At 37.3% G+C, this 72,089-nt stretch overlaps 1 protein-coding gene across 5 annotated transcripts; it reads left to right on the top strand.

Annotated features, from left to right (window-relative positions):
* Positions 1-20,345: 20,345 nt before the first annotated feature.
* LOC104112773 (histone acetyltransferase GCN5) lies at positions 20,346-68,015 on the top strand. Of its 5 annotated transcripts, none has more exons than XM_033660423.2 (13): positions 20,346-21,045; positions 22,665-22,729; positions 22,816-22,896; positions 24,444-24,515; positions 32,108-32,276; positions 33,146-33,189; positions 33,445-33,544; positions 35,221-35,289; positions 50,818-50,872; positions 56,276-56,625; positions 65,616-65,709; positions 67,453-67,594; positions 67,700-68,015. In XM_033660423.2, the coding sequence occupies exons 1-13, from the start codon at positions 20,491-20,493 to the stop codon at positions 67,761-67,763; spliced, it is 1,860 nt and encodes a 619-aa protein (XP_033516314.1). In that variant the 5' UTR covers positions 20,346-20,490; the 3' UTR covers positions 67,764-68,015. The 5 variants fall into 5 exon arrangements, with proteins under 5 accessions (XP_033516314.1, XP_009621083.1, XP_009621084.1 ...); XM_033660424.2 differs by lacking the exon at positions 56,276-56,625 and adding an exon at positions 51,052-51,158 and having other exon boundaries at positions 20,381-21,045; XM_009622788.4 differs by lacking the exons at positions 65,616-65,709; positions 67,453-67,594; positions 67,700-68,015 and adding an exon at positions 51,052-51,158 and having other exon boundaries at positions 20,361-21,045; positions 56,276-56,463.
* The last annotated feature ends 4,074 nt before the right edge of the window (positions 68,016-72,089 follow it).

The following is a 72,089-nucleotide window of genomic DNA, read 5'->3' as shown; positions in this document are numbered from 1 at the left end:
TGCATGCTATAGCCTAATGTTCCAGTACCAAACATGTCAACAGGTACCTTAGAGCAACTCAGTTTTCTTCCTATCCTACTTCTAAAAAAATAAAAATAAAATACATGGTTCAAGCTACACCATTGGAAAAGAACCGGAGTCCAAAGAAAAACTAAGGGATACTACCTAACTATCCTAAAAAAATAAAACAAAAACTTTTTGGTATTTTTAATAGGACATTAATCCCTCAAGAAAGTTGTCCAAGAGATCCATCGTCGGAAAAAGTCAGAGCTTTTCTGATTTTTTTTTTTTGTTTATTTTAAGTCTACTACTCTAAACTAGACTACTTCTAACTGGGTTATATAAAAAACAATGAGAAAATATTTTCATACAATTACACTTAGAAAGTAATTCCCCCACCCCACACTTATGACATGCATAGTCCTCGATGCATGATCACATAGAAGAATATTAAAACAAGAATGAGAAATACTCCCTAAGACCCTCTACGGCCTATCTAGCATATGATCCTCAATATAGAGGGTCGGGACGACCCCACACTTAAGATCAACATGCTCCTCGGCTTCAACTTCGGGTACTCAGACTTCCCATAATCTGCAGAAAAAAACAAATAAAACAAAATGCTAAAAAAATAAAAATAAGAATAAAGAAAATACAAGGTAGGTTGCCTCCCAACTAGTACCTTATTAATAGTCGTGGTACGACTCTGCTACTCTGCTCAGGTTGGGCGCTTCGTTTCCTCCTCTTTCCATGGAGTTTTGCCTTCTTGCGCGCTCTAGGAGGATCTCTTCTTTCCTCTCTGACCCTTTTCTCTTTTACCTTTACACATTCAGCTCGCAATACCACTTCTTCTAACTCAATTTTCTTTTCCATGTCAGTAGGCTCCACATAAGGACCTCGCTCTATCAACTTTTATTCTACCACAGAGATCATGCACAAATCCCCATAATGCTTATGAAGGTTAAGCGCCTTGTATGTTAAATGTGATTTCTTCATCATGCACTCTCATCTTTAGTTTACCCTCCCTCACATCAATAAGTGCTCCACCAGTAGCCAGGAATGGCCGCCCCAAAATAATTGGAACCTCCTCATCGGCCATGTAGTCAAGAATAATGAAATCGACGGGAAAGATGAACTTCCCCACTCGCACCAGCACATCTTCAATAATTCCTTCAGGCACCGCTAATGATTGATCCGCTAGCTGTATGAGTTATAGTAGTAGGCTTGGGGGCTCCAAGATTGAGCTGCTTGAACACTGATAGTGGCATCGAGTTAATGCTCGCTCCCAGATTGCACAAGGCTCTACCAACCTCGTATTTTCCATTCGCCAAGGGGATTGTAAAACAAACGGGATCCTTCAACTTAGGAGAGAGCTTACTCTGTACTGTAGCACTGCACTCCTCAGTAAGTGCAACTGTTTCAAACTTTGTCAACCTTCTTTTATTGGCCACGATATCTCTCAAGTACTTGGCATATTTAGGAACTTCTTGCAGCACTTTTATCAAAGGTAGATTCACCCGCACTTGGATCAAGATATCTAAGAACTTTTTGTACTTTGACTCATCATTCGACTTTTTCAACCTTTGAGGAAAAGGCGGTGGTGGCCTTACCTCTATCTCCTGCCTATGTTTATCATCTTTCTTTTCAGCTTCTACCTCTAGTTGAGGTACCAATCTTTCAAAAACTTCTTTAGACACATACTTTTTAGGTGGCACCTCCTCCAATGCTTTCCCACTTCTTAGATAATTGATTGAACTTGTTCAATGGGATTCTTCTTAATATCACTTGGGAGTGCCCCATTAGGTCTAGCATTCTGGTGGAGGCAACTTGTCCAACTTGCCTTTCCAAATTATTGAATTCTGTCTGACGTTGTTGATTATCAAGACGGAGTTGTTGATTATCAAGCAAGAACTTCTTTAACAACTCATTAGTAGTATCCTATGCATGTTGTGGTGGAGTCTGAGCTACACTGAAATTTCCTTGAGGTTTGTTACTGTTCTAATTACCGCCCCAAGAGAAGTTGGGATGGCTTCTCTAGTTTGGATTGTAAGTATTCTCATACTGAGTATTTTGGTTCATCGGACCCCTGTTGTGCTGCCCCACATAATAAATGGATTCAGGATTCAATGGGCAATGGTTACTCATGTGGCATTCTCCACATATCTCACAACATGTAGACATTTGTTGCACCTGTTGCATCTGTTGTGCTTGTTGCATCGTCATCTTATTTACCTGATTGGCTAACTTTGCAATATCTGCTCTCATGGGTGAGAAATCATCAAGCACAATAACACATGTTGCCTTCTATTTAAGTGCTCTCTGTGGTTCCATGTCTCATTGCCAATTGTTATCGTTAGCTGTGAAATTGTTCAGCGGGATTTGAATTTCAGTGTACGGCCTAGCCATGTAGTTCCTCCACAGGCCGAATCAAGATTCATCTTGGATGATTCGTCTAACCCATAAACAAAAGTATGACTCAGTACTTCATCAGTCTAACAGTGATCTGGGCAATCTCTGAGTAGCTTTTTATATCTCTCCCAAGCTTGATGTAGAGTCTCGCCATCATTTTGTTAAACCCCAGAATTTGGCTTCTCAGTGACTTTTTTTTCTTTGTGGGAAAGAATTTGATAAGGAATTTCCGTGCTAGATCATCCCATGTTCAGATTAAGTTTGTTGGCTCTTTGTTCAACCACTTTTTTGCTTCCCCCAACAGAGAAAAGGGAAACAAGGTTAGTCTGACATAGTCCTTGGGGACGTTCGGATAGTAGTATGTATCCGTAATCTCCAAAAATAATTGTATGTGCCTCTATGGATCTTCACTCAGTAAACCCACAAATTGCCCTATGGATTGGATCAGTTGCACCTTGTACAGTTTTAGCTCAAAGTGCCCAGTTATGTCAGGCTTCACGATAGCCTGAGTCATGTTCGCGAGACTAGGCCTTGCAACCTCAATCACCGGTCTCTCTTCATTTTCTGTCATCTCGATTGGCTGTGGTTGGACTACAATGCCCAACTCTGAAATTCTTGCTCTTACTTCTGCCTCCCTCTTTAACCTTTGGAAAAGTCTTTCAGGCTCAGGATCAGGAGGAGGAAGATTGTTCAAACTGTTGCTTCTTCTGAGCATTCAAGGTGAACACCTGTAGAGTCAGAAACAGACAAACAAATTAACACTCGAACAAAAATAAATAAAAGCCTATTTTAGACAAATAGCTAATTTCTAAATCCCCGGCAACGGTGCCAAACACTTGTTGGGTCCAAACACACATGCAAGTATACGCGGTCGACAAGTAATAAAGTGATAAGAAAGTATCGTTCCCACGAGGATTTATGATCAACTATTTTTCAATCTAAGGTATTTATATATTTAATGCTCAAGTGAGTCTGAAGAAGATGATTGCCATTTTTATAACTAAATTACTATATACTAAGAATTCAATTAGATGGGGATATTCCAGGGTTATGGAATTAATGTCTCTCCTATTGCGTTTTTCGGGTTGATGTAATCACTTGACTTATCTAATTTTTTTATTAGCAGGGTTTATTATGTCGCGAAGTTCTTTCGATGCTTCGCTCTCCTATTCAATCCTATGTAAGACTATATGTCTATAGAATCAAACTTGACAAGAATGCATGTATATTTCCTGCAAAAATAACGAAGTAAGGCAACTAGAATATGTTTATCCTAATCACGAATCTATTCTCTGATGCCCGAATTCAAGAACTTACACTATTCAATCCTATATGAAATTTATAGTTTCTACTTTCGAGTTCAACTATAAATTCATAGATAGTACTCTATTGTTAGCTACACAATAGAATAATTGAGTGCAAGATTGAATAAATAAATTAATATGATAAAGTCAAGAAAAACAATCAACTGTCAATTTACAATAGTCAAGAACGACTCATAACCCTAGAATAATGAGGTTCTTAGCCACTCATGTTCATCACAATTATCAAAATATCATTTTTAAACATAAAAGCTATGAATACTAGATGAAGGATGGATGAATCGATGAATTCCGTGCTCCCGACATTCACACTTACTAGGGGTCAATAAATAAAGTGCAAGAATTAAAAATAGGCATGAAATACAACAGTAACAATGGAATAAGAAGCAATAAATAACGTGATTTTGTTAACAAAATATCAATTCACAATCCCCAAATATCACATGCCATTTCAACAAATAAGATCCCTCAAGTGAATATAAATTCTCAAGTCATGAAGAAAATATCAGGTATAATCGGACTCCTAGCGATATTATGCACGAGTTATGCCGAGGTCGTACGGCCCGATCCATAATAATCGTGTACATACTACCGAGTTCGTATGTCCCGATCCATGGATGCATATCAATGTATATATTGTCGAGGCATTTGACCCGATCCACATGAATAGAGAAACTCTTCGATCTATGGGTCATATAATTAAAACACCAGATTAGGCACATCAAGAAGCATAACTTTCTATCAACAATCGAATATTCCGCCAAAACTCAAAGTAACGAAACCCGGCCTAACATACTCCCTAATCAAATTTTAATTATAAATTCAAGTAATTAAACTAACAAGTTGGGTTCAAATAGTATAAATATTGCATGATAAAGTCCTAAGTCTACCCGGACATAAACATGATTTTAGCTACATACATACTCTTGTCACTTCGTGCGTACGTAGCACCCACAATTATTAACACATAGCAATTTAAATACCTACAGGGATAATTCCCTCTTACAAGGTTAGGCAAGAGACTTACCTCGCTACCAAGTTCACTACTAGGCTCCTCAACTGTCACACCCCTAAACCGAGGAGCGCGACCGGTGCTCAACCGAGTGAGACCGAGCAAGCATGTTAGATTTTCTTCTACCCAAACTCAGAGAAACAAGGAAATTGCATCCGTGAAAGTGTTATGGCGAAACTAACAGATTGAAGAGGCTACTTGGGAGGCCGAGGAAGAAATGAAGAAAAAGTATCCTTATTTGTTTGAATAACTATGTATTTATAAAGTTGTGATCTAGGAAAATTATAAGACTTACTTTCTATGAATTTTGTATCAATTGTACAATTGGCATTAAGGGTGTTGCTTTCTGGTAATACATTGCTTGTGAGGCCACAATTGGTGTTATTTTGTATTATGTTAGTCGTTGGATTATGTATATGCTGTTAGGATGTGTTTCTGGGGCTCTCTGACAGGTGGATAGGCCCAGTTATAGGGAAAACTATTGCATAAGATGTTAATAACTGATTTTTACCCTCATTCAAGGATGATTGATCCTAAGTGGAGAGAATGTAAGGCCCCATAAAAATTTTCAAAAGAAAAAAATAATATTTCGTGGTGCCGAATTGGTTTTACATGTTGTGTACTCGCCACGGCTCGGACTTTTTGGGTTGAACAATGTACCGGAAAGTAAAGGAAAATTTTTGGCAGAAAAATACATTTCTGCGGTCCATTATGTGACTGCAGAATCACTCTGCGGGCCGCATAATGGCCGCAGAAGTGAGGCAGGAGAGGGCTAGTTTGGATGAAATTTTGCGGTCGAGTATGCGACCGCACAACTGTTCTGTGGTTCATTATGCGACCGCAGAACAGGTCTTCGGGCCGCATAGTGACTGCATACACGGACATGTTTTCGGCTGTTATGGTCACCGATTATGCGACCGATATGCGGTCCGCATATCGATTATGCGATTGCAGACCTTGTTTCGGAGCTCCATTTTTGGGTTTTTAAAACCCGACCCTACTTCGTTAAATATACTATTTGGGCCATTTTTGAGTTATAATCTGACATTTTAGAGTGAGAGAGAGTTCCCTAGAATGAGAAGGTGTTCTTCAATAATTGTTCTTCAATTCTTGCTCAAGTTTTGGAAGATTAAGAAGGGAAACTCACTAGGTCTTCATCCTAGAGGTAAGATTCTACACCCTAACCCTCAATTTCGAATTTTGTCTAGAAATGGGTAATTAGCAAGATAAATTTTGGGCATGAGAGTTGTTTATTTTACATGCATGTATTATCAAAGGGTGTAGGAAGATTGTTGAGCTAAAAATGGTAAAGATTGGGTTGTGGGATGATGGAATCCTCCATAAAAGGACCTTGAAACCTTAATGCATACCTAGTGTTTGATAAAATGCTCAAATGAGCTAGAACCATTATCATCATTCTAATTTTGGTTCAACTTGTTATATTTCTAAAATAGATTGAAGTTGCTAAGAAATCCAGAACATTTAGAGTGTAAGGAAGCTCAAGTGAGGTATGTTGGCTAAACTCGTCTTTAAGAATTGGAATTCCCATTATGCTTGTAAGTTCCAAGATGTTGATTACAAATCGAGTATTCCGATAAGTTTTGTGATAAAGATATATGTTCAATTCGTGTTTCAAATGCTCTTATCATATTACATTATAAATTGAGGATGTGTTTCAAACTATGGATTGTGTATCCACATGTTATAAATTCAAGTCGTGATTTATGTGAAAGTTATTATGCCAAGTTGTGTAGAGATTGGATTGTGATACACCTCCACCCGCATATAATGGGGTGAGGCGGCAGGACCGCTTTGTGTAGGGATTATGGTATTGTGGGACTGCACCTCCACCCGCATACATTGGGGTAAGGCGGCATAGCCGCTTCGTGTTGGTCATGGTATTGTTGATGCATTTCCACCCACATACATTAGGGTGAGGCAGCATAGCCACTTTGTGTTGGTATTGGTATCGATGCATTTCCACCCGCATACATTGGGGTGAGGCGGCATAGCCGCTTTGTGTAGGTATTGGTATCGTTGATGCATTTTCACCCTCATACATTGGGGTGAGGCGGCATAGCCGCTTTGTATAGGTTCTTGGTACTGTGGTTATACATCCACCGGCAAAAATCGGGGTGAGGTAGCATGGCCGCTTGAGTAGAGTTGTGGTATTGTACTTACACCTCTACCTGCATACATCAGGTGAGGCGGCGGTGCCTCTTTGTGTGAAGATGGTTATAGAGGATCTCATCTTAAATCCTATAAATGTTATTGATAGCTCTTAAGAGGCTTGCTCTGGTTTAAACGGTTAGCTCTATCATTCTATTGTCGCCTTGATTCATCATATTCATTTTGTATTTCTAAATTCTTAAATTGGTATTTGGTTTTAATATTAGTACTATTCGACGGTACTAACGTCCCTTTTGTCGGGGGCGCTGCATCTTTAAATGAATGCAGGTGGTTCCATAACAGGAAGTATTGATCAGTGATAGCAGTACACCTTCTTCACAGCTGACTTGGTGAGCCCCACTTCATCACGGGGTCATATATCTTTTGTTCTTTGTGTATTCTGTTTGAGGTATAGCCGGGGCCTTGTTGCCGGCATTATCATTGTACTTTTCTTTATCTATAGAGGATTCGTAGACATAGTGTGGGTTGTGTATTAGTATTGGGAAAGACAAACTATGTTATGTTGTGGTTGTATTACTTGTCCCATTTGAGACTTTAAAAATAATGCAAACTATTGGTAATGAGTTGGTATTGTAGACCATGATCAAATTTTTGTCTAATTAATGAAAATATGTATTATCTTCATTCGTGGATGAGTATGGGTAGAAGAAAATCCAACATGCTTGCTCGGTCGGGTTCACTCGGTTGAGCACCGTTCGCGCTCCTCGGTTTAGGGGTGTGACAGTTGAGGAGCCTAGTAGTGAACTTGGAAGCGAGGTAAGTCTCTTGCCTAACCTTGTAAGAGGGAATTATCCCAGTAGTGTTTAAATTGCTATCATGGTCTATAATACCAACTCATTACCAATAATTTGCATCACTTTTAAAGTCTCAAATGGGACAAGTAATACAAGCACAATATAACATAGTTTGTCTTTCCCAGCACTAATACACAACCCACACTATGTCTACGGAGCCTCTATAGATAAAGAAGAGTACAATGACAATGCAGGCAACAAGGCCCCGGCTATACCTCAAACAGAATATACAAAGAACAAAAGATACATGACCCCGGGATGAAGTGGGGGTCACCAAGTCAGCTGGGAAGAAGGTGTACTGCTATCACTGATCAATACCTCCTGCCGTGGGACCACCTGCATCCATTTAAAGATGTAGCGCCCCCGGCAAAAGGGACGTTAGTACCGTCGAATAGTACTAGTATGAAAACCAAACACCAATTTAAGAATTTAGAAATATAATATGAATATGATGAATCAAGGCGACAATAGAATGATATAGCTAACCGTTTAAACTAGAGCAATCCTATTAAGAGCTATCAATAACATTTATAGGATTTAAGATGAGATCCTCTGTAACCATCTTCACACAAAGCAGCCCCGCCGCCTCACCCGATATATACGGGTGGAGGTGTAAGTACAATACCATAACTCTACTCAAGCGGCCCTGCCGCCTCACCCCGATGTATGCGGGTGGATGTATAACCACAGTACCGAGAACCTACACAAAGCGGTTATGCCGCCTCACCCCAATGTATGAGGGTGGAAATGCATCAACGATACCAATACCAACACAAAGCGGCTATGCCGCCTCACCTCAATGTATGTGGGTGGAAATGCATCAACGATACCAAGACCAACACAAAGCGGCTATGCCGCCTCACCCCAATGTATGCGGGTAGAAATGCATCAACTATACTAATACCAACACAAAGCGGCTATGCCGCCTCACCCCAATGTATGCGAGTGGAGGTGCAGTCTCACAATACCATAATCCCTACACAAAGCGGTCATGCCGCCACACCCCAATATATGCGGGTGGAGGTGTATCATAATCCCAATCTCTACACAACTTGGCATAATAACTTTCACATAAGTCATGACTTGAATTTATAACATGTGGATACACAATCCATAGTTTGAAACACATCCTTAATTTATAATGCAATATGATAAGAGCATTTGAAACATGAATTGAACATATATCTTTATCACAAAACTTATCGGAATACTCGATTTGTAATCAACATCTTGGAACTTACAAGGATAATGGGAATTCCAATTCTTAAAAAAGAGTTTAGCCAACATACCTCACTTGAGCTTCCTTACACTCTAAATGTTTCGGAATTCTTAGCAACTTCAATCTATTTTATAAATATAACAAGTTGAACCAAAAATAGGACGATGATAATGGTTCTAGCTCATTTGAGCATTTTATCGAACACTAGGTGTGCATTAAGGTTTCAAGGTCCTTTTATAGCTCAACAATCTTCCTACACCCTTTGATAACACATGCATGTAAAATAAACAACTCTCATGCCCAAAACTTATCTTGCTAATTATCCATTTCTAGACAAAATTCGAAATTGAGGGTTAGGGTGTAGAATCTTACCTCTAGGATGAAGACCTAGTGAGTTTCCATTCTTAATCTTCCAAAACTTGAGCAAGAATTGAAGAACAATTATTGAAGAATACCTTCTCACTCTAGGGCACTCTCTCTCACTCTAAAATGTCAAATTATAGCTCAAAAATGGCCCAAAGAGTGTATTTAACGAAGTAGGGTCGGGTTTTAAAAACCCAAAAATGGAGCTCCGGAACAAGGTCTTTGATCGCATATGCGATCGCATAATCGATATGTGGACCGCATATCGGTCGCATAATCGGTGACCAAAACAGCCAAAAACCTGTCCGTGTCTGCGGTCACTATGCTGCACGTAGACCTGTTATGCGGTCGCATAATGAACCGCAGAATAGTTATGCGGTCGCATAGTTGACCGCAAAATTTCATCCAAACTGGCCCTCTCCTGCCTCACTTCTACGGCCATTATGCGGCCCGCAGAGTGATTATGCGGTCGCATAATAGACCGCATAAATGCATTTTTCTACCAAAAAATTTCCTTTACTTTCCGGTGTATTGTTCAACCCAAAAAATCCGAGTCGCGGCGAGCAAGTTCGCCTCGAAGAATTTCTATAATACACAACACGTAAAACCAATTCGGCACCACGAAACATTATTTTTTTCTTTTGCAAAATTTTACGGGGCCTTACATCAACCATACTAATAGCCTCAAAATAATGCCGAGCAACCCGAAACTAATTAATATATGATCAAAAGTTCATAATTCATCTATTAGAGTAATTACCCAAATCGGAAAGCTCTTAAAAGTCACCCCCCCCCCCACATGTCCGAATTTCAGAAATTTTCGTAGATAAATATTACCCATGACCTTACGAATTCAAATATATAATTTATACTCAATTCCATAATCAATTTCATGGTCTAATCCCATTTTAACCAAACCCTAGATTTTCCAACATAATCCCATAATTTCCATAATTTCTATGTTAATATATACACATAAACCATCTATCAAACTCACATCATGTAGAAATTACTTACCTCAAGATGCTAGGTGAAATTTCCTCTCCAAAAAGCTCCAAAATTGGACAAGAGAAGTGAAAAATGAAAAAGAATGGCCTAAGTCCCGATTTTTATTAAGTGTTCTGCCCAGTGATCCTTCTTTGCGATAAGCCTCCCGTAATCGCGAAGGTAAAATTGCCCCTAACCAAAAAAGCCTTCATCGTGAATGCGATACGGCACTCGCGATCGCGATGCCTAACATGGTTGATCCTTCGCGAATGTGAGCTGCCCTTCACGAACGCGAAGGCCAAAGTCTGCGCCTCTCTATGCGAATGTGACCTAGCGATCGTGGACGTGAAGGCCAGTGGCCCCAAAGCTTCGCGATCGCGACCCTACTATTGTGAACGCGAAGAATAATGATCCCTCAGCCCAAATCCTTCATCGCTTTCGCGAAGAAGGAAACCAGTAGCAGAAAATCTACTATTTTGGACTTAACTTCGGGTGGTACGAAACACACCCGAGCCACCTGGGACCCCGTCCAAATGACCTGCTCGAATCCTCGGAGCACAATAAACAACATTGAAACTAAGAATCGCACCCTAAAACCAAATTAATCAACTTATGAACTTCAAACTTCTTCAACCAGCTCCGAATGCGACGAATCATACTTAGACAACTCGGAACGATGCCAAATTTTACGCACAAGTCACAAATCACTATACAAACCTATTCCCATGTTCTGAATCCCAAACGGGCATCGATAATACCAAAGTCTACTTCAAACCAAATTTAAGAAACTTTAAAACCTTCAAGGTGCCAACTTTTAACATTAAGCGTTGAAACACTCCCGGATCACTTGAAACTCACTCCGAACACACGCCCAAGTCAAAAATCATCATACAAACCTATTGGAAACATCAAATCCCGATTCTGAGGTCGTTTACTCAAAATGTTGACTCAAGTCAAACTTGGTCATCGTAGGCCACTATTAAGGAACTAAGCATTCTGAATTCAACCCGAACCCTTTTAAAACTAAAGAAATCATCCTCGCAAGTCATAAAACAGTAAAAGCACATACGAGAAGTCTTAAATAGGGGAACAAAGATCTAGAAAGCAAAACAATCGATCAGGTCATTACACTTGAGTTAACCACACCACCTTATCTCACTAGTAGTCTCACTTTCCATTATAGTATGGAGACATGAACTCCACATACATCTCTTAGTTCATATTCGGTGTCACCCAACTCGACTACATTATGGTTGGTTCTTTATGCCTTCTATTAACACTTGTACTCTAGGTGAGTCCACGAGCCTGGTACAAACTGTTTTGCGATAACTATGACCACCTCAATTATATATTCTTCCCAATACTCCTTGCCTCATTCTTCCTAGTTAGTGAATAGTTTTGCACTCTTCCATATGTTACGTAGACCTTTCCCTTAGTTTTGAATTCATTGTGCTAGCCTCTCGACATTTGTTGGGATACTGTGAGAAAGTGTATTCTTACATGTATCATTTATAGTTCCTTGCTTGTTAAATTCTTATGAGGCTCTCTATCGAGTCCAAGTGCACTCTTTGGTTATTATAGCATCACATCTACTTCTCACACTCGTTATATCTTTCTTAGTATCTTGGCATGATGGACTCATTCTGAACGTTCACAAGCCTTTCCCATTTACTCTATAGTACTTTTTTTAATTCCATTATCTTTGACACTTGAACAACTATAAAACCCTCTAACGAAAAGCCTTACACTTATCCCTTTCTCTCTCTCTCGTAGTTTCTAGGATCGTTGAACATGTCATGTATATTGTCGTGTATGGAGAATTTGCCTTCCCTAACATTTCACATTCTTTGGTGGACTAGGGTTTATCATTAGCATATATCTTTGGAGATTCATATTAACCCTTAGCACTTTTCTAGACTACGCATGACTTCATCACGATATTCAAACATCATAGCTACATGGTCCCACTCTTTTTTGGTTGAACTTAAGTAGTCGTACTGTGGCCCTTCCTTCCCCCCTTGGGGTGAATGTTCCAGTTCAACACAGGTCTTGAACTCATCAACTTGGGGGACATATCTTTCATATCTCTAGTCCTCTTATATATGATCGACTACACAGGAGGGTTAAGTTGCCATGGTGATAACCTCATAAGTGCTCAACCGCTTTTTTTTAACCTCATAAGTAACACAACTTCGTACATTACTAGGACCCTTATAACATTCATGGTGTAAGGATCTTCTCATTTCGAGTTCAATTGACTTTCCTTATACTCAAAGAGATATCTTATGACATATACTTAGGATGTTCTTGTTTTTTCTTAGACTTATCATTTCAAAACAAGGCACATATGGATATATAAAAACTCATCATTATCCATTTCATAACTTCTTGTCTCCCCTGAGAGACCTATACTATCATCATTACCCTCGAGGTCATGCCTTTCATATATCACATGCCTAAGTAACTCATTTTATTTTACATCTTAAAATCATACATATAGTTCTTACATTATCCATTTGTGCTAGTTGACTCTAGGTCTTACTTGTCATGTCATATCCCTTTGGAGGTGGGTAATCACTTCTAACACTTTTCTCATTATATAGCATGCTCCGGATACTATATACGTATCTGATATGTCCATACCATACATTGCGTCTTGCTTTTGTTACTTACCAACATGTACTGCGCGGCCATGGTATGACTTGCCAAGGCAAGTGTTTTAGTTAACCCATACTGAATCTAAGGGTCATCTCTCTCGATAATTCTTTCCTTTTCACCCAAAAGATGCACTCATTGCCATGCTCAAAACATTCCCATTCCCTTCATGTACTTGAGTTACTCGACATTCATGTGACCCCATTAATATGCACCACTTTATCCCATCAGTGTTGGTCCGCTCTCAACTGGCCTCTTAGAAGCATAAGACACAAGCCCTTCTTACCCAGCTCTTAGCACCTCTATTTTCCTTGTTAGAGTCTCATGCCGAATCAATGATGTTATCGTCATGATTAACCATTCCAGTGCTTTTGACAAAAACCTTAGTACTACATAACATCATGAAATGCCTATACTCATTCCACTATTAAAACACGTTTATTGTTTCCTGGACAATTCCAGCTGTTTCTGAAAACGAAGTTTTCTTGTCCCCTTTGTAAGTACTCTTTGAAACCATTTTCAAGAAATCTCACTCATTTTAGGCCGATTATATGACCTTATTTGTCTTGATCTTATTATTGAATTTTCCTTTCTCCATTAAGAGGGCAATTGGTACCTCACAAATTAAACCTGCTATATGTGCCATTTCCTTAATATTCAGGTCTTTTGCTATTTGTCATGCCATGTGTCAATACAACGACAACAACAACAAGGACCCAGTAAAATCTCACTAGTGGGGTTTGGGAAGGGTAATGTGTACGCAGATCTTACCTCTACCCCAAGAGGGTAGAAAGCCTATTTCCGATAGACCCTCGGCTCAAGAAGACGAAAAGAGGCAATATATCAGTACCATCAATAAAAATCATAGAAAAAAATAACATCATCACAAGAACCAGAAAATAACTGAAAAATAAAACAATAACTAGTAGATAAAGCCCGACACTAAGAGGAATGAAAGAGTAGTGTGAACTCAATACTGACCACTAGCAGTCTAAGACTAAATCCTAACATACTAGCCTCACTTTGGTGCACCATAGAAAAATGCACAACTACCTCCTAACCTACAACCTTAATGCTCGACCTCCACAACTTCCTGTCTAGGGCCATGTCCTCGGTATCTGAAGCCACGCCATGTCCTGCCTGATCACCTCTCCCTAATACTTCTTAGGCCACCCTCTACCTCTCCTCGTACCCACCAAAGCCAATTGCTCACACCTCCTCACCAGAGCATCTGGGCTTCTCCTCTGAACGTGCCCGAACCATCTAAGCCTTGCTTCCCGCAACTTGTCATCCATGGAGGCCACACCCACATTCTCTCGAATATCTTCATTCCTAATCTTATCCATCTTAGTGTGCCCGCACATCCACCTTAACATCCTCATCTCTGCTACTTTCATCTTCTGGTTATGTGAGTTCTTAATTGGCCAATGCTTAGCCCCATACAACATGACCGGTCTAACCACCGCTCTATAAAACTTACCTTTGAGTATCGGTGACACTTTCTTATCACACATGACTTAAACTACACGTACTTGTGTAGAAGATAATTAGGGACAAATCCCCTTTCGCACTATGATGAGATTATTCCCCTTAATTATGATAAATTCATTGCTAGCATCAGTACACATTCCCATATCGACCCACACAACATTGTGGTGAGACTGCTTAGCCGATAGAGCCGAGATCAGACGCCATGCTGCACACATTGTGGCTCCCCTTACTTTTCCATGCCCTTCCACACATATCGTGGTGAGAAGTCTTAGCCGGTCGATTCGAGATCGGACTCCATAATTCACGCTTGGTGGTATGTCCTTCCGGCTATTATATTAGATTCACATTACCATGTCGATCCACACAGATTGTGGTGAGACATTTTAGCCGATCGAGCCGAGATCGGACTCCACGCCACGGGCAATGGTGGTTTATGTCGGTAACTAATGATCTCCCAACTAAATAAAAAAGGCATGTTTGAAAGTTCTACTCACATTATGCTTTCTATTATATCATGGAACTTTACATTTGTATCTGTTTACTACTCTTTCATGTTATCCCTACTTATGATCTTGCCCCATTTTATATGAGGGAATTTTGCTTTTCATACTAGTACTATTCCATGTGTACTAACGTCCTTTTTGCCTTGAGAGATGCATCTTTAATGGATGCAGGTGATACCACAGTAGACGGTGCAGATCTTCATTAGGTGTGACCTCTCATCTTTGCAGTCACTTGGTGAGCCCCATTCTACATTCGGGGTATCCATGTTGCTTCTTTTGGATTTATGTTCTATTTTGGATATAGTCGAGACCTTGTCACTGGCATCTTTGTATTGTATTTCATGATACGTTATTTCTTTCATGTTCTATCATAAAGCTTATGCATGACTTGTGACAAATATTACTCCATAAACTTGGAAATGTTTTCTAACTAATTTAAGGCAGATATTTTAAAAGAATGGTTCATTTTGATCCTCTAAATCATGCATGGGAACTCATGGGAAAGATATGGAACGAAGGCTTGCTCGACCACCAGAAGGGTGTTTGAGCGCTGGTCTCGTTCCCCAAGGTCGGGGCATGACAAGTTTGGTATTAGAGCCTCCGGTTTTAAATGTCCTAGGATGTCTCGGAGCCTTGTCTAGTAGAGTCATTCTTATCGATGTGAAGTCGACCTCATCCATAAGTAGGAGGCTACTTGGGCATTTAGGAATGCTACCCTTCTTCAACACTCTAGATCGTACGATAGAGCTTGACTATAAGATTGTATTCTAACTCGTGCGTTGATGTTCATGGTAAGTCTAAATGTTTCTTCCATCAATTCCAAGGAATATTTTCACACACCGTATAGGGGTGGGGTGGATGAAGTGGAAGGCCTATACTACATATACCTTCTCGATTACATAACAATACTCTAAAAATAATTCATTAAAAGCTTTTCATAAAACCTTTTCATTTTCATTTGTCACTTGGGACACACATCATCATTCTCATCTCTTATCCTTTCATAAAATCTTTCACTTCATTGGCAATTTTGTCCATACATGATAATCATTATTTTTTGGGCACAATGGCGACACATCAAATTACATGATAATCATCATTTTTTTGGCACAATGGCGACACATCAAATGCTTTTTTCATTTCATAACATATGCATTGAGCCATCGAAAATCATAGAGACGTATTTACATTAGAAGGTCATAATTTCATATTCGTGTGCATTTGAAACATAAAGACGTTGAAACATTTTCAAAGAGAAGAGCATGGCAATAGCAAATAAGGAATGTGTAGATCTTCATGAGCATTTGGTAATTCAATCTTTTAGAGCATTTCAATTATGTAGTTTTGTGGCATAAAAGTCGTGACTTAGGAAGGAACACATGGATAGCATATAATTACTTGTCACCCATAATCATTTTCTAGCAATTTGGAAGCTAAGACATGGAAGCATGTATAAATCATATTTTGGAAGATCGCGTGGAGAATTTCATAGAAAGCGATTCTATGGGAAGGAGCTTAGCCAAACATACCTCAAATTCGCCTCTTAATGACACTATAATGATCCATCATACTAAACAACTTTAATCTACAATAACATAATCTAATGGGACCAATATTAGTAGAAAATTCTATAATTTTAACCATCTAGGCACTATATCAAATACCTAGTAGGCATAAATCTCTACAACTCTTAACCATTGCATTTGCTCATCTAACTACCACATTTTTACCAACCATTCATCCCACTATCATCCTTAAGTAGTTTATAACTTCCAACATCACATGCGTATCCAACCATCCACACCCAACTAACAAATTCCATCAAATAACCATCACTCAATCTCTACAATGGCTATAAACTTAAATTGAGAACTTATGATTTTCAGTCGCTATCCCATAAGTTCCAACACTTAGTTCGTACTCATTTACTCATAATAAATCCATGCATGTAAGTCCAAGGAGATGGAATTACCTTTTGAGAGTAGATCTTGTAAAGTCCTCACTTGAGCTCTTGGGAAGATTCCTTGAAAATCTAATGATTTCATGGTAGATTGAGTTAGTTTTAGTGTGAAATTGATAGAATGAAGCACCAAACTAGTGGGGATTACTCACCTTGAAGATATGAGGAGTTGGGGGTCTCGGGAGAGTGGAGAGGATCTCTAAGAATCTTCCAAGAGGAATGGAAGGAGTGAGCTACCGAAATGCCATGTAAAAAGGTTTCAGGCCTAGCTCGTCCATCCTCGCGCGTCGCGCAGACATGGATGAGCTATCGTTCAAGTTCGCGTTTTGGGGCCTTACTTCACTATTTGCTGAAAAGGCCGGGGTCTTGGCTCGTTCAAACCCGCGTGACGCATGAGTTTAGACAAGCCCCACGTTGCATCGATCCTCTATTTCTTGATTTTCAACTTACCCTTCTTCTATACCTTGCTATGATAGACTTGAATTCACCTTCGAACCTTCATACAAGTATTAAACCATGATTACATGATGTCACCCCTATTCGTGGCTATCTGTGGTACGCAATAAAAAGTGAAGATCTCGAGGCAAGATTTAAGGCTTAGCAAAACTTTCCTTGTTCATCCTGCCTTACTTTAGTAAATTGATCATAACTTCTTGTAGCAATATTCAAATGATAAATTGTTTGATGCGTTTGAAACTAGACTCGAACGCTACACTTTAGGCACAAAAATCATGGAAAATATGTTTATTTTATGAGAGTTGTAACCTTTCAGAGTCAGGTGTTGTACGAAATAAGACATCTTTTCCACTTAATATTTTTAACTCGTTCCAAACAACTTCTTCCCACTTATAAACCTCCTTAATATATTCCAAAACACTCTCTACATGTATTTTCATGTCAAAATGATGTGATTCTATCCCATAGGTCTCCTTCAGTACTCAAAAACGTTATTCCCAGTTACCATTGTTGCACTATAAAGTCTTAAATCGTTAGGAAATTCTACTGGGCCTTATAGTTATACCATGATTAGTTTTGAATCCTAGTATATTCTATTTGAGTATGTTAGATAATATACCCAATATTTTTGGTATTCTACAAAGTATACCATGATTATTGTTGAATCATGGTATCTTTTCTTTTAGTACATTAAATGATATACCCTATATTCTTCGTATACTATATATTCGTATACCATAATTTAAATGGTATACTTTATTTGAGCATATTAAATGATATACCTAATATTCTTGGTATATTATACCTTGATATACCATGATTAGTGTTGAAACATTGTTTACTTTGTTTGAATATATTAAATAATACACCCAATATTCTTGTATACTATATACTAGTATGCCATGATTAATGTTGAATCATGGTACACTTTATTTGAGTATGTTAAATGGTATACCAAATATTCTTGGTATATTACACATTGGTATACAATGATTACTGTTGAATCACGGTATTCTCATATTTTTGGTGTACTATATATTGATATACGACGATTAGTATAGTATACCAAAATTTAGGATTTGCCAATATAACTATAAAGAACAAAAAAGGTGAAGTGACAAAAACTTTATTATAAAAAAAACTAATTTTTCTTAGGAAGTTGAAAAAAGGTCATCTACAGTATAAAATAAAAATTCAAAAGAAAAAAAAGAATGATACGGTAACTCTCGATAATTATAATGATTAATAATTGTGAAGAAAGTTTCCCAATACTAGTTTTAGGACTTGGTTATTTATCTAGAAAGAATAAAAATAAAAATAAAAATAAAAGTGAAAGAAAGCGATATAAAAATCGGTAGAGAAGTTTTACAACAAAAAATAACAAAAAACATTAAGATAAAAATAAAAAATAAAAAAAGTAGTAGATGTTTTGGACGAAGTGATTTTACTAGAAAAATAAAATAAATAAAAAATAATTACAACAAAAATAATAAAAAATTAAGACAAAAAAATAAAATAAATAAGAGTGAGGGATTGTTACTATAAACCAAAAAAATAATTACAACAAAGACAAAAATAAAAAAATAACAAAGAGTGTAGAATTTTATTACAAAGAAAAAATAAAGTAAAAAACAACAATAAAATGGAAAAATTTAAAAGAAAGTGAAAAAAATGTTGAAGAAATTTCACTAAAAAGAGCAAAATTTAAAAAACAAATACAATACAAAATATAAGAAACTAAGACAAAAAAGATTAAGTGGAAAAGAGTGAGAGATTGTTATTAGAAAGAACAAAAAAGAAAATAAACTAAAAAAGAGAGATATTATATTAGAAAGAAAAAGTAAATTGAAAAAATAACAATAAAATTGAAAAACACAAAAAGTAAAAAAATAACAATAAAATTGAAAATGACAAACAAAAAAAAAATAAAGAAAAAGAAAGAAAAAAGGAAAGGGTCTTGTCCTCGTTTGTTTGCACTTAATGGAGTTTAGAATCTTAGTCATTCCGATCTCAGACATTAACTGCATTTGTTTTTAAAGTCTGAATCTTAATCATTGAGATTTTAATCATTAAGCATGTTTGTTTTTTACTTCACAACCACTTAATGGGTCTGATAGGTATGTATGATTAAGATCTATAATAAAGACTTAATTTCATTAAGATACTATTATCCGCATTCATTACTAATTGCCGCCACCGCCTACCATTATAAACTACCACCACCAACACCACAGCCACCATTATCCTCAATCATAGTCATCGCCACTACCACCACCCACCACCCCCTACCACCATCATCCTCAACCATAACCACATACTCACCCACCTCAACTACCATCACCCCCACCACCATCATCCTCAACCATAACCAGATACTCACCCACCTCAACTACCACCACCAACCACCCCATCACCATCAATAAACACAACCGGCACCGCCCACCATTATAAACTACCACTACCCACCATCACCTTCCTCAATCACAACTACAACCACCACCCACCATTATTTACCAACATCACCCACCACCACCATCCTCAACCATAATCGCTATTGCTACCAATCACCACTAGTTACCACCAAGAACCACCATCATCAACTAAAATCACCATCAACCACTGTCTCTATTCGGCACTCACAAGACTTCCGTTAGCCATCACCACCACCAACTACTATATTATTGATAGAATATGAGATTAATTAGTATTGTATTTGAATTTATTGATAGAATATTAGATTAATTAGTATTGTAGTTGAATTTATGTTTATTAAATTTTAAATAAAGATAATTTTTATATATTCAGATGTTTAAAAAATAAACAGTCTTAATCATTTAGTATTCAGATCTTAAAACACATTTTAATATTTAGATGTGTATTTAGATTCAGATGTCTTAATCTTAATACACATCTTGATATTGAGATATGTATTAAGATTGAGACTTCTTGATTAAAAAAGACAAATGAGGCATCTTAGGCGGAGCTTAAGCAATCTAGATAATAAAATCTTGTAATGAAACATATTTTATTATTATTCTTTTTTTAACAAAAGAAGCATTTTGATCATAAAGTAAAAGAGTGGCTTTTTCTTTTCAATAAAATCCCTGATTTTCAAAATGTTTGGAACCAATGGATGCTCACTCATCCCACCTGACGGCGCCGGGCCGGTCGCGGAGTTCACAATCTCCATCACCCTCGCATTCGGCGTCTGCCTCAGCAACCTCGTCGATCCACAAACGCAAGATGGCATCTGACGACCACGCGCCGCCTTTCCCGTCCTCCTTCTCCGACACGCGCGACGGCGCTCTCACCTCCAACGATGACCTAGAGAGTATCAGCGCCCGCGGAGGCGGTGCTGATTCCGATTCCGAAGACGACTCCGAAGAGGTGGGTGATGATGACGAGGAAGATTACGATGGCTCTTCCATGCGCAATTTCACTGCGTCGCGGTTGGAGAATAGTGCACCCTCTGGGTCAGGGAGGAATACTAAGCTTAAGAGTGATAATTCGGTGAAAATTGAGTCGTCGGAGGTAGTGAAAGAGGGTTGTGTAATGCCACCTACAGCTGCTGCTGGTTCTGTTTCAGGGGCGGTGGTTAAGGATGAGAGTATGAAGAACATTTTTACTGACAATTTACAGACCAGTGGTGCCTACACTGCAAGGGAAGAGAGCTTAAAGAGAGAGGTAGCTATTTTTCAGTTATGAGGGAAAATATATCCAGTAACAGTGTGTTTATTATGATGAAAATATATCCTGAAAATATTATTACAACAACTAATCCTCAGTCCCTGACAAGTTGGGAGTCGCTATATGAATCCTTGCTGACCTCATTGCTTCATTTAACCGTGATACTTAAGTAAAATATTTTCTAGAAAATAATCTTCGACAGGGAAATTTTTCCATGGAAAATTGAAGTATAAGAGTATGTTTCCTGCTTCTATGTCCTGTTTTTTGATTGTGAAGTGATGCCTGCCTTTTTCTGTAGGACACATTGAGCAGATGGTATACAATTGATGCATTCAGTTTGAGATAATGCGAATGGTTGAAGTCCGTTTGTAATGAATAACAAATAAAAAAATTTAAACTTGGGCATTGAACTTTTTGGTAAATTGATTTGCGTGCGTCCCCCTTTATTGTTCTTTGAGTTCAGTGGAGAGGGGTAGGTTCAGTACTCAGATGCTGCTGCCCTAACCTCGGGCTGAACTGGAACAACCGGCTGCACTGGTATAACCTCTGGGACCTGGTCAAAATGGACCAGCTGCTTTGGGGTACGGGCCGGGGGAGTCTGAGCTCTTCCCCGGCCTGAGATGTGGCTGGTGCAAGTGGAATCAACCCCGCCTGAGCTAGAGTACCAAACATGCTCAAGATACTGCAATCAATCATGAATTTTTGTTCCTCTCTCGCTCTAACTTTATGTTTAAGGTGGCTACTACTGCCAGTGGTTGTTTCTAAAATTTTGCACTTGTACTTTTGCTCAACTTTACTATTTGCTATCTTATGATTTCTGAATTTTTCGTTCCATTACATGTATCTCTTCCTTCTTGGCTATGTGGTCCTGCTAGGAAATTGATGTTGCAAGTCGAGATAGATACTAGCTCTTCTTAAATTTTCTGGTTGGACTACCTTAAGATGTGGAAGTATCCAGTATTCTTGGCTTGTTATAGAACTGGAGAAAATTGTTGAGAAGGAAAAAGAGAAAAGAAATGGAAACTGGAAATTGATGGAAGACGGAAAAAAGAACAATTTTCGCACAAGGTATACATAAGTAAATTCAAACACTCTTTTAGCAACGAGAAAACAAAAGATCAAGTGAGTCATACCAAACTGGACAATGCAATATGTCCAATTCCCGAGACAAGAAAAACTGAATAAAACGAGATAGCTAATTAGTCACTACAAACTACAGGAGGTGATATTTGACTATCAGTGAGAGAGTGATGTTGAGAAAGAGAGGTGTGATTTAAAAGACATGTTAATTTCTAGAATGGAATAAAGTGATTAGATCTGTCACTAAAGCAAATTGTGCTATCCTGGTGGTAAGAGTTGGACGGGGAGAGATATTCTTACCCTGTTGTCTTTTCTTTTAGGAACTTCATGTTGTTTGAGGAAGTTGAGGTTATTAGGATTGAGGTTCCAAATCTTTGCAACTGAATATCTGAGTCCTATCATGTAAAAGGGTGTTATGGATGTAGTTTTTGTTTCTACAACTTCTAATTTTGGGTATGGGTTCTCAGCAAATTCTCAACTTTATTTGTTGACTTTTTTCCTTTTATTTAATATCGACTAAACTTTAAAATTTGCAGGAGGAGTCTGGAAGACTCAAGTTTGCATGTGTTTCAAACGATGGTATTGATGAGCACATGATTTGGTATTAATATTAATCTTATGCTGTTAGATATAATCTTATGCAGGCGAACTATCTAGGCTACCAATAATTGCTAAATGTTCTTCCAGGTTAATAGGATTGAAGAATATATTTGCGAGGCAACTCCCAAACATGCCTAAGGAATATATTGTTCGTCTTGTGATGGACAGGTGCGAATTTTGAAATGTTCTTTTAGTATTTAGATTTTTGATTTTTCTTGACGTGGCCAAGATTGTTTTATATACAAAGATATATGTGAATACTCATTGTAAAGTTTATTTTCATCATAATGAATTTATTTATATCAGCCTACTGCTATTGTTGGGGGGGGGGGGGAGAGAGCGGGAGGAGTGAGGGAGTTAAAGGAAAGGGAAAAAAAGAGGGAGGAGTTGAAGAGAGAGTTAGAGATGTGAGCAATATCCAAAGACTAGTTGGAGAAAAAAATTGATGGCATTGTTGTTGGAGGGGACTCAAATACTAAATTCTTTTAGCTAGCTGTAGTGAATAAGAGCAGGAGCTTCATAGAGTCTATGGAAGTGAATCTGGCAGTTCCTTAAGGTCGTGGAGGAGGTGAAAGGAGCGGTCGGTATTTACGAACATTTTTGTATAGTGAGGAGGTGAGTTGGAGACCTGAGCTATGAGAGGTAGTGTTCAGTCAAAGAGGAGAAGAAAGGGGGAGTAGTTGATGCGGGCTATTAGGGAAGAGGAGGGATGTAGTAGAGAGTTGGACAAAGAGGGAGTGGTTCATGTTCTTCATTGTTCCAAGTTGAAAGTGTATAAGTTAGTTATAGTTCACTTTCTTTGCTGTACCTATAGTTCACTTTTATTTTGAAGAAGAAGTTTCTTGGCAGTTGCAACAATATATTAAATGAGGATTTATTCTCTGACAAAGTATTTCAGTATTAGTTAAGTTTCTATAGAGAAGATTAACCATTCTGCAATGGCGATAATTTAATATCCGATTTTGCTACCATCTATAACCTTTAACATGTAGTTATGAATAAGTTCAAATTAGATTGTACTGACCGACCACCTAAGCTCAAGGAGATATCATGCTTCCACTTTTACTGTTTGAGAAGTAATCCAACAATGGTTTGATGCACTATTCATGGTTTTTGATATTATTTACCTTTTTTCAAGTCAATCACATTGGGGTAGAGTTTGGAACCTAATTGCCATTAAATGGGTAGTGCTGGATACTGGGCAATGATCTTTTTTTAATTTAAAGTTGGCCAATTGGAAGGAAGAGAAGGGGATTTGGAGTCTATCCTTTGACAATTATATGAACAATGTGGAGAAAAAGGAATTCGGGAGTTTCGACAAAATAAGCTTCTCAAATTAAGAATTCAAGGATGTTCTGCCAGAATTGGCAGTAAGTTAGGTATATGGAGAACTCCTCTATTTATATCAGAGTGCCACTTTTTTCCCTTCTCTTTTTGTAAAATTTTAGAGTACCAATGGGATCGTGGTCAATGTAGATGATTGATGCTCTTTGTAGAGAATAATATTTTTATATAGGCTCTGTTCTGTTTGTATACCATTTCTACAACAGGGTTATGACCTTCATTCATAAGGTTTTTGATTTATCACAAAAAGAAAAAAGAAAAAGAAAATGCTCATGATGACCTTATATAGCTTTTCTTGGTACCTAATAGCTTGTGAGTTTGAAGTGTTTGAAAAGTACTTTTAGTCTCTTTTTCATTTCTACTTGTTGCAGGAGCCATAAGTCTGTAATGGTCATCCGACGTAATCTGGTGGTTGGTGGTATAACATATCGTCCATATGCCAGGTAATTGTCTTGTTCTTTTTATTATTCTACTCCTGGAGCAAGAGGTTGGAGTCATTGTGTGATTCTTTGTATCAAATAGATTTTGCTTTTGCAGCGTCTAATAATAGTTTTCCACTCAACTGCGTAAAGTGACCAATAGTAATTAAATGCTGAACTTCTTTTCATTCGAGCATCTTGATTTTCATACACAAGTTTCCATCTAGTTGATTTCCAAACTTTATTTCTTTGAGCAGTTATTTGATCCAAACTAGTTCATGAGTTGCCGCAATTCTGCTTCTATACTAGACCAAGCAACCATATCAGTTTCTTACTTTCCCAAGATACAAAGTTACCTCCAAGGAGGGTGCAATGTCCAAAAGTAGATATTCTATCAAAAGGTGATCCTATCCAATCTGCATTTGTGTATCCAACAATCTACTCATGACCTTGATCCTCGAATCCTTTTCATAGAGCTCATTATATGTATCGAAGAATAGGAACAACATCCAATTTTCTGTCTGTCAGAAGGTGATCCTGCCCAATTTGCATCTATATATCCAACAATCTGCTCATGGCCTTGATCTTCAAATTCTTTTTTTGGAGCTGATTTTTATGTATCAAAGAATATGGACAACAACCTCCAAATGACTGTCACAAGGGGATCCATAAACTAACTTATAACACTCACCGAAAGGTAGTGTTAGGTCAAGGCACTGTGAGGTAATTCAACTTACCAACTAGCTGCTTATACTTACGAAGATCATTAAAGGGCTCCTCCTAACCTGGCAATAACTTAGTCGGATCCATAAGAGTATCAATGGTTCATGTCTCTTCAAGAATGTCTATACCGTACTTACGCTATGAGATGACATTTCTCTATTTGGACAAGTGATCTCAATGCAGAGGAGAGGAAATACTTCAATCTGGTGAAGTTGGAGGAGCGAGTGAAAGAGAAGACAAAAGAGTACTCGAAAGTGGTGATGCTGACGAAGAAGGGATACTAATAGGATTTCCAGAGTTGATATTGGTAAGACTGATGTGGGAGCAGAAGAAGTGCAAATAGAATCTCTGAAGATGGTTTGGATAAAGCTTGAGAGATGTCAGAATAGTCGGAGAAAGAAGATGTGATATAAGGTTGACCTTCAAAGGTCACATCCTTTGACCTTCAAAGGTCACATCAATTGACCTAAGGTAACCACACAGGTTTGGTGAGTACTAAAGGTATCCCTTTTAACCGTAAGAGTAACCAAGGAACATATATTTGAGAGCATGGGGGCTAATTTATCTTTCCTAGGAATAAGATTAATGAACAAAACACGTGCTCTTAATGAAAAGAGGGGGAAGAGAAGATATAGTTGAACATGAGTATAAAACAAAGTGTGCAACCTGATCCTTGATAATAGAGAAAGGCATACGATTAATCAAATAATATGATATGAGGATCACATCTCTCCACAATATTAATGGAACATGTGATTGAATGAGTTGGGTGTGACCAATTTCAATGATATGCCTATTGTTCCTCTCTGCTACCCTATTTGTTGAGAGGTATAACTTATATAAGGACAAGATGTTTGCTGAATAATCCCACTAGAGTTTACACACAGTTGAAATTGGGAAAATAAATATTCTGGTGCATTGTCAATACGATACTGCGAATGGAATCCACAAACTAAGTTTGTATTTTAGCACAAGAGGTTTGGAAAATGGAAAATAATTTTGAATGATTTTTCATTAAGAAAATCCAAGTACACCTTGAATAATCATCAATGAAACTAACAAAGTAATAGAACTCCAAAGTAGAGGTAACTTGACTAGAACCCATACATCTGAGTGGACCAAAGGGAAATGAGACTTTGCACGGTTATCAGGATGACAAGGAAAGAAAGAACAAGTATTTTTGCCAAGTTGACATCGCTCACATTTTAAGGTAGACAAGTGAGACAAATCAGGAATTATTTTCTGAACTTTAGACAAATTGGGATTTCCTAGATGTTTAACTGTGCGACCATCTCATCTAAAATTTTAAATTGTTAGAGAGAACACCTTTTTATTTATCTAATTATGTTTTCAACATGCCTCTTCACATACGGCTTAATTTATTTTCATGGGCCAGCGACGTGAAAACTCTTTTTGATCATAGAGTAACAGTGAGACTCGAATTGAAGACCTATGCCTTCTCGAACTCAAGGCCTATGCCTGCTCTGATACTATGATAAGTTATGGACCTTGGGCCATTTCTCACCTCTTGAGCTAACTTTTGAGGTTGAGTTAGGCCTAAGGTCCATTTCTTGACATGGTATCAGAGCAAGACCTATCTCACTTCTTGGTTTACCTGATGTTAGGTCCTTATGTTATATAATACACGTTTCAAATGTCCAGTCCTGAATGTGTGGGATGGTGGTGGTGGTGGTGGTAATGTTAGAATAGTCCCACATGGTTGTAGATGGGGTAATTGGTTTCCTTATATGGTGTTGGGCAAATCTTCTCATGAGCTAGCTGTTAAGGTTGAGATAGGCCCAACGTCTATTTCTTGATAGATCTTTCCTATATTGCAATCCTGTAGAAGAATTGAGCATTAAGAAAGGTTGCTGAACTATTAAATGATTGAGACAAGTGATTAGTGAGTGTGAGATTAAAATGATAACCAGGAAAGTAAAGAACTGATTCTTATATTATTGAGGGAAATAGGATAATTTGGCCTATTCTAGTTGCTATGGTTTGTGAACCATTGGCTAATATGGGAATATGAAGAGATTGAGAATAAGATATAGAAGAGAAAAGCGATTTGCTACCTATAATATGATCTGAGGCTCGTGAGTCCATGACCCAAGGTTTAGGGTTAGAAGAATGAGAAATGTTAGCAACATGATTGCTAGTTTGAACATCAATTATGATTAATGAATATGCTTGTTTACTTGCTTTTTTGTGTGTAAGAAACTACTTATAACCTAACAAGGAAATTATCTAACATCTTGCATCACCCGATTCTATTTTTGAAATATATTATTGATGTCCGAGAACTTGCCGGAACCTAAAATTTGAAATTTGAATGTAACCACAGGCTTTAGATAAACCCTAGAGTGAAAGAGAAAGGCAAATTTGTCTGAAGAAAAGATAGATCTGCCAATAAAGAAATTATTACTTACGAAAAAGTACTTCTGGTGATCGGACACTGAAGAAAAGGTGATGGGTTGCCTCAGAAGGCCTATGTGACCCCACAATGTAGAAATTGGCAGAAAAGATGTCGGAAAAGAGAGATACTATGTTTGCTCGGATACTTCGGAAATGTCACCGTATGTGTGTCGGATCCTCGAAAAGTTATTATTTTTGGAGGACCAGACTTGGGTGCAGTAATATTTTTTGAAGAATTCAGACAAACATAGGATAGATGGCCAGAAAAGTAGATTGGACTGGCCGAACCGTAGATTAGTGCCTTGGTTATAGCAGTAAACTGACTAAAAGACTTGAAATGAGTAGGCAACTCCAGCAGAAGAAAGGATCTTGTCGGGAAGTTCCGAGGAGACATTACACAGGCCGGCATGTAGATAGATCTCGCTGAAAAAGTCAGAGAATATCCCTACGCGTCTCAACTCTAATGAGGTTGTTGCTTTCCAAGTTCTTCTTGCCGGCGGATTTCGAGTATGTATGTGGTGTTGGTTTATGTGCGGCACCTTCGAAATGTAGAGCAGCCTTTGATGGTCGTCGTGGCGATGGTTTCTCTTTTCACGGAGGTCACTGGTAAGTGTGCAGTGCCAGTGACTGAATCTCTTCTTAGTTCTTCCTATTAAAAGTACAATGATTGATATCTCGAAAGTCGAAATTGCTCTAAAAATTATAATTTGGAAGAAGGAAATGAAGAATGTATTTCATAATCATTATCCCAAGCTATTGAATGTTTAAATATCAAATACATTTTGTTCTAATGTAGGAAAGAACTAGATAATTTCAAATAAATAATATCTTCATAATTGATTCTAACTAATATACACAATATTCTCAACCATAAGTACTTTGTAGACGTCCGATCACTACTTTTCTCTTTTGATAAGTGATGACTTAGCAATACTTACTAGACATTTGCATAAAGTTGGTTTAAGTCCATTATATCTTATTTGATTCAATGCTTCATATGTATTTTTAATTAGTTAATCGCGTAGACATCTTAATCCTTGTGTACCAATATGTTATCTTAATTTGATTGGGCATGGGAGTTGAGGGTGAAGTTGAACAAGATAACACGGTCTAAAATACTAAATTTAAAGGTGATTTTTGATAAGCTTAAAGCATTATAGCAATAGAAATATGTTCCATATTACTACTTAAATAGTCTAATATTCAAAAGAAAAAAATATTCAAGGGAAAAGGGATCCCATTAAAAGAAATTGGTTAAACAAAAGTGAGTAAATTTTTTTAGACGAAGGTGACAAGTAGATTTTAATCACACAATATGCTGGGTGATTTGGAGCACTCCAGGAGCCGTCGAGATTTTGGTTATTGTAGGCGTATAAAGGTTGAGAAGGTTGTGGGGGCTATGTGCAATATGAGCTGGGGAAGAGCGACCGAACCAGATGAGATCCTAGTGGAGTTTTAAAAGAGTGTGGACAGGGCAAGTTTGGAGTGGTTAACTGAGATGTTTAATGTCATTTTTAGGACATCGAATATACCCGAAGGATAGAGGTGGAGTAAACTGACGATGTACAAGAACAAGGGTGATATTCAAAACTGCAATAACTACAGGGGCATCAAGTTGCTAGAAAGTTTAGGAGAGGATGGTGGAGATGAGGGTGAGGAGGAGTGTGTCTATTTTCGAGAAACAATTTAGTTTCATGCCAGGGCGATTGACCACAGAAGCCATCCATCTTGTAAGGAGATTAGTTGAGCAGTATAGGGAGAGGAAGAGCGACTTGCATATGGTGTTCATTGACCTAGAAAAAGCATACGACGAAGTCCCAAGAGAGGTCCTATGGAGATGTTTGGAGGCTAGAGATGTACCTGCTGCATACACCTAGGGTGATTAAAAACTTGTATGATGGAGTTAAGACCTGGGTAAGGATAGTTGGAGGAGACTTCGGACACTTCCTAGCCGTGATGAAGTTGCACCCGGGATCAACTCTTAGCCCGTTTTTATTTGCCTTGGTGTTGGATAAATTGCCATGGAGTGTGTTATTTGCAGATAACATAGTGATGATCGATGAGATAAGAGGCGGAGTTAATGCTAGGCTGGAGGTTTGGAGACAAACGCTAGAGACTAAAGGATTTAGGTTGACCAGAACAAAATACTTGGAGTGCAAGTTCAGTAACATAACCCATGAGGCGGATGTGTAAGTGAGACTTGATACACAAGTCATCCCCAATAGAGGAAATTTCAAGTATCTTGGGTCTATAATCCAAGGTACTGGGGAGATTGATGATGATGTCAGACATCTTATTGGAGTCCGGTAGATGAAATAGAGGCTCGCATCTGGTGTCTTGTGCAATAATAATGTGCCACCAAGAGTTAAAGGTAAGTTACACAAAGTGATGGTTAGACTGACTATGTTGCATGAGACAGAGTATTGGCCAGTCAAGAACTCTCATGTCCAGAAGATGAAAGCAGCGAAAATGAGGATGCTGAGATGGATGTGTGGGCATACTAGGAAAGATAAGATTAGGAATGATGATATTAAGGATAAGGTGGTAGTGACCTCCGTGTTGGACAAAATGCAGGAAGCAAGACTGAGATGGTTCGGGCACGTGAAGAGGAGATGCACGGATGCCCTAGTGAGATGATGTGAGAGGTTGACCCTGTTGGGTCTAAGGAGAGGTAGAGGTAGGCCAAATAAGTATTGGGGAGAGGTGATTAGGCAGGATGTAGCACATCTTCAGCTTATCGAGGATATGACCCTTGATAGGAGGGTGTGGAGGTCGAGAATTAGGACCCGCTTGGACATAAATATTTTTTCCTTTTTTCTAATTTTTTTTTCAAAACAATGTTTGGTTATGAAAATTTTACAATTTTTCAAATCCAACTTAGGATGGATTTTCAAATTTGAAAAAGTGCTTTCAACAAGTTGAAAATCTACAACTTGGGAACTTTTAGATTTTAAAAATTTACCCCAATTTTTTGGTATTTATAAAAGAACCCCATCTACCCACTAGAATTAAATACCTAGCTAACCATCAAACACCCACTTTCCCTTGTTATTGCCTACAGTTGAGAGAAACTATAACTAAGTTAAAACGGTAAGAAGATAATGGGATGAAGAAACCTTCGCCAACAAAATTCTACATTGTGATTATCAAGTTTTCTTCATCTCTAGTAAAATCAATTTCATCGACTTTCACTATCTTTTCTACTAAAAAGGTATGAGTGCAGTTAAGCATTAAGCGGGTTTAATTGTTTGTTTCAGGTAGGACAGTCAAGTTGGGGTGATTTTGATAGTTTTTACAAATTGTGGGGTATAAATCATGTTTCATGGTTTTGAGAAAAAATACATCCAAATACACATCAAAAGTTATAACCAAACATAACTTCATCTTCAAATCAAACTTTAGTGAAATTCCAAATTCCAAATAAAAAAAAAAACTTGAAATTTATGTCGAAACGCCTACTTAGAGTAGAATATTAGTAGGTAGTCAAGCGTATTTCCTTTCCTTATCGGTAAAAGAACCCCATCTATCCACTAGAATTAAATACCTAGCTAACCATCAAACACCCACTTTCCCTAGCTAACCATCAAACACCCCCTTTCCCTTGTTATTGCCTACAGTTGAGAGAAACTATAACTAAGTTAAAACGGTAAGAAGATAATGAGATGAAGAAACCTTCGCCAACAAAATTCTACATTGTGATTATCAAGTTTTCTTTATCTTTAGTAAAATCAGTTTCATCGACTTTCACTATCTTTTCTACTAAAAAGGTATGAGTGCAGTTAAGCATTAAGCGGGTTTAATTGTTTGTTTCAGGTAGGACAGCCAAGTTGGGGTGATTTTGATAGTTTTTACAAATTGTGGGGTATAAATCATGTTTCATGGTTTTGAGAAAAAATACATCCAAATACACATCAAAAGTTATAACCAAGCATAACTTCATCTTCCAATCAAACTTTAGTGAAATTCCAAATTCCAAAAAAAAAAAACTTGAAATTTATGTCGAAACGCCTACTTAGAGTAGAATATTAGTAGGCAGTCAAGCGTATTTCCTTTCCTTATCGGTAGCACTAGTCTTATTCTCAAATTTCCTTATTCTCAGATTTCTATTACTACCTGATGACTGATGTTGCTTATGCTTTGGTTTTCTTATTATCTTGCTGTTGTTACCGCTTCTTTTTCTATGTCTTCTTCGCTATTGTATTTCTTTTTAAACTGCCATGATTTTGTTTTCCTTGAGTCGAGGGTCTATCGGGAAAAAGCCTCTCTACTTACTCAAGGTAGGAGTAAGGTCTGCGTATACACTACCCTCCCCAGACCCCTCTTGTGGGAAAACACTGGGTATGTTGTTGGTATTGTTTAATATGTTGATTTACACCTTTTCCCAGAAAAAAGAAGTGGAGGAAGTGTGTAATATGTTCAGTTGTCATATCTTGTTTATCTATAAATTGTTGACGCAATTCTTTTTATTGATGCTGTAGCCAGAAGTTTGGGGAGATAGCTTTTTGTGCAATAACAGCAGATGAACAAGTTAAGGGTTATGGCACCAGACTGATGAATCACTTAAAGCAGCATGCTCGTGATGTGGATGGGCTGACTCATTTTCTAACATATGCTGACAACAATGCTGTTGGTTACTTTGTCAAACAGGTGCTAGATTGGCTCTTATTTTTAGGTGGTATTCTTATTTGCAACAGACTTGACCAGTCAATTCAGCAAATTCATGTTTACATGAATGTACTCTGTTTATGGGTCTTATAAATTATTCAGGAGCCTGTTAAAAATAGTGGCATTACCTAACTCAGAGTTTCCCTTTCACCATTTATGTTATATTTCCGTTATTCAAGAGGTGACAATCATCACTATTGCCTGCAATATTTTACTCATTATTCAGAAATCAAAATTTAGGATAAAAGAACCAGATGAAGATTTGAACGGGCTCATAAAAATGATCTTCAAGTTGTTGCATTACGCTTAAGAAAATTGTGATAAAAGTTTTGTGTAGTTGACTTTTGGAAAGGAGCTGTTTGATAGATATATAATGGAACAACTTGTAGATCATTTTTTATGAGCCCGACTTATTGGCCACGTGTTAGAAAAAATTGGTCAACCAGTATAAATGTTGTACAGAAGGTGTTAATGCGGTTAGCAACAATATGGTAAAAAATGCTTCAAGGTTTTGTTTTTCAGAGCATCTCCGCAGAGCCAAAATTAAATATACTTATACCTGAGGCATACCACCTTTTCTGCAAGCATAGTCCTATTTGCCCTTGGATTCTTTTGTTGGTAATAAATTTAGTTAATTGAATCTCGTATTATGCTTCTTTTCTGATAAGTTCGAAGTCCTTTCATACATATGAGGAAATCTGCAGTTTAGCTCTTGAAGGATCTTTTAATCAGTTACCTAATCTTGGACAACATCTGGTGCATTACTTGTTAGCTTCTTTCTTGATTGTTTGGAAGCTCTATCATTCTTTAGTTGTCTTTCGAAAGATTTAACTTCTTATAATGGCTTGCAGGGATTCACGAAAGAGATTTATTTAGAGAAAGAGCGTTGGCAAGGGTAAGTTAACAGAAAGCTTTCATGGAACAAATACCTTTCCTGAAGATATTTTCGTGGCTTAATTCAATATGCTTCTATAGGGTACTCTGCGACTTTTCTTCCACCCCAACTCCTCAACCCGCCTCAAACAATTTTTTAAATAAAAAATAAAGAAAATAAATAAATAAAAAAAATAAAAAAGAGAAAAGCTTAAAGTTCTGTTTGATGTTTTGAATTACTGTGGTTTTCTGCTATATATGCTAATTTCTTGTCCAGGTATATTAAAGATTATGACGGTGGAATTCTTATGGAATGCAAAATAGATCCAAAGCTTCCATATACTGATTTATCTACCATGATACGTCGTCAAAGGCAGGTAGACTGATATCTTTGCTTCATGATGTTTGCTGACACTGGCTAGGCTTCCTTTTGTGATATTTTTTTGATGAAAATTGTTGAAGGGTGTCATCTGAATTTCAGTTGTCTATGTTGTTTCACCTTTTTACTTAAATTCTTTTTTGCTTTTGAGCCTCACCTACATCCCCGCTTTTGCTGATGAAATGTTGGAGGAGAGGGGAGGGGTTGCTTAGAGGCCTTCAGATAAATAAGTATACCATTTCATTATCTGTTTGAGAGAAATAATTTTCTCTCAAACTTTGGGTCATTTAGCTAGTGGTTAGGACATACTTATATTGCTAATCACAGCACAGTTGGTTTCTAGATGGATGATATTAGAGAAGTAAAAAGGTGATAAGCTGATATGCACAGTTTCACAATTGATAACATTTACTTTTGGCAGTTTGTCAAATTTTGTCCCCCAACATGTTGTACGACTGGTAGCAAAACGGTGTTAACAATAACAACAACATAACCAGTATAATCCCACAAGTGGAGTCTGAGAGGATAATGTGTACGCAGACCTTACCCCTACTTTGTGCAAGTAGAGAGGCTGTTTCCTATAGACCCTCGTCTCAGGCAATCATAGTCACAAAAGTTTTGAAAAAAGAATACAGTAATAAAGAAGAAAAGGAAGCAGTAACAACAAGATAATAGTAAAACCAAAGCAGAAGCAACATCAGGTAGTAATAGAAATCTAGGAAAGAAAACACGAGAATAGTAATAAAAACTACTGGTATAGGAAGGATTTACGCTCGGCCACCTACTACCCTTCTACGCTAATTCTCGACCTCCATACGCTCTTGTCAAGGGCCATGTACTCGGTAAGCTGTAGATGTGCCATGTCCTGCCTAATCACATCTTCCCAATACTTCTTCGGCCTACCTCTACCTCTCTTAAGCCCTGCCATTGAAAACCTCTCACCCTCCTTGCTGGGGCATCTATGTATCTCCTCTTCACATGCCCGAACCATCTCAGCCTCGCTTCCCACATCTTGTCTATCACTAAAGCCACTCCTACCTTGTCTCGAATATCTTCATTCCGGACCATATCTCTCCTAGTATGCCCATACATTCATCTCAACATTCTTATTTCCGCTACTTTCATCTTCTGGACATGAGAGCTCTTGACTGGCCAACACTCCGCCCCATGCAACATTGTCAGTCTAACCACCACTCTGTATAACTTACCTTTAAGTCTTGGTGATACGTTCTTATCATACAAGATACTGGACATGAGCATCCATTTCATCCATCCCGTTCCAATACGATGTGTGACATCATCATCGATCTCTCCATTACTTGGATTATTGACCTAAGGTAGTTGAAAGTTCCTCTCTTGGGGATGACATGAGTATCCAGCCTCACTTTCACGTTGGCCTTTGAACTTGCAAGGTGGCAAAACAGTGTACAACTTAAAAAAAAAGCACCTGGCTATAATGTAGAATTTTGTTCGGCTCGAGTTATTGTAACCCTATGGCAGATAAATTATATTGCTTCGAGTTTATTTTCCCTTTGTTATGCAACCAATTAATTGACTAGGTACATGGAGGCTTATCTGGGCCTTTTACGTTTCAGTACTGTAGAGTAAGGCATCATTCCTGCCAAAAATGAGAGATTATTGACTTGCATTATTTTCTTTTTTATTTATTGTTAGGCAATTGATGAAAAGATAAGGGAGCTATCAAATTGTCATATTGTCCACCCAGGAATTGATTTTCAGAAGGTATACACTTTGTATCTTTTAAAAAAGATCCATCCTTTATATTGATTTATCATTACTGCATAGGTCGAATGTGGTTCATGTCTTTTGTATTTATCAATTCAATATCTTGATAAAGGGTTCTAGTTCTCAAGGGACAAGGGGCTGTCTAAAGAAAAACATGATGCAGTGACAAAGCCGGCTTAGCTAATGAATTTGTGTCCGAAGGCTTAAGTTTGAGAGAACAAAATTTGCACTTGCTTTTATATTGGTTAGTGGACCATGAAGATTTGACTAATGCCAAATCATCTTTTTGGTAATGGACTTCTCTTAGTGAAGCTCTTATCATATAGGTTCCCACTAGCCCATCTTTTCAAAAGGAGGCAAACAAGTACTCCCTTCGTTTTAATTTTTGTGACGTAGTTTGACTTAACATGGAGTTTAAGAAAAAAAGGATAGACTTTTGAAACTTGTGTTTTTAAAAGCTTAAAGGGTAAAAGCTTTTGTGGGACTTTTAATTTGTGTGGCTATAAATGCTTCTCATTAAGTGTAAAATAGATAAAAGAAAATAAAGTTAAATTGTTTTAAAGTATAGAAATATGTCATTCTTTTTGAAACGGACTAATAAGGTAAGTATGTCACATAAATTGAAAGTAAGGGAGTATACATTATGTTTGGATGTATTCATGACATCTAAAGGCTGTGCGGTAGTGCACTAAGGATGTGGCCTAACGGTTGATGCAGTATGAAGTTCAAGTTCATTATCACACACAAAGTTCTATCTGATTGATTCGCCCAAACGTCAATTCTCTAAGTAACTCTATGATTCAGATTAGTTGTCTAGTTGCCACAGTTATTACTCAATCTTCTGTTTTTACACTAAATCAAGCAACCATATTCAGTATTTTGCTCTTCCAACACACCAAATACCTCATTCTAGAACACAATATCTAAAAATTGATCATCTATCAAAAGTTGATTCTGCTCAATAAGCGCCTATGTATCTAACGATCTACTCATGACCTTAATCCTCGAAAAATAATCTATTTCTTGGAGTTGATTTTATATATCAAAGAATATGGAAAACTGAATTCCACTATCACAAGAGAGTCCATAAACTGACTTACGACACTCAGGAAAGGAAAGGCAATGTCAAGTCGAGTCACTGTGAGGTTGTTCAACTTACTAACCAGTCACCTGTATCTTGCAGGATCACTAGGTGGCTCCTTTTGTCTTGGTAGAAGCTTAATATTTGTGTCCGTAGAAGTGTCAAAGGCTCTAGCTTGTCATTCATGTCTCCTAAAAAATGTTGAGAGCATACTTCCGTCGTGAAATGACAATCCCTATAGATTAAACTACCTCGCTATCCAGAAGATACTTCAATCTACTTAGATCCTTGATCTTGAGGTGCTGAAAGAGATTTTGATTCAATTTAATGATGCCATCTTGAATCGTTGCATGTGTCGACTATATCGTCAACATAAACCACCAAGTAAATGCACAAATTTGGAGCAAAATGTTGGTAGAAAATGGTCAGCTTCATGACATGTCATGCTAGATCCTGAATAACTGTGTTGGGCTTACCTATCTAGGTTCGAGGAGATTGTTTAAGACCATAGAGTGACTAACGCAATCGACAAACAAGACCACTAGACTCCTCTCAATATCAAAGCCAAGTGGTTGCTCCATATAGGCCTTATCGTCGAGATCGCCGTGGAGAAAAGCATTCTTAACGTCCATGTGAGAAGGCACGGGAGAAAATATGTTATTGATATTGGATGATAAATACAATACAAGAGGTCCCTATTTATAGCTATACACTACAAGGAGATATTACTCCTCTTCCAATGTGGGACAAGACTACACTATACATATCTGTAAACTAACACTCCCCCTCAAGCCGGTGCATACACATCATATGTACCGAGCTTGTTACACATGTAACTAATACGAGAACCACTAAGAGACTTAGTGAAAATATCTGCTAGTTGATCATTCGACTTTACAAACTTTGTAACAATATCTCCTGAAAGTATTTTCTCTTACAAAGTGACAGTCGATCTCAATGTGTTTAGTCCTCTCATGGAACACCGGATTTGACGCAATATGAAGAGCAGCTTGGTTATCACACACCAGTTCCATCTTGCTGATTTCTCCGAACTTTAACTCCTTGAGCAACTGTTTGACCCAAACCAGTGTTTTAAAAAGCGACGAAGCGATCGCTTTAAGCGAGAAGCGACGCAAAGCGATGGCTGCTCGCTTTTCCATGCCTGAGGCGACTCGACCACACGAAGCGCTCGCTTCAGTCGAAAAAGCGCGAAGCGACCTTGAAGCGAGAAGCGCAGAATCGCTCGCTTCTGTTCAGAGAGGTCAGTTTTTTTAAAAGAAAAAGTTTGGGTCTGTTTTTTTATTATACAAAACATATCCCTAAGACCAAAGTAAAGACCATTTCTCTCTTCTTCCCAAAATCAATTGTTGTTGAGTACTGCTAGGGTTCAAGTCGCCAGAAACCTCCTCCAATACTCCGGGTAATTTTTCTTCTTTTTTTCTTCTTTCTTCTTCTTCTTCTCCTTCTCCTTTTTTTCTTTCTTCTTTCTTCTTCTTGTTCCCGTCCAGGCGTCTGCTCACAGCTAGGGCAGGCACGATTTATTTTTCCTTTTATTCTTTTTATATATAATAATTAACTTTATAAACTGAAATATACATAAAAATTAATAAATAAAGGCTAAAATACTAATCAAATAAACTGAAAATATAATATATATATATATATATATATATATTATTTTCAGTTTATTTGATTATGTTTTTTTCTTATATATAAATTGAACTCTTTGATTATTTATATTGTGTCTTTGCAAGGTTTACATTATGTTTTTTAAGAATTGCGCTTCACTTCAATGAAGCGTGCGCTTCGCTTTGCGCTTCGTTTTTGAAGCGAGGCGAGCCCCTGTCGCTTTTTTGCGCTTCTCGCTCTCAAAAACACTGACCCAAACTAACTCACACGTTGCCATAGCCATGGCCCGATATTCGGCTTCGGCGCTAGATCGAGCAACTACATTCTGTTTCTTGCTCTTCCACGAGACCAAATTACCTCCTACTAGAACACAATATCCAGACGTAGAACGTCTATCAAAAGGTGATCCTGCCCAATCAGCATCTGTGTACCCAACAATATGCTCGTGGCCTCGATCCTCGAATAGTAATCCTTTGCCTGGAGCTGACTTTATATACCGAAGAATGCGAACAACTGCATCCCAGTGACTATTACAGGGAGAATCCATAAACTGACTTACAACACTCACCGGAAAATAAATGTCAGGTCTAGTCACTCTGAGGTAATTCAATTTGCCAACCAACCTCATATATCTCGTAGGGTCTCTAAGAGGCTCCCCCATCCAGGCAGAAGCTTAGCATTCGGATCCATAGGAGAGTCAATAGGTCTGCAACCCATCATTCCAGTCTCCTCGAGAATGTCTAAGGCATACTTCCGCTGTGAAATAACAATACCTGAGCTAGATTGAGCGACCTCAGTACCTAGAAAATACTTCAATTTGCCTAGATCCTTAGTCTAGAAGTGATGAAAGAGATGCTGCTTCAGATTAGTAATACCATCCTGATCATTGCCAGCAATAACAATATCATCAACATAAACCACTAGATAAATACACAGATTAGGAGCAAAATGCCGATAAAACACAGAGTGATCAGCCTCACTACGAGTCATGCCGAACTCCTGAATAATTGTGCTGAACTTACCAAACCAAGCTCGAGAGGACTGTTTCAAACCATATAGTGACCTGCGCAATCTGCACACACAACCATTATACTCCGCCTGAGCAACAAAACCAGGTGGTTGCTCCATATAAACTTCTCCTCAAGATCACCGTGGAGAAAAACATTCTTAATGTCTAACTGATAAAGAGGCCAATGACGTACAACAACCATGGACAAAAAGAGACGAACAAATGCTAAAAAGAGACAAACAGGACCACTAGACTCCTCTCAGTATCAAAGCCAAGTGGTTGCTCCATATAGGCCTTATCGTCGAGATCGCCATGGAGAAAAGCATTCTTAATGTCCAATTGATAAAGAGGCCATGCCGGACAACAACCACGGAGAGAATATAAAAAATGGACCTTGGGCCTAACCCAACCCGAAAAGCTAGCTCATGAGGTGAGGATTGTCAAAGATCACGTAAGGAGACAAACAATCCATCCTAAACTAATGTGGGATAACTTAACACCCCCCCTCGTGGCGTCTAGGTCTGTCAACTGATTCGTTACGGAGTATAAGGAAAAAAAAAAGAAGACTTTTGAAGCTTGTAGTCATAAAAGCTTAAGAGTAAAAGCTTTGTGAGACAATGACATTTGTGTGACTATAAAAATTTTCTCATTAAGGGTAACCTATGTAAAATAAAAAGTTTTGAGTTAAATTATTTCCAAATATAGAACTGTGTTATTTTTTAAACGGACTAATAAGGAAAGTGTGTCATATAAATTGAAACGGAAAGAGTAGTAGATTCTAGATAGAAGAGCTCGGCATTTTGGTGTAAATTGGACCTTGAGAAGGTTGACCACGTGAATTGAGACCTTTTGGGTTTTATCATGCTAAGGATGGGGTTTGGCGATAGATTGGGGATTGGATCAAACACTATATTTTCACGGTTTGGTTCATCCTAAAAAGGAGGGAGCAACAAGTATCAAGGATTATAGACCCTTAGTCTAGTGAGAATATCTATAAGATAATTTTATAAGTTGCTTTCTAATAGCCTAAAGAAGGTCCTTGACGAGAATGTCTACTTCACAAATTATTTTTGTGGAAGGAAGACAAATTCTTGATGCAACACTGGTGGCAAATGAGGTGGTAGATTCTAGGAAAAAGCAAGGAGCGCCAGGCATTTTGTGTATATTCACGTGAACCGGGAGTTTTTGGATTTCATTATGCTGAGGTTCAAACATAGATGGAGAAAGTGGATAAAACACTGAATTTTTACGGTTAGGTATTCGGTACTTGTAAATGGCAACTCGTGTGCCTTCTTTGGTAGTTCGAAAGGGTTGAGCATGGGGTCCATTATCTCCATGCTCCTCATCTTAGTTATGAAGGTGTTGAGTAGGATGATGGATAGAGCTGTGATGGGTGTATTTTTGAGGGGTTTCACTGCAACAGTTGGGGGACATGGCATTGTGAGAGTCTCACACTTACTATTTGTAGATAACGCTATGTTATTTTTTGATACTGATAAATCTCAATTGGTATATCTTGATCGGGATTTGACTTGGTTCTAGGTTGTGTTGTCCTCAAGATAAATTTCAGAAAGTGCCAAACCATACTTGTTTTGGAGGTGTACGATATTAAGCTAAGTTGCTTGGACACGGGTGCAGATCTAGATTTCGGATCCTTCAAGATGTAAATTCTAAGATTCAGGGATACGAATACTAGTACGGATAAGGGTGCGGGGATCCGACTAAAAATACTTCAAAAAAAAAATAACTCTAAATTTTGAGAAATTTTGTGGAATACTTACGTATAACTTGTAAAATGTGGATTTCTTTGTTGTTCTCAAGTTGTAGATAAGTAAAGGATTGATTTCCAAGATAAGTTATGTTATTTTCTTCAAATTTACCCTAATTTTGGTTCTGATTTCGTGAATCAAATCGTATCTCGTCTCGAATTATTTTGTCCGTCGTGGTCAAAATACCCAAACTTATATGGAATTATTGAGTCCCACATTGGTGGGATGTGGATTTCCTAGGCTCCTTATATGGTCTTGTGCGATCCTCACCTCATGAGCTAGGGGTTGAGTTAGGCCTAAGGTCCAATTATCATAGTATCAGAGCCAGATCCATCCCAATTTGTTGTTATCGATGTTGGGCCCTCACATATGTTGTCCACACTCCAATTCTAGGCTTGGGGGAGGATGTGGGGGCGGGTGGGTGGGGTGTTGAGTCCCATATTGGTGGGATGTGGATTTCCTGGGCTCCTTATATGATTTTGGGCAATCCCCACCTTATGAGCTCACTTTTAGGTTGAGTTAGGCCCAAGGTCCATTGATCAGGAATTTCGAGCCAAAAGAATATGACAATCCATCAAATTCGAAGGCTCAAAGTGGATAATGAGATCTTAGCTTTAGAAGAAATCTACAAGATTGGGAGGTGACAGAGTTCCAAAACTTGATTGACTTGCTATATAAACAAAGAGTTCCATTAGATATCCACGATCTGTGAAAATGGGGGACGAGGAATAATAGAATGCTTTCGGTTAAGACGTTAAGTCATACTATGAGAAGCTCCTGGTTGGGAAGAAATTGACCTTCCACATAACTCGATTTGGATCTCTAAGGTACCAAGGAAGGTGTGTTTTTTCATTTGGTTTGCAACAAGAGGGGTGATTTTGACGGCTTGGAATTTGAGAAAAAATAAAGGTAACATATGTCAGTTGGTGTTACATGTGCAAGGCTTTCGGTGAAGACGTGGGACATCTCATTCTACATTGTCAGTAGGGGTGGCAAAAGTGGCCCAAACCCATTTGACCCACCCAAGTTTTAATAGGTTGGGCATGGGCTATTTTAATGATGGGCTAAATTTGGGCACAATCCAACTAAACCTATTTATTTTCAGTAGCCCAAATCAGCCCATGATTTCTGTCCAAACTAACCCATGAATAACAATTGCCCTTTAAAGCTGCTAAGAGTGTGTTTGGTATGAAGGAAAATGTTTGGAGGGAAAAATTGATGAAAGAAATCATTAGGCATGAATCACATTTATTTCAAAATATAAGACAAGAAGCAACATGAAAAAAGGAAACAAAAAATTCATCATCCTAAACCATTCTAAAATGATATTTATGAAAAATAAAAATAAAAACCATTTTTATATATGTGAGAATATTTTAAATATGCTTGTTTAAAAGTTGAGAATATTGCAAATATTTAGGTCAATTTGGACGGGTTGGGTTACAACCCATTGTTTAGCCCATCTTGATCCAACCCATTTTAGTCCAAGTGAACTTTGGGCAGGGTTGGGCAATGACCCATTTAATGAGTCAACCTATCTTGATCAGCCTTAATACAACCCAAACAACCCATTTGCCACCCCTAATTGTCAGGTAGCTACTAGGCTATGGTGGGAAATCCTAAGGTGGTTTGGTATTGAATCGATGATGCCAAGCGTTGTAAAGGAGTTAATGTTCAACTGGAACGGTGAAGACGGAGGAGAAGGCGTGTGCATGGAGTATGGTTTCTCTTTGCACTAATGTGGGTCGTTTGGAGGGAGAGAAATAAGAGAGCTTTTGAGGGAGTAGAAATAAATTTTGTACAGTTGAGGAGTAGCGTCTTATCCCTTGTATCTTTTTGGTGCACTCATGAAATCCTTTTGTGTATTGAAGAGATCCTTTTGTGTATTGGAGTTTGGGTGTCGTTTGTAGAAAACCATCTCTGTTTGTAGGTTCTCTACTTTTGGTATACTATTATACGAGTTGTTTTTGCCATTCATTAATAAAATTTATTACTTTATCAAAAAAAGAAAAAGAAATGGACCTTGGTCTTAGCTCAAACCACAAAAGCTATATGATGTGGCTAGGATTGCCTAAAACCCAAGTTGCTCGGACTCGGGTGCGTGTATCCGATACGGGGACGGATCCGGGTATCGGATTCGGCAAAATCTAAATTTTAAGATTCGGGGGTGCAGATTCGGATATGGATACGGGTGCGGGAAAACGGCTAAGAAAATTCAAAATAATAAAAAAATAGAGCTATAAAAATATTGTAAATTTTGAGAGATATTCTGTGAAAAACTTACATGAATATTGTAGAAATTCACCTTTTTACCAAAAATAATAGAACATTTGAACTAAACTAGTAAAAACCGACAAAGCATAGTCAAGTTACTCAAGTTAACTACTCTTAGGCCCTAGCTTTCCTCCACAACATCTTCAACTTCTTCCAAATCTTTAACTTTTCTCCAAAGATCACTCCTTCCAATTGAGGTTCATCTATTGATAGCTCAGTTAAACCATCAATTGTCTCATCAATATCAAATTGATTTCCACCTAAAGTAACATTAGATTAAAAAGAATTGATATATTAGAATGTTTTCATGAAAAGGGAAAAGAGTTTTGCAAAATAAATAATTGAGGAAAATATCGAATAAAAAAATGTAGAATACCCAAATCCCAATACTTGCTCGGTCCACATGTATACTTTTCCTTCTTGCAAGAGAGCAACCGTAGATTATAGTGTACAAAAACTAAATCTTCAGCTCTTGAAGTTGCTAATTTGTTTCTCTTGATGTTGTGAATCAAAGAATATGTGCTCCAATTTCTTTCACAACAAGAGGAAGAAGCGGGTTGAGTAAGCAACTTGTAAGCTAATCTTTGCAAGAGTGGAGCCGAGACACCATGATTTGCCCACCAAGAAAGCGAATCCTCATACATCATAGCCTCAATCACATGAGGCTCACTAAAATAACCACCCCCACTACAAAATGCTCCATACTCCAATGAGACTTGCTTCATTTCATCATCTTTAAAGTATCTTCGAAAGCATTTGACCCTATTTGTTGAGATTTCTTGATCTTTATTAGGAGCTTGCCTTCGAATTCCATTTTCACCTTGAAGCCATAATTCATGATAGTATTTTGGAACCAAAGAGTGTGCCAAGCAATGCAAAGGGGTATTACTTTTGTTCCACCTAGCTACAAGAATCTCATGAATTGTATCAAAAAAGTTTGATTGGCCGGAAATAAGATCCTTCCCCTCATGCTCATAGATAATTTTCTTAACTTTCTCAATCATTGTATCCCACATATCATAAATGAGATGCAATTTTGGACTATCAAGATCGGCACTTCTAAGCATATCTACCATAGGTTCCGTAAACTTCAAAAAATAATCAATGTTATCCCACCATTCATCATCCATTATAAAGGATTTCATTTCACGTGCTTTAGCTTCAAGTCCCTTATCCCCCTTATAATGCTTCCATTCATCATCCATCACCATTTTCTCTAATGACGATTTCACTTTTTGAACACGAGTGGTCATAATAATGTGTGAGGCAAATCTTGTTTCGGCAACTTTCAATAAGCACAACTTTGAATGCTTTTGAAAAATTGCAAGTGCCATGTCATGATTCACAATAAAGTTCTTCAAACAGTACTTGACCAAGTAACTTTAATATCCATTCGCAATTTGAAAAGTGAGGTGATCTTTCCGAAGGTTGGCACATGCTTTTCAATGCTAGATTTAAACAATGAACAACACAAGGAGTCCAAAATATATGAGGAAATGTTTGCTCTACGGTAGAACCGGCTAATTTCATGTTACTTGCGTTATCCGTAATAACTTGAACAACATTATCCGGACCTACATTTTCTATTGCTTCAATAAACAATTTAGCAATATATTCTCCATCCTTTACAACCCCACTAGAATGGATTGAATTTAAAAATATTGGGCCCCCACTAGATGATGCCATTATATTTATTAAAGGTCGTCTCTTAATGTCGGACCATCCATCCGAACAAATCGACAACCCTTTCTTTCTCCATCTATCTTTAATTGGTTGCAACTTTCTAGCAATGCTAGTCTTTTCTTGAGCCAAAAGAGTTGTTCTCAACCTATTATAAGATGGGGGAATATAACCGGGAATAGAATTTTCATCTAGAAACTATGAATATTTTTTGAAATAGGGAGATCTTGCAAGATTAAACGATAAACCTGATGCGTAAAACATTCGAGCTGCTAATTTATCGGCTGTATTTCTTTCATAGATGCCGAAAGATATAGCTCCACCCAGTGTTATTAAAAGCGCACGCTTCTCGCTTAAAGCGCAGAAGCGAGGCGAGGCGACTGACCTGCACTTTTCTGCCCTAAAGCGCGACTCACATGAATAAGCGCACGCTTTACCCTAAAAAGCGAGAAGCGTGGCGATGAAAAAAGCGCAAAAAAGCTCGCTTAAGCGAGGTCCAGTCATCTGCTAGGGTATTTTAAAAAAAAACTTGCAAATACACTTACGCACAATACTTCCAGACATCTGCTTCTCTGCTGCAAGCGACGACTACACTATTCGAGTAAGTTTCTCTTCTTCTCTTCTTCTCTTCTTTTCTTCTCTTCTTCTTCTTCAGTTCTTTCTTCTCTTCTTTTCCTCTTCTGATTTTCTCTGCTTGTTCACTGTTCGACTCCTTTTTCTCTTCTTCTTTCTATTTTTTTCAGTTTTTATTGCTCTGTTCTGCCCTAATTTATGCTCTGTTTTTCTCTGTGAGCTCTGTTTTTTTTTTATTTTCTGTTCTTCACTGTTCACTGGTTCGACTCCTCTCCTCTGTTCTCTTCTTCTTTTCTATTTTTTTTAGAACTCATTTCTCTGTTCAGCCAAGTTTTCTAATTTATGTTTGTGCTCTGTTTTTTCCAAATTTCTGCTGTTATTCTCTGTTCACTGTTCACTGTTCACTGTTTAACTGTTCTGTTTTTTTTTTTTTGGTTGTTGATTGTAGTAAATTCAATCTTATTTATTTTTAGCTTTAGTATCTATTATTTATTTCTTGATTTAAGAATTGAAACATTTGCTTAATATGTTATTTTTATTGAGTTCTCGGTCATTTATCTATGCCTATTAAATTTTTTTTATTTATGTGTTAAATTGCGCTTCACATGAAAAAAGCACGCGTTTCGCTTCTCGCTTCTCGCTTCGGTGAAGCGAGGCCTCCTTGCTTTTTTCCGCTTCTCGCTCTCCAAAACACCGGCTCCACCCTCTGGACCCTTTCTCTTTTTCTGTTGTAGTAAATCAGTCCCCTCCGGAAGAGAAACCTAATCAGCTTTCTTTTTTGCATCAATTTGAATGGATGATTTTTTTCTTTCAGCTTGTTCATGCTCCGTCTTCAAAGCCCTTAATATTTCACCACTGATTTCTGGGCACATTTGAACTCCATGGTTTGGTAGTTTCAAGAGATGTGCTTTTACTCTGTTATATGATCCCGTAAATCTTTTATTGCAATAGTTACAGATCCATGCTCTGTTTCCACCACTATTAGCAGCTGAAACAACTTTAACCTGATTCCATAGTGGTTTATCATCAAAATCTATGCCTACGGTTTTTGTTGGTCTCATAAGACTCTTTCCCTCTTTCCCTTTTGACTTCCAGATGATGCCATATCCTCTTTCCCGTTTCGACAGATGAAAGATGGAAGATTTTGTGTGTTGTGATTTTTTTCTTGCTGTGGAACAGAGAACTAAAACGAGGCAGAGAGTGAGAAATTAGTATATTTGTGTAATTTGTCTCTATATTTGGTATTTGGAAGGAAAGGTGGACGAAAAGACCTTTCGGTGGAGGAAAAGACTTGGCTGACAAAGTACAACTAATTTACCTTTTAATTGGCAAATCAAAAGCATCAGATGGACTTTTTGGCCAAGAATTGCCTTTTTAACGTTATATTTCTAGCATAGTACAAGCTAGCATTAAATGAGCTTTGTACCAAGTACCAACATTATTTTATTATTTTAATTTGAAATTTTTGTTAGTTAATTAACTATTACTATTAATTAGTATTAACTATTATTAATAATAATTAACTATTATTAATTATTTTATTATTTTAATTTGAAATTATATTTAAAACTATATAACCTTAATTATTATTTAACTATATTTCAAGTATTTCGATAGTTCAGAACTTATACTGATAGGAATGATCAAACGATCTAATAAAATGGGATCCCTAATATAATCGTGTATATGATTTGTTATCGAATAATAACCTTAACTATTATTTAACTATATTTCAAGTATTTCGATAGTTCAGAACTTGTACTGATAGGAATGATCAAACGATCTAATAAGATGGGATCCCTAATATAATAGTGTATATGATTTGTTATCGAATAAATTAGTGATTTTTCCAAAAACTATATAACCTTAATTATTATTTAACTATATTTCAAGTATTTCGATAGTTCAGAACTTGTACTGATAGGAATGATCAAACGATCTAATAAAATGGGATCCCTAATATAATCGTGTATATGATTTGTTATCGAATAAATTAGTGATTTTTCCAAAAACTATATAACCTTAACTATTATTTAACTATATTTCAAGTATTTTGATAGTTCAGAACTTGTACTGATAGGAATGATCAAACGATCTAATAAGATGGGATCCCTAATATAATAGTGCATATGATTTGTTATCGATTAAATTAGTGATTTTTCCTAAAACTATATAACCTTAACTATTATTTAACTATATTTCAAGTATTTCGATAGTTCAGAACTTGTACTGATAGGAATGATCAAACGATCTTATAAGATGGGTTCCTACCAAACATACAATTACATTTCAAATATTTCGATAACTGTAACTATTATTAATTATATTTCAAGTATTTCGACAGTTCAGAAGTAATAACAAGACGGGATCCCCAACAAGTCTAGTTAAATAATGTGATTTTTCCAAAATTATATAACTTTAACTATTATTTAATTATATTTCAAGTATTTCGATCATTCTGAACTTGTACTGATAGGAAACGATTTAAGAAAACGGGATCGCTAATATAATAGTTAGCTTTTTCTACAATTTAGTTATTCACAATTTCCCTCAATTGGTGGTTACACGTTGGTCACATGTTTAATTTAATTTGAGAATTTAAACTTCAACATCAAAGTTAGACGATATAACTTATAAATTATGTCAATATCTATTACTTCTTCTATCCTATATAATATTTTTTATTTTTCGAGATTCAAACGTCCTAATTTTGATTGTACATTTGGACATAGAATCTTTTAGTTTTTCGAAATAAAAATTACATATTTGAAAATTATACAATACTACTAAGTTACGATAAATTATGTACAACTAGTAAATAATTTCGTATAAATTAATTTTGCACGATTAAAATATATAAATTATTTAGCAAAAAATCAACATGCTAATAATTAATTTAGAAATTATTCCTATATTGTATGAGAAAGAAACATTTGCAAATAGCAACCTTTCAATTACGTGTCACAAGTATGGAGAAGAAAGGGGACAAGTAGCATATAATGGAGAATAAAGGGGTTATTTTATTATATTATTACAATTAAGAGTCCTTTAAGAAGGAGCTGCAGATCGTCTCTTCTAGGTCATCTTCCTCAAAATTCCCCAACTTCTTTCAAGCTCTTACAGATGCTCAAAATTCCCCTACTTCTTTCAAGCTCTTACAGATCGCCATTCACGCTTCGTTCACGTCCCTTCGTTCTTCCCTCATAAGAGAAAAAGAAAGTCATTCAACGCAAAGTTCCATCTATGTCTACAAGAAGTCCAAAATCAGAACATGACCCCTTGAATTCTTGGTTTCTCTGACACACAAAGCAGCAAATATGAGACAAAAATACTACAATATTGAAGGTATGCCATTTTCCATAACTTAAATCTGTTTAATTTTTGATTTTGAGAAATCAAAATCTCAATTTTTCTCCCAAATTTGTCGATGGACTCCGGTCAAAGTGTCATAAGTCGGTTGACCGAATCCGGGACGTATCCCGTCCCCGTCACCGTTGCGTATCGGGACGGGGACGGCACCAAAATCGAAGAGTCTCCGCAACTTAGCCTAAAACCATATAAGGATACAAACAACCACCCCTCAGCCAATATGAGACAACTTAACATAGAAAAGAGATGATATTTTAGTTTTTAGCCACGGGAGAGAAGGTATCCCAATGGTCAAGCCTAAATATCTGAGTGTAACCTTTGGTTAGAAGGGGGAGGGGGTCTTAAGCCGATGAATTTGACCGTACGGACTAATTTTGACTGCATAAACCCACCAACAACCAATGATTGATTTAATCGAAGGTATATGATTGAGCTCCCAAGTACCATCATCGTGTAGAGCAGACATCTCTTTGATCATAGCCTGTCGCCATCCAGGATGAGAAACGCTTCACTCTTGTTGACTAGCTAGGTTGATTTAAGAAGATTTGATTTTATTTAGTAGCTTGATTTTATTTGATAGTTGTACTGATTGTATTGATTTATTCTATTTCTTTAATTAGCAATATGAGCTTTGTATAAATTTTCTTGCTCATGGGATATAAATTCTTACAGAAATATAAAAGAAGTCGCGGAGACATACCTACAAACAAAGAAAAGATGTTAATGGAAAAATAGGCCTCTCCAGTGCACTCCCTAAGTGTATCCCTAGCACTCAAGTTTCACTCATGTTTCACTTGTGTGCACTTGGCTTTTAGGCACGCTTAAATGATCTTTCCAACTCTTGCCTTTTACCACTCAAGGGATTCCCTTTAATCTCGTTAAGAACCAACAAGTAAGAGATCACCAAGTATGTTCCAAGTATCGGTTCGGAATTGAGTTAATGGCCAAATAAATAAGGACCAACAAAACTGTCGAGCTAGGAATTAAAGAAACATACAATGAAACAAAAGAGAAACTCACGAAAGAATAAGCACGAAGACAAATATGGACACAAAGTTAACTAGATAACACTAATATGAACTTATACTAATGTTAGACTGGAACAGGTATGGGTAGCCTTGGAATAGCATATCGATTTACAGAGATTTTCACAAAAAACAAGTCTTCTTTCAGCAGATTTTGAACTTCGCTGGAATCTTTATTCTGCTGGTCAGAATTTGTAAACTTGCAGATGCGTGAGGTCGGAAAGAGAGGAGAACGCTGAGAAACAAAAATCTGAAATGGAGGTGGTCAGAAAACTTCCCACGTGCTGGCGCATGGTGGGGCTTGACGCCAGAGATCATTCTGTCTGGTGGCACGTAAGATCGCATGAGCAGTCTGGTGGTGGCGTGACCTTTTAGGCAGTGTTGCACGGCGATCTGGTCCTAGTGACAGTGCTGGTTCATGTGCAGCACGAGTGGAAACCAATAAATATAGGCAAATTCAAGGTCGCTGAGAAAACAGTACACGACAAATGAAAATTTTCTATACGGACTTCGCTGATATATGCACAAGAAGAAATTTCTCGCATTTGCTTTGATACCATGTGAGCAAACAAGACATAGGAGAGAATTGAGAGAAGCTTTGCTTGATTGTTCCCTCAAGCTACTGAGTTTAAATAGTGAATGTACAAGTGTTAAAACAGGAAAGAAAATATTCTGACTACCTAATTACAGGAAAGAATTATTCTCGCTAATTCTGACTAATCCTAATCATTTAACCCGAAGAATGACCTTCATGCATGATGTCTTGAATCGTAATATTTTTGCTGTCATTTTCTAGTGTTGGTCATCAAGATGTAAATCTCATTCTAGAAATGACTTTTGGTTTGTGAAATGATATGTTTTAATGGAAAATGCTTCTTTTGGACTGATTAACTTGTCAAGAGAAATTGTGAGAATTTATTCTGGACATAAGATTGTTTTATCTCATAAGATCTCTTCTTTAACTTGAGAGGTACTTTAGAATTCCTGTCGATTGAAAATATAAACATTGTTTTCTTCGTAATTGGATTGATCTGCTATTGCAATTATGTTATGCTGATCTTGTGAAGAAACTAATGTGGATTTTGAAGTTGACTAATCTTTGACTAATTTATTTAGAAAGAAGCTGGCATTCCTAAAAAAGCCATCAAGGTTGAAGATATCCCCGGCTTGAGTAAGTTCTTTCTCTCTGTCCCTCCTTTTTTTAGCTTTTCTGGTGGGAGTGTAGAATTTCTAAACTCCGCTGTCAATTAGCATGATCTGTGTTGCTATAACCTGCCTTAGGCCCTGTTATTTTTGTGCTCCGAAGAATCTTAAATTTCTTATGTGAATTTGTTGTTGACATCATAATAGAGGAGGCTGGATGGACTCCTGATCAATATGGTCATTCTCGGTTCAAAACAGTGAACTCCTTGTCAGATCAGAAGTCCTTGACTGCATTCATGCGCTCTCTCCTGAAAGTAAATCTCTTGGTTTCCTTTTTCTGTTTCCTTCATATAGCTTGGTTGAATATCTACCTGAAACAACTTTTCTGGGTTTGATGAACATTTTGATGTCTATTGTTTTCAAATCATTAGAAAGAGACTAAACAAAACAGAGTATTTGTTAATAAGTACACTGAATATCAACCCAATCTTGATTTAAAAAAGAGAACTACAAGCAAATAACTCTTAACGACCTCTATTCCTGACGAGAATGAATGCTTTATCGTTATTGGCAATAATGTAATATTCTCCGATGAATCCACAAGGCATTGATATAAAATTAATTGATATACTACCCTGACATGCAATTAGCTAACCTCATTATCTGGAGGCAAAAAGAAAAATTAAGCATTTATTGCAGTTTTCTCTTGAAAGTGAAAAGAATCATCAAAAATATTATTTAAGATATTTTTATGGCTGGATGCATAGACAATCTCCTGTCAGTATTTTTTTATCTAGACACCTAACTAAGCCCATGATGTTTGAGCACCCGACATCTGTGCAAAACGTGCCTATTAGACTTGTGGTGCCTATTTTCTTTTAAGTTTTCTATCCCAGTTCATTCTCTCATTATATGATCATCCCAATATTTTTTGTTTATAAAAAAACTACAATAACGCCCTCAACACTCAAAATTTAGAATCCTGCACAACTATTCCATTCTCATCGTTCTCACGAGCCCACCTCAAAATGCCCTGGAAGACCTTATAAGCCCACTAGAAACCTTCTTCACAAGCCATACCACTCCTTGCCAATCTTAAACAAGTCCAAGATCCCAATGAAGCTCATCTTCCATGATTTCAGCAAATAGGGTTCAAACATGATTATCCTACTTATTCTTGTCTTATATATAAGCTCGCAGCGTCGCGACACTTTTATGCTGTTGAAAACCTTTTTGGGTATATCCAAACCATTATATTCGACGTAGGGAAATGGTTTTATGTGGTTGACACAACATTACGGGAAAGCCAATTGGTTTGAAGCTTTTTAGCTTTTTCAATACCTGGGTTCTTTACTTGTTCATATAGTACACTGTCTTTAGTTGTGTTAGTTTACAGATATGTATAGTGTAGTCTTGTCCCACATTGGAAGAGGAGTAATATCTTCTTGTAGTGTATAGCTATAAATAGGGACATATTGTATTGTATTTATCATCCAATATCAATAATATATTTTCTCTCGTGCTTTCTCACAAGTTGCACTTCTCAAGGTTTTTGATAATAGTCATTCTGAAGCTGCGAATGAGATGTTAAGGAGCTGTTGTGAAGTTCTGTTTTGTTTTACATTATTATCAAGATGTGACAGCTAGCTTTTGAATGTTGGCGTCTGGTTTAATTGGTGGAAAGAGATGAGGAGGGGTTATCTTTTGGGAGAAGTCAAATGGATGAGGAGAGGGTTTCAAAAATAGAAATTTTTTCATGAGTCAAGTTCTTTTTTTGGTTTATTTGGAATCAAATGACACATTTCTTTTATTTTATTGGCTTCTTCACCATGTCACCTGCATGTAGTTCATTTTATCATTTTGATTGTTTCAGCGCCTCATGTCTGATAGGCACATTTTGAGTAGAGATTGGGTGCTCAATACGTCATGGGCTTGGTTTAGGTTCCTAAATGAAAAAACCGTACACGTTTAAGAGCTGTCTATGTGTGCAACGTCCTTTAATGTTTTGTTAGTCAAGAAGAAAATTATGAATATTATGTAAATATTCTTATTGAATAAGCATAATTAAGAATCCTAAGATTTAAGACACTTTACTAATTTTTGCAATTAAAAACTTCTATATAGTGAGTCCTCTTGTGATGCAAAATCAAGAAAGCTAATAGTCCAAGAAATTCAAGAAGTCCAAGAATCCATACAAGATTAGGATTTCTTTTCCTTAATGATTAAAATTTTGTATTTCTTGTTTCTTAGTAATTTAATTCTTGTTTTAGTAGGATTATATTTGTAGTTCTAGTCAAACTGAGATTGTTAGTTGGTATCCCATTCTTACTAGAATTCTTTTTCCTATTTTAGTTAGGATAGGCTTTCTTAGCCTTATTCTTATTCTAGTTTAATTAGGATTAGTTTTCCTTAACCTTATCAATTTTATTCATTGTAAGGCCTATTTAAAGGGCTCAATATGCTAAAAATAATGATTGGTGATTAGTTTTTTTGAGCACTAGCTTAAAAAACGTGATGGACTCTTTTGTTTCCTCTTCTTCCCTTATTCTACGCTTTTTGCAATCTTGTGGGATTGAAGAACGTGTGGGTGAAGTTTCTTTTCATCTTACATTCTTCTAATGTGAGATTGAAGAAACTTTTGCTAGTTTTGTGAAAAACTTTAGCGGGGTGCTTTTGTTTTTCGCTCTTCTTTGTGCTTGAGAGGTGCAAAACCTTGAAAGTACATCAATTTAGTATCGGAGCGCAGATTCTAGGTTCGAATTCTTGACTTGCTATCTTATTCATCGTGTCACAATATAAGAAAATAGCAAATTCGTGACCCTCTTCAATGGATCTTCAATTAAAAATTCAGAAATTAAGAACAGTCCTTGAACGAGACAATGAAGAAATTAAATTGCAGCTAAAAAGCTTGACGTAATCAATAAGGCTTATGACTGAATTGGTTGAGGGTTTCGTGCTTCAATCACCACATAACATGCCAGTGCTACTGCCACATCTACCACTTCGGTATCCACCAATTCAACCGCATCGAGCAAGATATATTTAGTAAGTTGAAGAGGTTGAAGTTGACCAAGACATAAGCGTACCAATGCACCATGCCCAATATGATAAATATTCAGATAATCGAGGGAGTGAAGAGGACAAAACTGATGAAGACCAATATCAAAGAGACAAGGAACATGCATTGGATCCACAAGTTGAAGATTTACCACTAAAGTTTTATGATGATCCATTGGAGTATCCAGCAACGTGTGTCACTGACTTTCCGCCTTTAAGAGATGCTTAATACAATGTTGACTTCATTGTTGACTTTATCATTCCAAACAAGTCAGCATATTGCGTTAATCCTAAAGTCCATAAAAATGTTCATGAACAAGGGGAAGGATTACCTAAAAAGGAGTGGATAATGGAGAGTTTGAAGTATATTGGAGAAACAAGATATCTTCACCTCATAAATATATATGGCCACCATCAAAGTGATTGTTGGTGTACACGCATAGCAATTGATGCAGTCTCAAGAAGAGCGTTGATCTCTATGCTTAATTCAAAGCTAAACATGGAGTTGACTACGTTTCATGTAGTTTTGACATCAATAACTTCATATTGTAAGTTGAAGTTCGAGAGTCAACATAGAAAGATTAAATGGAGAAGGCTTGGTAGAAAATTAAAACTTAGAAAGTGGGATTTAGTTCGACCACATCCTAAGTTTTCTTACAACGTGAAGAAGCTCAATTATAAGCTAGCAAGATGTAATTTGAAACCCGGTGAGCATTGGGTACCTATTCTTTATTATAGCAAATCTTGCGCCATCTATGGAAGTTGTTAGACTCGAGGACGAGTCTTTTTCAACCAGGGAATGATGCAAGATCAAGAAAGCTAAAAATCCAAGAAATTCAAGAAGTCCAAGAATCCATACAAGATTAGGATTTCTTTTCCTTAAAGATTAGAATTTTGTATTTCTTGCTTCCTAGTAATTTAATTCTTGTTTTAGTAGATATTTGTAGTTCTAGTCAAACTGAGATTGCTAGTTGGTATCCCATTCTCACTAGAAATCTTTTTCCTATTTTAGTTAGGATAGGTTTTCTTAGCCTTATTCTTATTCTAGTTTAATTAGGATTAGTTTTCCTTAACCCTATCAATTTTACTCATTGTAAGGCCTATTTAAAGGGCTCAATATGCTGAAAATAATGATTGGTGATTAGTTTTTTTGAGCACTAGCTTCAAAAACGTGATTGACTCTTTTGTTTCCTCTTCTTCGCTTATTCAACACTTCTTGCAATCTTGTGGGACTGAGGAATGTGTGGATGATTTTTCTTTTCATCTTACATTCTTCTAACGTAAGTTTGAAGAACGCTTTCGCTAGTTTTGTGAAAAACTTTAGCGGGGTGCTTTTGTTTTTCGCTCTTCTTTGTGCTTGAGAGGTGCAAAACCTTGAAAGTACATCATCTTGTATATTATTAACCTGCCAGTTTCAACAAGTGTCTCCACATTGAAATCTCCCATGCGCCTCCACGCGCCACCAGAAGAAGCTGCCCACTAACGTCACGTGCTGGCGCGTGAGCCCTCCGGAATTTTTTGTCAACTAGTTTTTTCTTCTTTGGGGCTCGCCACCTTCATCCGTACCTACCCAGACCAGTCTCAGATTTTTCGAACACTAGAAGTCAAGTCCGGCGTAACTAGTTAGGTCAAGCAGCCTTTTTTTCAAATTTCGAAGGTTGTTTTTCGGGCCACCAGGTTCTTTTAGCATTCATATTCTAGGATTTTGTGTGTGTTTCAGATTGTTCAAAAATATGGGGGACTCAAAAATATTAGATAACAATACATCTGTAGACATTAATTTTGTTTCACATGGTATTTCACAAATTAATGTGGTAAAATTGGATGGTGCTGGTTCGTATCTTGCTTGGTCAAGGGCTTGTTTGTTGTTTATTAAATCCAGGAAAATGATTGGTTGTATTACTAGAGAAAAGAAACAACCTGTTGTGACTGAGACTATTTATAGTCAATAAGGCTCTTGTTATGACTTGGCTTTTGAATACTATGCACCCTCGAATTTCTAAACAATATTTGTTGCTTAACGCTGCTGAATAAATCTTGAGTTCATCCAAGCACACTTATTCTTGCAAGGGAATGATGCCCATATTTTTGAAATTTGAAAAAATATTCATGCGACTAAGCAAGGTGAGTTGACTATCACTGATTATTTTTTTCGAGTTAAGCGGGCCATGGCAAGAAATTGGCTACTATAGGATCTCCAAGCAAAGTGTACTGATGATGCAGTTCTTTTTCAACGATTGGTTGAAAAGGAAAGGGTCTATGATTTTCTGATCAGTTTGATCCAAGAATATAATCAGATCAGGGTTCAAGTTCTCAAGTTCTCGGTAAAGTTCCTTTTCCTTCTCTTGAGGATGCATACTATTATGTTCAACAGGAAGAAGCCGACGAGGGGTAATGCTTTATTCAACATCAATGGAGAAGTCCGGGTTAGCTGTGTCTCATGAACAACCAAAGGCGTTAACTTATGATAAAATCACATGCATTGTGATTACTGGGGAAAGCCAAGGCATACAAAGGAGACATGTCGGAAACTGTAGACCGACTAGAGGCCGTGGAGGAAAACATGTAGGTCTATCAAGGGTTCAAGCTAATATTACAGAAAATATTGAGACATTCGGGGAAACTGCTACTGGAGAAGCTTTTTCTTCGAATGAAGTTCAGCATCTTCGCCGTCTCCTGAACAAACTTGATTCTTTTAATGTTGCCACTTCCAATTACATGCAGGTATTTCCTTTAATGCTCACCTTAATTCTTAGATTATTGATTCTGGTGTGACTAGACACATGACCGGCTCCTCCAATGGCTCCCTAACTCCTGTCTCTAGAACATGTTCTGTTGTTTGTACACATGATATTACATTATCGTCCGTTCTCTATGTACCTGAGTTTCCTGTTAACATGTTATCTGTTAGCGCCATCACCAAAAGACTAAACTGTAGTGTCGAGTTCTTTCCTGGTCATTGTGTTTTTCAAGATCTTCAAACAAGGAAGAGGATAAGCAGTGGTAGATTGCATGATGACTTATATTGGATTGATGGAACTGGACACTCTGGTTAGGCGTTTTTTTTTGGAGGAAATAAGGATGCCAATCATGAAATAATACAGTGACATAGACGGTTGGGGCACCCATCATTTTTTGCTTTAAAGAAGTTATATCCTAGTTTGTTTTCCAGAACCGAGTTTGAATCTTTGTTTGTGATGCTTGTGAATTTGCCAAGCATACTAGAAATTCTTATCCTTTTAGTAATAATAAATACAACTCCTTTTCGACTATTCATTCTGATGTATGAGGTCCTACTCAAACAGTTTCTTTATCTGATAGTAGATGGTTTGTTACTTTTATTGATTGTTACTAGAATGACCTGAGTGTATTTGTTAAAGGCCACAACTGATGTTTTCTCCTGCTTTCCGTCATTTCATAAAATGATTTATGCTTAGTTTGAGACTAAGATAAAAATCTAGCTAACTGACAATGGTACAAAATACATGGACAAAAATTTTGGTGCTTATTTGGTGTCTTATGGATAATCCATCAAATTAGTTGTCCTTATACTAGTGCACAAAATGGGGTTGCAAAAAGGAAAAATAGGCATTTGTTAGAAGTGGCAAGATCTCTTATGTTTACCATGAATCTACCAAAACCTTTCTGGGGGATGCCATTTTAGTAGCTGCCTATCTCATTAATAGAATGCCACTAGAAACCCTCAATTTTCAAACTCCTCTAGAAGCACTAAAGGGTAAGGATGATTATACTGTTCCTCCGAAGGTATTTGGGTGTGTGTGCTTTATTCACGCTAGGAACTCCAGGAAATTTGATCCTAGAGCTTTTAATTGTATCTTTATTGGGTATTCTCCAATACAGAAAAGGGTACAAGTGCTATTTTCTCCCTCTAGGAGAATCTTATCAGCATGGATGTTACCTTTTGAGAATCTGAGCCTATTTCAGTATTACATCATCACCTCTTTAGGGGGAGAGCTATAAAAGGGAAGAGATGATTCTCCACAAAGGAAAGTAAAATTGAAGACAGAATACAGAATACAGGGGGAGACTATTGGGCGTTTGGATAGACTTGATTTGAAAACTTACTCAAGGAGAAATAGAGCAGAAGAAGTCATCATGCAATCTGCCGAAGCTGAACCTTCTTCTATCGGTGAGCTATTTACATTTCCTAATAAATTAGATTTGCCAATTGCTCACCAAAATGGAGTTAGATCTTGTAATATCAAACATCCTTTATCTAATTTGTCTTCTATAATTCTTTGTCTCCTTTTTATAGAGCCTTTGCCTTGTTTATTTCTTCTGTGTCTATTCCCCAGAATTGGGGGGAAGCTTTTGCAGATCCTAAATGGAAGCAAGCTATGATTGAGGAAATGAAGACCTTGTCATAAAATGAAACTTGAAAACTTGTCACTTCACCACCAGACAAGAAGTTGGTTGGCTGCAAATGGATTTTCACTGTGAAGCACAAAGCTAATGGCTCAATTGAAAAATTTGTGAGAATGCATGAGAGAAAAATCTATTATTGATATTCTATTAAGTGTTTTACAATAGCCCTATTTATATACATAATGCATATTCTACTCCTATTCTATGTAGGACTAGGGTTATTTACATAACTATCTAACCTCAAGCTGGTGCATATAAATCATATGTCCCGAGTTTGTTACATATGTAACTAATACGAGGACTAGTGAGCGACTTGGTGAAAATATCTGCAAGCTGATCATTCGACTTCACAAATTTTGTAGCGATATCTCCTGAGAGTATCTTTTCTCTAACGATGTGACAGTCAATCTTAATGTGTTTAGTTCTCTCATGGAACACCGCATTTGATGCAATATGAAGGGCAACTTGATTATCACATACAAGTTCCATCTTGCTGTCCTCACCAAATTTCAACTCCTTGAGCAAATGTTTGATCCAAACTAGCTCACAGGTTGCCAGAGCCATTGCTCGATATTCTGTTTCTACACTAGACCGAGCAATCACATTCTGTTTCTTACTCTTCCAAGATACCAAATTACCTCCTACTAAAACACAATATCCAGACGTAAAACGTCTATCAAAAGGTGATCCTGCCCAGTCAGTATCCAACAATTTGCTCATGGACTCGATCTTCAAACAATAATACTTTGTCTGGAGCTGATTTTATATATCGAAGAATGCGGACAACTGCATCCTAATGACTATCACCGGGAGAATCCATAAACTGACTCACCACATTCACAGGAAAGGAAATGTTAGGGCTAGTCACTGTGAGGTAATTTAATTTACCTCTCCAGGGACCCATCTAATTTAAATTTGATGGTGAACACCCATTGGCAGGCCACTGTTTTCTTTCACGTGGCAGTTCCACTATTTTTCATGTTTTATTTCTCTCAAGAGCGTTCATCTCCTCTAGAATTGCCTCCTTCCACTTGTGAACGTTCAAAGCATCCTGCGCATTTCTCGGTATCTCCATTCCAGATATCTGTGAAAGAAAAGCTATATAGGAAGGGTACAAGTTTCTATAAATGGCAAAGTGCAACCAGGTGCACAACGCATTCTGCGTTCACGTAAGGTCTGGGGAAAGGCCGCACCCCAAGGGGTGTAATGTAAACAGCCTACCCTAATACAAGCATTAGTGGCTGCTTCCACGACTCGAATCCTTGACCTATGTTTCACATGGAGGTAAAGTAACATGGAGATAACTTTACCGTTGCTCCAAGGATTCTCTTCAAAGGGGACAAGTTTCTATATGATACAAAATTTTACATGGGATGTTTGATGACTTTTCTTACCCTTTATGATTGGCAATCAGAAGGTCAATCTAAAGTATGAGGGGTTAAATTAGAGTTAGATTTTGGAGAATTACCTTGTATTTCAGTGAGATCTTGCAGGGCAGACATTTGGTTCTGATGAGAGTCCTTAATCTCTTTTTCTTGGTTCCGTTTTTTCCTCGAGTAAACCTGTAATTCCTTTGTTTGTTCCCAGTCCTTGTTATTAATTGTGTAATGAAAAGACTCTTATGGTCTCAGTTTGTTTGCTTTCATTATTTAAGTCACGATCTCTTACCTTATCTAGGTTGTTATTTTCTGTTTCATCACCATATGTACAATTTCCAGTGTCTATCACAAAACATAGATCATTTTGTTTCTCACATGTGAGGTCAAGAGGATCCCTATTATCGCTCGAATCTTCACTATGTTTCTTCCCTAGCAGATGAGGTCCAAAAAAACGACTGAGATTCGAAAAAAGGTGACATCCATTGTGACAATAATCTTCCTAATATTTGGGTCATAACAGTTGTATCCCTTCTGGCTAGGAGCATAGCCAACAAAAACACATTTTTTAGCACATGGATCAAGTTTACTCCTACTATGATCAAGAACATGAACAAATAAACTACACCCAAAGACTCTCAAAGATAGATCAATAGTCAATCTAGAAGTAGGAAAGTATATCTTGAACACGCTGAAAGGAGTTTTAGAACCTAGAACACGGGAATCCTATTAATAAGATAGGTGGCAGGAAAAAGAGCTTCTCCCTAAAGAAATGTAGGGACTCCACCTGTGAACATTAAAGCTCTAGTTACTTCAATAAGATGCCTACTTTTCTTCTTAGCTTCTCCATTTGTTGGGTGTATCAGGACAAGAACTTTGGTGCACAATTGTCTTAGAAGTGAAAAAATTGCCTAGCTGGTCATTAAAAAACACTCTCCCATTATCACTCTGAAGTATTTGAATCTTCTCATGAAATTGTGTCTCAACCATAACATAAAAGGCCTTGAACATATGTTTTACTTGCCCTTTATTTTGTTTTACTTGGGCAAAAGAACAAGTAGGAAGGGAAGGATTTTTTTACTGGTTTGGAGTTGAGATTGGATAAGTTTGTGTAGTAGCTCTAATTGATCCTTGGTGAATGGTGGCATTTCTGGAGAAGTTTGCAACCTTTATTCTTCACTGGTAGTCTTAAAGGCTTGGCTACGATGGTTTTCTGCTCCTTTTTCTTCCAGTTAGGCAGTTTCCCATGGATTCTTCCAGTAGGTCTCACGAGTGTGCCAGTATATTTTTGCCAAAATCACACCAAGAATTCTTTTTCTTGTCATTTTCATTTTTCACAGCAACTAGAGCAGAGGAGACGCGTTGCGGGGTTAACGCTAGGCTGGAGGTGTGGAGATAGACCCTGAAGTCTTAAAGTTTCAAGTTGAGTAGGACGAAAATAGAATTCTTGGAGTGCAAGTTCAGTGTTGGGATGCATGAAGCAGAAGTGGACGTGAAACTTGATACACAAGTCATCCCCAAGAGAGATAATTTCAAATATCTTGGGTCTGTAATACAAGGTAATGGGGAGATTGACGAGTATGTTACACATCGTATTGGACCGGGGTGGATGAAATGGAGGCTCACATATGGTGTTTTGTGTGATAGGAATGTGCCACAAAGACTTAAGGGCAGGTTCTAGAGAGTGATAGTTAGACCGACTATGTTGTGTGGAGCTGGGTGTTAGCCAGTCAAGAAATCGCATGTCTAGAAGATAAAAGTAGCAGAAACGATGATATTGAGATGGATGTGTGGGCATACCAGGAAAGACAAAATTATAAATGAAGTTATTATGGATAAGGTGGGCGTGGCTCCTATGGAATACTAGTTGCGGGAATCAGGCTGAAATGGTTCGGGTATGTGAAGAGTAGAGACACAGATGCCTTGGTTAGGAGGTGTGGGAGGTTGACCATGGCGAGTAAGAGGAGGGGTGGGGGAAGTCTAAGAAGTACTGGGGAGAAGTGATTAGGCAGGACATGACACTACTTCAGCTTACCGAGAACATGACCCTCGATAGGAAGGTGTGGAAGTCGAGAATTACGGTTGTAGGTTGACATGTAGTTGAGAGTTTCTCGTAGTATTACCAGTAGTATTAGTACTAGTCTTGTATTTTCCTATTCCTAGTTCCTTGTTACATGGTGGTGTCATTCTTACCAGTAGTATTGGCACTATTCTTGTATTTTTGTATTCCTAGATCTTTGTTATTACACGTTGTGCCATTTGTTTCGGTTGTCCTATTACCTTGTTGTTGCTATTGTTTGTTTATTGCTTCATTTTCACTATTCTTGAGCCGAAAGTCTATTGGAAACAGCCTCTCTACCTTCATAAGGTAGTAGTAAGGTCTGTATACACATTACCCTCCCCAGACCCCACTTGTGGGATTTCACGTGGGTTTGTTATTGTTGAGCAGAGGAGTCTATATTTTTCGTTTCCATATTGGAATTTGTCTTTAGCATAACATTTCTCCTTGTTTCTTCTCGCCTAAACTTAGAAAAAGTTTTCGCCTAAACTCAGAAAAAGTTTTCCTCAAAGTGGGCAGTGGGTGTTTTTCCAACGATTCACGAACGAAGTTCAGCAAATTCATGGTTCAATCTTGCTAGAAATTGGTATACTCTATCATTTTCTTCTTTTTTTCACTACTTTAATGCGATCCTTAGGACGCTCCCATTCACCATTATAGCATTGATCTAATTCTTGCCATATCGAAACCATCTTATTATAGTAAATCCTCTCTCCCCCTGTCTAGCTTTCTACAATTTGATTTTTAATTCAAAAATATGAGAAGCATTTTCTACATCAGAATATAGCCTGTTTGGTGAAGCTTCTAAATTCAGCTTACTTAAAAGTGTTTTTCTCAAAATTACTTTTCAAAAAAGTATTTTTGATGATAAACAGTTTGTGTTTAGCTAATTAATTTGAAAAGCACTTTTGGGCAGTAATTAGTGTTTGACCAAGCTTTTAAAAACTGTTTCTAAGTGTATTTTTCTTAAAAGTGCTTCTCAGAAAAGTGGTTTTGGAGAGACACTACTTTTTTCTGCTTCTTAAAAACTGTTTCTGCTTCTCCTCAAAAGTACTTTTTTCCTTCTAAATGATTGGCCAAACACCTCAATTTTTGGAAAAAAACACTTTTGGCCAAAAAAAGCACTTTTGGCCCAAAAAAAGGCTTGGCCAAACAGGCTATAAGTCTCTCTAACAGCCTTCAGATATCCCTAGCAGTGAGTAGAAACAAATATCGTTTACTTATGGCATGTTCCGTGGAGTTTGGAGCCAAGCGATTACCATCGAGTTTTCTAATCTTCAAAGCGTTCATCGAGTTTTCTGGTCTCCTGGTTCAGGCTTTCTCGTCTCTCCCATTAAATGCCCAAGTTTCCCTCGACCATCCATTGCCAAACACACATATTACGCCGATTCCAAGTAATTCTTGCTTTTCAGCTTGTGAGAAGTAAGCTAAAAAGACAAATGAGAGGCGTCGCCACCTTGGTTCATAGTTGTTTTGGGGGTGGGGGTGGGGGGACTAGACTTAACAGAACTTTTGTTGATGCCATTGGGTGACATTGCCTAATAAATGCCGTTTTAGTCATGAACAACACAAGAATAAACCTACTTTGATACTATGTAAATTTTGGTACCAAACTTGCTTAATTGTATTCATCTGCAGTGTTATCAAAGGCCCGCTTAAAGCGTGCTTAAACCTTGAAGCGAGACTCAAAACATGTTGAGCGCTTCGCCTCGCGTTGCTGGCGTTTTAATGTTGTCATAAAGACACTAAGACATACTTTTCCTCGCCAATAAGCGTAGCCCTGAAGAGGCGACCCTAGACAATTGATATTTCACTTTATCGTAAATTTTCTTTAATTTCTTTGTCCATATATTTGGTATTCATGCTTATAGATATTAGTCTTGGATTGCCCATGCATATTTCTAGCTTTTCTCCATTGTGCCTTTTTTCGTTAAAATCCGCGCTTTATTTGCGCTTTGCGCTTAAAACCCCAATAGACCTTAGAGGTTTTTTTTACGATTTTCACTTTGATAACACTGTTCATATGTATAGATACAAATTTATAGTACAAAGAAAAACAAACTAGGAAGCTGATCCCTTAACTCTGGGAGATCTGAGAATCAAGGGATGATTTCAGCTGATCTACAACAACAAAAAAACCCAGTGTAATCCCATAAATTGGGATGATTTCAGCTGATCTAATTTCCTAAATTACTTAACAGCCTAGTAAATCTGATTTTATCATTGCTATTTAGATTCTATAAATTAGATCTGATCATAATTAGATATTCACAAATCAACACTGTCAAATGATTCTAGAACTGGTTTCATCGCTCATGATTGTTCACTATTAGGGCGGTACTATTCGGGAGATGTGTACTATTCTAGTTTTTTCAGTAGTTCTTGTTTAAATAAGCAATAATTATTTGTTTCACTTCGTAGAGGTGAAGGACGTGTTGAAAGTTAATAAGACTAATAAGCATATTTCATAGAGAACTCTCAATAATTATGTTATTCTAGAGAATAATTAGCAATACTCTATAAATGTTCTTAATGATTACTCTCTGTCTCATTTTATGCGACATACGTCCTTCTAGCCTGTCCCAAAAAAGAGTGACATCTTTCTCTTTTAACTATTTAATTTATCCCTATTTACCCTTAATGACATGCCTGATTGTTAGAGACATAACCACTACTGAAATGACATGGCTTTGGTGAGTTAAGGTTCATGTTAGGGAAAGAAGAGTGAGGGAAAAGGGTGCTCTCTATTAAGGAGGATTCCCCGAAAACCTAAAATAGAGATAATCATAGAAAAACTCTCACTATCACCCATCAAAACATTTTTTTGGTACTTTGCATACATTTGGCATACATGTTACAAGTTTTCTTTAATTCCTTAAGCTCTTTGCCCAGTCAAACACCCTAACATAAAATGGGATGGAGGAGCATATCATTATTTAGAATTCCTGGAATTAGAAAACTTTCCTTGTTTTTTGTAGCTCAAAACTCACATAAAAAGAGCTCTCTTTTATTGTAACCATTTACCATTTATTCTCAGCATATTTTTCTCCTTTTCTTTTTTCTTTTTACAGTTTTACTAACAATCCCCTTCAAGCTGCCACTCTCTTAAACATGAACGTTGAGCCGAAGCTGTACTTGGAGGCTGAATGCTACGCTTAAAAACCCCAATGCATTGACAAGAAGAGTGTTATAAAAATATCGATTTTAAAATGGATGTTTTTTTCGGCACATATAAGTTTGGACTCAAGTGGAAATTATCATATTAACTATGAGTTGACAACCAGAGGTCTCACGTTTAAATTCCAGAGGAGGCAAAAACACTAGGTGATTTCTTGATTTCTTCCCATCTGTCCAGCCTTGGTGGATAGAGTTGATTGGTACCTGTTGCTGATGGGAGATAGCAGGTATTCTATGAAATTAGTCGAGGTGTTCGTGAGGTGGCCTGGACACCACGATTAACAAAAAACGAATTGTCATAGAGCACTAACACATATAGAGTTCAAAATAAGATAAGATCGGATGAAATGGTTTGTCTATGTCTTACATAGATGTTCAGATGCACTAGTTTGTGGGTACACTTGTTATCAGCTAGTTGGGATCAAGGTTTAGTTGCTGTTACATTTACATTAGGTCCCCAGGGGAAGAAGTGTGAGATTTAGAGAACCTCTAGCTTTACACAGCCATAATTTATTCTAAAATTCTTAGCGGAACATATAGAAGATTCATATTGTGAGCCTCACTAGTTTGGTATTATCATTGCTGGTTGATTGATTGGTTGTTTGGTTTATTTAAAGCTTTTGGTGCAAAAAGGCCAGCTAGCGCTGGGTTTAGTGCACTGTTTCTGTGTTTGATTAGATAGGCACTTCTTTAGTGAGTTTTTCTGTCCTGAGCAGATAATGCATGACCATCCTGATTCGTGGCCGTTCAAAGAACCTGTTGATGCACGGGATGTTCCCGATTATTATGACATCATCAAAGATCCAATAGGTAATTGATATTTGCTTTTTGTTTCTCTGGTAGTTGTTAATCATCTACTTGAAATTTATTTTTAATTTCCTCTTTTCTTTTTTTAATTGGTTAATCATCTACTTGAAATTTATGCACCAAGCAGTTGCTACATGAATTAAAGGCTAAAGCTCTAATGAGCTCTCAAGATGGTCATCCACTTGAATTATTTCTTGTTTTTTCCACAAATAGTTTTCACGAACAAATGTTTCCAATCTGTAGTCGAGTTTGGCTTCCCTTTAGATCCTCTTCTTTTTGCCATATGATGCACAGTGTGGGTCAGGTGCAGTCTCTCTCTCTCTCTCTCTCTCTCCCCTTTAGATCCTCTTCCCTCTCGTGTTTGTTGCAATTCTTCCAGGCCAATAGTTCTTAGGCGCGGACCTGACTGTTGTCCGCTTCATTTTAAATAGTACCAAAAGTATATTCGATTCATCGTTACCTACTTTACTATGTAATAAGTTGGTTATTGTTTCTTTTTCCCTCGATTTCGTCGGTTATATCTTGAAAGATGATATGTGTTATCACGTAATTCATTTTATTTCACCTCCCTTTTATCTTAAAAATATCTTACAATGCCATTATTCCTGTAACGCTCATGGGCATGGATTTTGATACACTTGGAGGTTGCATGGTTGATTCTGGATGAGTGCTGTTACTACTGAAGTAGCTTCTTCTTTCTGTTTTCTGTATAGAATGTAACTGTCTGTGTGGGTATTGTATTATGTATAGACCTTCCCTTTGTCCCCGTAAGCTACTGTATACTCAGCTTGCCAAAGAGCAACTTGATTTCTGCTACGCTTCACTTTAAAATGAACACACTTGGCAGCCTAAATAGAGCTTATATATTGTCATTGTTGGTGTCCCACATCGGCTATGGGTGAGGTGTTTGGTTTCTTTATATGGTATTGGACAATCCTCAACCCATGAGCTAGTTTTTGGGGTTGAGTTAAGTCCAAGGTCCATTTCTTTAACATGCTATTAGAGTCAGGCCCACCCAATTCTTATTTCATAGACAGAAGTTTATAGTTGTTCGTCGTGTAATTTGGATATTATTTACTGATTGAAACTTATTCTAGCACCTGCTGATCTTGATTGACTTCTTCTAGCCAAATATAGAATGCCCTTTCTTTTCGTCCTTTTTGTTGTTGCTAAAGCATGGACAGATACTTCAAAAGGTCTTACAATTGTGCATACACTCGGACAAATGTTATACATGCAATTGTGGCCAAATTTCTTTTCATTGTTTGATCACAGACTTGCATGTCATGAGGTTGATATTTCCAGTACAACTTTTCATTTTCAGCTATTTCTTTTCTTTCTTTGTACTTTACCATGTGAGAGGTAAGGCCAAATCATATTTTGGAACCTTTTAAGTAATAAATACGAAAGTTCGGCTACAGAGGGTAAAGAGGGGTGGACAGAGTTCTAATAATTCTTTTCCTAACATACAGGTCTGCGTGCGGCCCAATTTCTTTTTGTTTTGTTGTGGTTGTGGGTTGGTGAAATACAACATGTATGAAGATTCATGAATCGTTCCATTCATTTGGTTTGATTTGGTCTAATAGGCGTCTGATTGTGCCATGCAATCTTCTATTTGCTAAACTTTTAGGATGTGTATCATTTGCACGTCAAGATTAAATCTAACCGCTCATTCCCTCTGGACTCCTCTTTTAATTTCATTTATCATTAAGTTGTAACATTTTCTTCTGGTTATGTACAATGCAGATCTAAAAACAATGTCGAAGCGCGTTGAGTCGGAGTTATATTATGTGACATTTGATATGTTTGTTGCGGATGTCAGAAGGATGTTTGCTAATGCTCGCACCTACAATTCTCCGGAGACAATTTACTACAAATGTGCAACCAGGCAAGTATATTGCTCTTTAGTACTCCAGATGTCTTTTTTCACAGTTTGGTTTTTATTATTTTATGCATGTAGCAGTTTCAGCTATCAATTTTTATCCGCTTACAGGCTTGAGTCACATTTCTCAAACAAAGTTCAAGCTGGTCTACAGTCTGGTATCAAGATTCAATAGGAAGTTTCTTATTAGCAATTTAGTTTGATTCTGGTTGAACTGACTGCACTTGAATCTCTTCATATCTGATGTCTTATCGTATCCTCCAATATTTAGAATTTTTTTTTCTGGGGGGGGGGGGGGGGGGGGGATATTATTGTAGAATTTGTAGAGCGAGTGGATGTATAATTGTTATTTTATTTTAATGTGAGCTTTTCAATGGATTTTATTTTGTAAGATGATATTTTTCGTATAGTTGGTATTGGGTAGACATCTCAAGTCCCAGTAACATAGCCTGATGCGTTATTTTAGAGAAAAATAAAATAAAAAATAGCCAGATTTACAACTGGTAATTGAAAATAGCTACTGTTTTAAAAGTAATCGAAATTTTGCCACTTTTTCATGTTAATAAAATTTGAACAAAAATACCCTTAAAAATCCGGAAATATTTCAGCATAACATGTTGGAGTCAAATTTTTACATATGGGATTCCAGCATAATGTGCTAGAATTTCATAATATGCTGGAAGTTTATACGTAGGAGTTTCATAATCCAACATATTATGCTGGAACTTTCTGTGTGCTGGAGTTCCAACATAATATAGTAGAAGTTTATAAGCAGGAGCTTCATAATCCAACATATTATGCTAGAACTTTTTGTGTTTCAGCAAAATAGTGATCATTTTTCAGTAACTTTGCAAACACCGACTATTTTTCAATTACTAGTCCGAAAACTAGCTAACGTGTGTTATTTTCACATTATTTTATCGTCTGGGCTTCGGGTGGTCAGTTCTTACTGCGGTTTTATCCTAGTGATTGGGGTTACTGCATGACTCTTATACGTAACCAAGGTAGTGTGTATTTTGTAATCAGACGCACATACTAGTCTTAACAAGCATGTTAAATTATGATAACGAATTAGAGATATACGACTTGTTTGGTTAGCACCATCGTATCCTAGTTGACTTTGAAACCGAAGAATCAGATATGCACTTCGCTCTTTAAGTTGAAAAATGAAAGGATAAATGATAGGTGTAAAAATGAAATCTGAATGTCCATTTAGTGTGGAAAGACGATATCTTTTAGTAATAGTTTTTCGGCACGTGAATGTCGAGTCATACAGTACACATTTTTAAAAAATATAAAACTAGAAATTATATTCAACGAATTGAAAGAATATCTTTCCTTTTACGGGGAGAAAATTGAATTCTTAGGATCAGCACATTCGTGTTTAAAGAATATGCACTTCGCTCTTTAAGTTGAAAAATGAAAGGATAAATGATGGGTGTAAAAATGAAACCTGAATGTCCATTTAGTGTGGAAAAACGATATCTTTTAGTAATAGTTTTTCGGCACGTGAATGTCGAGTCATACAGTACACATTTTTCTAAAATATAAACATACTGAAAATTATATTCAACGAATTGAAAGAATATCCTTCCTTTTATGGGGAGAAAGTTGAATTCTTAGGATAAGCACATTCGTGTTGTAATTTCTATATGACATTTCTCAAATACTCTACAAATTATTCTTGTATCGTTTCATAACCCATTTGAAGAGTCTAAGTTTCTAAGTAGCATAAGGCGTACATTTTCTTTCAAAACTAACATGTTCAAGGTAACATAAAATTATATCTAATTTCTTGCTGGTGTTTTAGACACAAGCGTACATATACAGGGCCTTGCTAATATACTACATGAAAATAGTATTAGCAATGTACCTATTTTCAGCATTTTCTAAATGCCCCTAATAACTTATTGCAAGGAGAGGTTTTTGGTCTTTTCAACCCAACCCCCCCCCCCGGGGGGGTGGGGGCTCCTCCGTCTCTTTTCCTTCTACCTTTCATCTTCCCCTCCCCGCCCGTCTCTCCCAAATGATGTGAGGGAGATGTATTTTGAGGAGTTTGAGACAGGAAATTTTCCAATAAAAGTCAACAAATATCTCTTCATGTCTTCGTATGACACTCAATTTTATATGACTTTATTTTCTTTAATAATCCGACATTCACCTTCATTTTAACAAAGATTAAATTGGAAAATATCACACTTGAGTCCCTTCTCTGGATTATAGGCTTGGACCATGTTTGACTTTTGTGTCCAGCAAAGCTTGAAAAAAGCTATCCATTGTATTAATCGATCTCCTCATCAGAGATCTAATCAATGTAGCCAAACTTGTGGGAAGTGATTGGCATTGACAAAATTTTTTCACCATTTGCTTTAGTTTCACCATGGACGTGGGGAGAGAAGGTAAAGAAAAAAGAAAAGGGAAAAGTGGGTTATTTTATTTTATTGAGAGGACGAAAAAGTACCTATAATTTTTAGGTTTTAATGTACAGTCAAGGCATTTAAGGAAACTTAAATGGATGCATAAGAGAAACGTAAATGATGTAATGGATTGACCATTTGGTGTTAAAGTATTCGAGTAGTTTTCTCGATATAATTGCTGGGATTTGACAGATTTATATAAATTTTATAAGTTGATATTTGATCTTCGCAACCCAAATTATTTCCCTTTCATATCTTTACCCTCCTATAAGTCCTCTACTACAACTCATCATGCTAATGTCATGTTAATACTAAATTCGCATGTAACTTGAAGGGTTAAAGGATAACATCCCTAATGTCTATACTTTGGAGTTTGGCACTTCACCAATTGAGAAACTAAAACATTTTCCTCTGATTGATTGGAAACTTCATGATATGTACATGTTTACCCTTAAAATGAGCAACAATTAAATTTGTATGCGGTTTAAATGATACATGATTTAATTTAACATGAATGATCAAAGAAAGAACAAATAATTGAATTAAAAGAAAGCAACAAATAATTGAATTAAAAGAAAGCAAAACGACCAAACCAAATGTGATAAAATAATTAAGCCTGGCATTGGTTTTGAATGCTAGAAACCAGTCCCGATAGAGCCCTCGAGATGGAACTCGGTTGCAACTAAAGGAATGAACAACTGAAGAACACTTGAATAATTGCTAAAAGACAAAAGTAAACTTTATTGCTTTGATATGCGTGCCAACAGTAGTAAAAAAATAAAAAGGTTCTCCCCTTTATATAATAAGGGAATTTCAACCCTAGTACAAGTCTAAATAAGGTAAAAAATCCTTTTTCTTCATTCTTTCCCAGTAAAACACGACCCACAGTATATATCGGGCATGATCCGCGCTGCAATATCCGGTTGATGGCGGATGTTTCGGCTCCTCGTTCGTCCTTTTTAACCATCTTCCCTTTAACCTCGATTCTTTGTTTCGCTCGAGCTTGATTCTTCCCATGTTTGGCCATGCCTAGTTTCTGACGTATCATTCGTCCCACCGGGCTCCGATCTGTGGGCACCCTCGACCTTACCCAAGCCAGCGTCGAATCATGTTGTCCCTCATTTCTTCATCGAAAAATTGAGGGTAACTTTATCCCCGATTTTACCCGTACACAGATAGTCCCCTCACTTCTCGGAGAGTAGATTTGTAGGAACGATGAGAAGTGACTAATTGACCCTGGTTCATTCCTTTGTACACCATAAACAAGTTGACGAGCCAAAAATGTCCCATCAGTCACGTCGCTCTGATTTTGGACACGCGTCGGCCGCCGGTTGATCACCCTCGGTAGTTACCGAATGTGAAACGTCATGCATTCATTATTACTTCCCTATAAAAGCTCCGGTTTCCTTTTTTCACTTTTTTACTTTCTGTTTTCGAACCTTCTTGAGTTACCCTCAAATTTTCTATTTGCTAATCAATCCTTCAAATCTTCATAAGTTATTCTTCTCATATTTATATCTTCATCTCTTATCTTCAAACCTTTATACTTTACCTTCAAACCTTCATATCAATTCTTCAAATCTTCATACCAACCTTCAGACCTTCATATTTCCAGATTAAGATGGCTAAGACTTCGAAATCGGTACCCCAAAATACTGCACCTTCGACTTCTACCTCGGCCACAGGCACCGAGACAACCCTTCCGGTAGTAGCCCCGGGACTACCTCTCACAGAATTTATCCCTGGAGGCTTCTCCGTAGACAACGACTTCAAAGTTGAAAAAGTCTCCGCACAAGGAGGCCGAGGTGAGGAGGCGTAGAGGTACGTCTGCTCCATCACCGAGGAGATGCTCCAAGTGGTTCGAGAGGGCTGCAAATGGGAAGGCAAAAACATAATCGTTTCCAGTACCGATGAGGACATCACGACGCACGTGGAAGGATACTTAAGCGTTTATACGTATGCTTTCACTTTCAGTCCGGTGGATACGGTGATCCTCAATTTTTGTAAGAGGTACGAGATCTGCCTCGGGCAGATTCATCCGTCTTTTTGGAGGATCTTGACCCTCCTCCATCATTTCACTAACA

Source organism: Nicotiana tomentosiformis, chromosome 10 (genome assembly GCF_000390325.3).
Source record: "Nicotiana tomentosiformis chromosome 10, ASM39032v3, whole genome shotgun sequence".
NCBI lineage: Eukaryota > Viridiplantae > Streptophyta > Magnoliopsida > Solanales > Solanaceae > Nicotiana > Nicotiana tomentosiformis.
This window is presented reverse-complemented; position numbering and strand designations above follow the sequence as displayed.

What these genes read in the sequence shown, in the direction of transcription:
- LOC104112773 (XM_033660423.2), top strand. Translation starts at nt 20,491, where the DNA reads ATGGATGCTCACTCATCCCACCTGACGGCGCCGGGCCGGTCGCGGAGT. An exon ending in TTGGTTACTTTGTCAAACAG is followed by an intron (nt 32,277 to 33,145) that starts GTGCTAGATTGG and finishes AATGGCTTGCAG; the next exon opens with GGATTCACGAAAGAGATTTA. An exon ending in TGATACGTCGTCAAAGGCAG is followed by an intron (nt 33,545 to 35,220) that starts GTAGACTGATAT and finishes ATTTATTGTTAG; the next exon opens with GCAATTGATGAAAAGATAAG.